This window comes from Aptenodytes patagonicus, chromosome Z (assembly GCF_965638725.1).
Source record: "Aptenodytes patagonicus chromosome Z, bAptPat1.pri.cur, whole genome shotgun sequence".
Classification (NCBI taxonomy): domain Eukaryota; kingdom Metazoa; phylum Chordata; class Aves; order Sphenisciformes; family Spheniscidae; genus Aptenodytes; species Aptenodytes patagonicus.
In genome coordinates, this window is record NC_134982.1 from 44,420,430 (window position 1) to 44,492,518 (window position 72,089).

Consider the following 72,089-nt stretch of genomic DNA (forward strand, 5'->3'; position numbering starts at 1 on the left):
AGTATCTGAAGATTTTATCCTGAAGCAGCAAAACTTAACATTTCAGCATCTGGAAGATGTTTTCCCCAGTTTGTAATAAATTCTTTTTTTACCCCACTGTAATTGTAACGATTGGCTTAAGGGCCAGAGCACTTCAAATCTTATTAAACTCCAAAGCAAGAAAATCTTGCTAGCTGCATTAGCTTTAACATTATAAGGTAAATAATTTAACATGAGTCACTTACTTAGAAAATGCAACCATAAATTACAATAACAGATATTTCTTACTATCCACTCTTTTATATTAAAGGTAAGTGAGGCAGGTGCACCCACCCTGACAAAGACTGGGGGCATTAAGACTGTTGCGTCCTTACTTTTCGCGCCCTTACTTTCGTGCCTTTACAGTGGTGAGTGCTGACCGTCATGTACACACTTTGGGCCAGTAATTATGGTCACATATACACTTCGGGCAAGGAGTAAGAAAGTCAAGGCCCTCAGCCAATTAGAGCTGACCACAGATCAGACTCAACTAGGGTATAAATGGAGCCCCACCAGAGGGCAAGTGGAGTCAGTCCTCCTCGGAGCAGTGGGTCTGCAGTCGGGGACTCTCCCCTTGGGTCGGGATGCCGCCCAAGGAAACTCCTCAAGGTTGAGAGCCCTCATCTTACAGCTGAGTGATTGTGCACATTTTGGAACCTCATTTCTAAAGCCGGCTATGCGGTATTAGTCCCTTTTACACCGTCCTGAACCTGTGGTTTACTGAAGTTGTCAGAGTGTTGAAGCCTCATTTCTAGTTAGTTTTCTGCTAAACAATTTTGGTTAAAACAAAGTTTATTTTTGAATCTGTCACCTGCCTAATTTGATTTTGTGAGCCTCTGCAACAGTAAAGAAGTAATTTTAAAATTTTATTTCAAGTAAATGAATGCTGAACTGAAGAGTTTGCGAAACACTTGTTTTATAGTGCAAATAATACAAAGAAAGAATAATTGACAAAATATTTTTTTCTATCAATCAGGGTTGTCTTTTCCAGAAAATTGTGAGAGTACTGAAAACAGATATGCCATTTCTAGAAACACTAGAATCTAATTTCAGAAAAATTGGTTACCATCCCTCAGCTTAACTATAACAACATCTTAGCCAAATCTAAACAGTTGCTACAGGAACCATCTCATTTCTGAGTTGCCTGACCACAGCATTGCGTTATCCTGTGTACATGCTCTTTATACCTACAGTTGTCTTTTAGACACCAGATACTAAAATGCCCCAGATGAACAGCAAATTCAGAAGTACAAAACCATGTATAATAGGAAATATTAAGCATAACAACAACTATAGTTTCCCTCTCTTAAATGCTTGGTGATCTGTGAGATGAGTCTAAGTCCAGGAATGGACATGAGAAGCCATCTAGAGACAAGAAGTCATTACTGTTCAGGAATGGAGCTCAGTCTTGTACATGACAGAAACACTGAGTATTTTCCAAGGTACTAATTGAGCAAAGCATACAAGTGAATGCCTCAGTGATTTAACAAAACTTGCATGAATTAGTGCAGGCTGGCAACAGTCAGCTCATTCTAAGACTTGTGCACATCACACATCTGGAAACAGCATCTTGATGGTTTCAAAATTTACAGTTAAACGAGTTAGCTAATGCTATTCCTGCTATAGAACATGGACTGTAGCATCCAGTTCGGACCAGCCCAGGTCACCATAGGCAAAACTTGCCAAGTCTTAAATGGAATAGCCTGAAATATTCTTGTAGAAATTCAAGACTAAATCACAGATATCTGGAAACACATACAAATTTCCACTCCACATTTGGAATAAAACAAATGTATATTATTAAAAAAAAAAAAAAAAAGAAAATAACTCACATAGCCCTTATCTAATTAAATAATTTGGTGATATTTTTAATATTGTTTTAAGGATTTTCTTAGTACAGTACAAAGATAAACCAAGCCTAATCTGTGTGGATTTACTATTATAAAAAAAAAAAAAAAAAATCTAAAAAAACAATCAACCAAAGAACCCAAATCAAAAAGAAGTGACAGTCACATTCACCATTAGATGTATTTCAAAGTTGGGAAAACATTTAAGACTCCCTCTAGTTCATGCAAAACCTGCCAAAGACAATGTCCCTCCACTGATTTAATGCTGCATACATATGACCAGGCTATAGGCTAATTTATGAAGAAAAAAACTGTTGAATTGTTCAACAATAGGTGATGAGAGGAAAGATTGTCATTAGTATTGACATTTTCTGACACTAGTGCAATGTTGTTAAAAGAATCAAAAAAGGCCTTAATTTCAAACACCAAAATCTTCTTCCTCCCCCCAATATATTTTAAACTAACAGTCTTCCTTCTCTTCTTCCTTCCCTCCTTCCAACTAATTTTGACTGTTTAGCTATTAGGTGAAAATCAGTCTGCTGGGTTTTGTTTGCTTAAGGTCCCCAGATTTCCTACTGGCAGAGCATCCTTCCCACTTACTGGTTGCGTTTCTCATGAACGTACAGTGTGGAGAGTATGTAAAATTGTCCATTCTCATAAGCACCTTGCATTTCCCCCCTCTGTCTCCCTCTTACCCTCTACACACAGAGTTTTCAAAACATACCAATTTATATCCTAAGTGACTCTAGCTGAAATGTGGCATTATAATTTGCAGGGTTTTTTACTTATTTCAGAATTTAGGTTTGGTGAAACTTCACCCAGGCTCAAATATGCTTTCAGTCATAGCAGTACAAAACTCAGGAAAGTCCATTAAAGTAAAAATTTTTTCATGGCAATCATGAAAAACATGACTTCACAGAAAATATTCAGTACTTTCCTGAATTTTTCCTTTTTCCTCTTATTTCTCCACCTCTTAGTTTCTTGCATGTATCCTTTTGCTCCTCACACTTGAAGCATTCTCCCATAGACTCCCTAAGTCCCTAATTATTTTCCAAAATCCCTTGCCTATCAAAAGTACATACAGACAAACTGTACTCTCAAAATGTAATGTAAGATACCATGTTCCTATGAATCTATAGCCAATATCTAATTTTTCTGATTAATAACTTCTTCTTAAGTGAAGAGTTAGGAAATAAGTTTTTGAGGAAATGGGATGGCATGCTTCGGAATTACACTTACTGTTCTAAAATAGGAGCAGGATACTGATGATTACCTGCCTCCTTTCACCTGTCCTTCTAACATTCTTCCTATTTTCCTTATTTACACGCTAAAATTAATTCAGGAAGTTGTGGCATATTGAAAATAAGTTAAATTGTACTGCTTCAGTTTGTTTTGTTTTTTTTTTCCTGAAACTGAGTTTCCTTTAGTCTTTTTTCTCCTTATTCAAACTAAGCAAACGTATTTAGTAGGAGAACATCACATGTTATAAAGTCTTATTTATTTATCATATTTATAAACCCTATTTATTTATTGGAACATGAGGTACTTTCTTAAGTGGGCTTGCTAGATATTGGCATTGGCAAAACTTTCAAAACTTTAGGAAATTTGTTTTGAATGACCACTGCTAAGTGTAACTGTGTGTTAAAAGGTCTTTCTGTAACATCTTTTGAAAACGGAATTTTGGTCATAACATACATATTTCAAGACAACCCTGATGAACTTTGCAACACCATAAATAATTCTTTTTGTCTTCTTAAAGTGGAAGAGCACATAAGATTTGACTGCAGTGTTGAACATGTTCCTTTGGGTTTTTTTCCTCCCCAGTAAGCCATTTCATTTAGAGATTTCAACATGTCTTATTCTTATATGTGAAGCATAAAATAGAGAGTGAGACATGTAAATTAATGAATATATTTGTGACAAGAACTTGCACATTGCTTATAAACCTTCTGTCAAAACCATTAATGCAGAAACGCTCTCACATTAGTGTGGTGGAATAGCTATTTTGCTTCGTGAAAACACAGGTCTAATCAGGTTGCTAAGTCTATAGGAGCAATTTTAGATCCAACAATAAAATCTAGGTACTGCTGTTTAAACTTGTTTGAAACTGAGCTTGCCAGACCACTTCTTTAATCTATTGGAATTCACACTTCATTGCAAGTGGGTTTGCATTTGGACAAGGTCTTCATTTTCACCTTCTCTGCCACTTCCTGAGGAAAATGAACAATTTTCCTGGGGTGTAAGTCAATTGTGGGTTTGTTCAGTGACAGCTTTCTACACTAAGTAAATATCCATGTGTATGTATTTCTTTGGAAGAGTTAATGGATAGATTTACTTTTCTTTGTTTTCTATTTTAAAGATACATAGAGCTCACTGAAAGTAGAATCAACAACAGTGTATACTGAAGCCTGCTATTTATACAAAGAAAACAAACAAAAGTCAAGGTACCTGCCACCATTAAAGACAGTTCTTCAAAGATGTCTAGGTGAAAAGGGCCAAACAAAGGAGATTTTGTGTAAAATTCTTTTGACTATATTGTTAATGACGCCTTATGGAGGGTGAAACAGTATTTCCTTACTCATTTAGTCTATGATGCAGAAAAACAACTAAGCATTAATTGAGCTCTATCAGAGCCTGACATGCCAATTTCCCTGGTGATTCGACTGAGAATGATCTATCTAAAAAGTATCAGTTTGATATATATATTACTAAAAATATTTTTTGTAATATCATATAGAAAATGGTATGTTAAGAACTGGACAAAAGAAATCAAGTACAAGGCTGTTAAGCATTTAGGATAATCAAGAAGATTTCATAGAGAGTTGGTGCTCAAGCATGCCTGAACCTCCAGCTCCCACGCTATCTTTGGTTTTCAATGGTCCATTTGGATTTACAACATGAAACATATTTCCTGCAGTTCTCGTCAGGCTTAACTGGGTCCAGTGCTTGTAAGATGTCCCTTAGGAAGTGTGGTCGGTGGTGAGCAGAATGACCTAATGTAACTTTTCCTAAATACATGTATAACCTTATCAAAGGCTATATGACCCTTATCAAAGTGTCATAACCAAATAAAGGTTCTGGTTAGTTTTTAGTCCTGGACACTCCTGTTTCCCTTTGAGCCCAGAAAAATCTGTTCACTCTGAAAGAGCATTTGGAAGTGTTTTGGTGGTTTGCACCATCTGAAGTGTTTACAAATTATTCTTCTGTCAGTTTTATCTGTTTCTGTTCATGCACCTTCATTTAATGATTTAATTAACCAAAAAGTTAATTATTCAATAAGTGAAACACCAACACCACTGCTCCTATCAGCTCCAATTTAACTCTGAGGCCAGAACTGATAGCAAAATCTCCACGTTGTTTTTATACCTTTAGCAAGAAAGCACCAACCCATGAAACAAAGGAATTTCTGTTGAGAAGTTCTTCTTTCAGTTGTCCTGGGCTTACTCAGATTCTCTTCTGCTGCCACAAATCAAAAAGTAAATTCCATGATGCACTGATAAAGCACCAGAATTGTATGATATATTTTTCATCAAGGTATAATTTTGCACTAGTATATTATACTTAATTAGGTATTTAATCATTTTTAATTAGGAAAAGGCTACTGGCAGGAAGAAACAAGAGAATAAAGTTAGTTTGGACTAAAACTTTCCTTATACATATACATTTCCTAGTTTTATTTCAAAGTCCACAGCATCAACACCTACACCGCTTATCTTTCCTTTTCTTATCGATACACCAATCACTTCTTTATTCATCATTTTGCTACATGCAACATTACTAAAATAAGAGAATTCATCACTTCTGATGACCAAATAAAATTCTGCATTAACCTCCAAACACTGCACGAGTGCATATTCTAGACTGAAAATTTAACAGCATTGCTGTAAGACTACTCCCACTAGATGTTCACCCATACAAACATAAACATGATACAGAGAGGTGTCCATGTGATGAATTAAGGAGCAATACGTTTAACATATCTTTGTCATAAGGCTTCAGTGGGTCACAAGATATTTGCCCTTAAACCTGTCATCAGCTACTAAGCAGACTAATTAGAGAACTTAGTAAACCATAAGTCAAAATTTATTAGTTTTAATGGTGAGTAAAACCATGTAAGCTTTCAGTGCTGAAAACAGAGTGAAATTTTCAATAGGACTCTCTGTTCCTTAATAGCCTGAATACTAAGTTTAAAATTATCTGAGCTGTTACATCCTACTATTTTTCTGTTAGAGTTCAGTTCCTGAACTATTTTTGAAAATGGGACATAGGTCACATTTTTTATGTAATTGCAGTGTAAATTAAGTTAAGCATAGAATGTAACAAAAGTGAAGGAGAAAAACAAAGGGATTTTGTATTTAACCCCTGAAAACAAAGAGAAACTTTTCAGAAATGCCACAGTACTAGTTCACTGTTCAACTTAGCTCATGCAGACGCTTGCCTGTATTACTAAAGTGCTATGCAAAACTACTGAAAAGGAGTCACGAATTCAATACAAGAGTTGTATGACAATGAAGGAATCAGGTTTGATCTACCTGGCACAAATGTTCTGGTTCTTCTACCTGGAACCTGCCCTGGAAATGCGATGTTTTTTTTAGTTTCTGTTCGTCTTTCCCTGAGCTAACAGCGGGAACCCATTGTCCTTGAGAAGAGTTCAGGACTGATTCCTAACTAAGCTTTAAAGCAAAGATATCATTATGCTAAAGCAAGAACATAACTAAGTATTACCTATACCCACTCAGACCTTTTGCTTGTATTTTCCTGGGCCATAAAAAGCCATATTATTTGAAGTGTACCATATGCCACAGATCTATAAAGTATCAAGCATCATCTGTTAAATCTAAAGAAAAATAAAACTTTGAGAAACATACATTACAAGAAAGGCTTTAGAATATCTTACGGGGCAAAAAAAATGTTGCAGAGAAAGGTAAAATAGTAAAATATCTCTTAGTTCCCCAGAAAATCAACAAGAATGATGAATTTACTCTGATTAAAGAAAAGTATTATCCCACAAGGTTTTTTCTTTCAAATTACCATTATAAAGGAGCTAGCTAGGTTTTCAAGCCTCTTCTGTTTGGTTTGCTTGGGGTTTTTTCACTTCAAAGAAAAGAACTGCTAGGTTTTTCTTTCCTTAATGAGGACAGTTTAAGGCAATGTTGCAAAACATTCATGCTGTTGCTAATAGTAGCATTTGAAAGAGGTAAGTATAATAATCATCATTACTAAAAATAAAAGATGAGGTGGTCTAGTGAAAAAAATTCAGAAAGAGTTTGAATAAAGGACTAAATGAGGAGAAAGAGAAAAGAGAAGGCAAAAAAAACCCCCACTAAAACATGTTTATATTTTTAATATAAATACCTATGACAATTTTTAGGGAAATACTAGTAACCAATAAAACTTGTTGTGGACTACTAGCCATTTGTACCATGAGCTTTTTAACACAAAAGCTGCTGCTGCGGCATACCATTAAAAGATTAAAGGACCAGCTAGGAAAAGGGCATGGTGCATTCATACTCTAGATGAAACATTAACCACATGTGGAAAATATGAATGGTGATTAGACAGAATATGATTATACTTTATTTTACAGTTTTATAGTTATATTTGCTTGTGCATGTTTGCAGGCAAGAACTTGAAAATACCTAAGCCTTTTCTTCTTCATCTTATTCATTCAACCATGTGGCGTGTGCTGCTCTGGTGAAATATTTGCACTAAACAAAGTGTAACTACAAAGCATGCAGTGATGGATAGCACTGTCTTCCTGTGGTAACATTTTTTTTTTTTTAAATCAGGAAATTCTAAACACACTTCCACCCATCCTACCGAATCACAGAATAACTGGATTAATTCGGAGTTGCAGTAATATCAGAGCAGTCACTAATTTTGCATGGAAAATAAATAAATAAATCCTACAAAGGCTTGACACTCTCCCAGCTCCTGAAATAATATATTATTAAAAAAAAATTACGGTATGTCAAACTACATCGCATTATGATGTGATCTGGATGTAAAGCAGACATAAATCCTAGACTTTTGGAAATAAATTTATGATGTGCTGTATAGCTTCATGTCATGAAATGAAGTCACAAAATTATTTTAGAGTGTATTACTGGAAGCAGCTTTATTTCCCTCCAGTATATTTTAAACTCTCAGCTGAGCAAAACTTGTTCAGGAAAGGACCCTGACTCAGATCCTACTGAATTCATCAGATACTGCATCAGGACCTTTAGTCTAAGAGGAAGATGAACAGGAAACATATTATTGACATAAAAGTTGTATCTACAGTACCCAGCTCAGATAGGTGCTGCAAAAATAAACAGCGAAAGATAGTCCTTGCACCTATGTGCTCAAAAATGCTTTTACAGTCCAAGACCAACGCAGAATAGGACTGCAATAGAGGAGCAAAATGACTTGCCTAAGGTTGTACAACAGATAAATGTTAGCAGGAGAAATAAAAACATTCAGTCTACAGCTTTTTCTGGATCATGATCCAACCTTACATGTATTCTTCCTAGTAACACTTCAAATATCACCTAGTTCAGTCAGAGAGTCTGACACTAGCAAATAGTACAGGTGAGCAGTACTTTAACATTGCAGAGTAAAATATACCCTGCACAGAGGTCCAATAACTGCAGAAAAGTTTTGTCTACATAAAGCTGTTCCAAGAAAAGCAATGGCACTTAACACTCACACCACATGCCCCATAACTCAATGTATAAGATGCACTGTTTGCCAAAATCATGTCATTTCAGATAACTTTGTGCTTTTTTAGTATCCCTACAGGCACTAGAATCACAAGAGAAGGAAGGAAAATCATGATTGCAGTATGAGAACAGAAAGAGAGAGTACACAGGCTTCTCCTTGTTAATGTTTCCAACTTAGCTATAATACAGATTTCTCATAGATCTGACCAGGAAGAATTTGTTACAATAGCAGGTTTCTGCTTGACAGAAAAAAGTCTTTCTATTGAAATTACTCTCCAGTCAGCATTTAATGTTTCCTTCACAACCTGGTAGTCATTTCAGTTTGTCTCTGACAACTGCACGAGGCATTTTACACCTGAGGTAAAATCAGAAATATTCTTGTTTTCCCTGTCCTTATCTTCCAACGCTTTTTTTCTTTACCTAGATTTAGCAGAATTTTGCGCTTTTCAGGTTTTGTCTAACTTGGCAACAAATCCATCACCAATTGACTACATCTCATCAACTTCAGCAGTGCTGAATTTGAATCAGTTCTGAATATGACAGAAAAAATATTTAAACTGTAAAGGGAAATCTTCTGGCACATTCTGCATTGCAGCTGCTTCCTGGCCTACTGACTGGTAACTGGCCTAGTATTTGCCCATACTAGGATAGTGTCAGAAAACCTTTGCAGCCCTGAACAAAGTTTCCCCACTTGAACTCCATTCTGATGGATAACTCCAGACAGATTAGTTAGCCAGCACTGACATTACAATATGAACATCACTTACATCCCTCTATTTTCTTTAACAATTATTTGGGTCTTTTATCATTTTCAAGGATGATAATTCAACAGAGCTTTGGCCAAGTATGTACCTTTCTTATGGCAGACATTTCATATGGCAGACATTAATGTTTAAAGGACTCCTTTAATGACACAGATTTCAGATTAATGCCTTTGTCTAATCTGCTATTATACTAAAACTGTTAGCTCTTTGGAGAAGGAATTGTCTTTTTAGTCATACAGGAATATTTTGGCTAGAATATCTTGCCCCTACCCAGACAAAAGGGCCATTCAAACTAGTATTGTGTCTCTGGTAGTGACCAATACAGGATTCTCAGGGGACAGCTGAGGGCAGGTCAGATGAAGCACACAGTCATACTTCCCCAAAATACTGTCCTGCATTTAAGCTTTTTATAACAGAGGCATTTCCCATTTTTCTACATGGAGGTTGTCAACAAAGAACATCTCTTGAAAATTCTCAGAATACATATAATTACTACTCAGAAAATATGATTCCAAATAATGGACATCAGAAAATTTCTGTGAGCTGACAAATCTATATCTCCAATTTAAGTACTTCCTTACTATCAATCTAGTGAGACAGAATCATGGGCTTACCCTATTGTATGTTAAGGTATAGCTTATATTGTACATGGTATATTTTAAATATCATTATTATCTAGGTGGCAAATTTACAAAAACTATTTTACAGCCCTCTTGAATCACAATATACACATGGCCGTGTACATGCCCTCTTATTTGCATTCATATTCAGTAGTCTGACATTTGAATTTAAATATGCATTCATATTTTGAAATAGCCTGATTTTATAATAGCATGAAATCCATGAAAATACAAAGGATGAGTGCACCCTCATGCTTTAATTAACATTAGGTTAACCTGAGAAGTAGTGAAATGTCAATTTCCACTGACAACATGAGGGATAAGCTAGACCCTTAGGCCAGAAATATGTGCTGTCCAGTAGACTAAAAAATAAATAAATAAAAATGTCAATTGTATCATTCTGAAGGGATCCAAGTACACATCAATCATGGCACATTTACTGGCTGTTAGTGTGTGAGCAATTGGGAAAGCATAAGCCCATAGGCAAGTAGGAAGGGACTGTAGAGTACATATTAGCAGAAATATTTAGCATGAGACAAGACTAGTAAAAAAGAGCTTTTTTCCTATCCACCATGTATATCAGAAATACAACGTGTTGCCACAAAATCTAAGGCTATCAGTAAATAAAATAATAAATTGTTTCTAAGATGCAGTATTAATTTAACATGCAAAGAGGTCCTAGCACATTTATAATATAATTTACGAGTACAATAATAATAGTACTGTAAAAAATCTAATTGCTACAAGTACTGAGAGTATGGCAGTGTACACTGTTGGTGACATGCAATAAGGACTGCTGATGAAGCCAATTCCCTTCAATGAACTGTAAAATAAAGCCCTCTGTCTGATTTACTGTCTCATGTGAATGAACTTGACAGCATAATTCTAGAATCTATTTTAGCCTCTGTTTGGTCAATTAAAAAAAAAAAAGTGAACATGAAATTTAAGTTACTTACATGGAGGGCTGTCGAGCAATCTATTACAATGTAAAACCAGTGTTTTGACTTATCTTTGGAAACAATGCAGCAACAGATCTTTTTTTTAAGTCTTCAATACATTGCATTTTTTGAGCTACAATAAAAACAACAGAAAAGCATCTTTTAGTCCTTTAGGAATTCTCAGCAAGCACTGTGAAAGGCTGGTAACAATATTAGTCATTTTTCCTGTGCCGTCTTCCACAAAAATAAAATGAACTTAAAGTAGTTGCTCACTGTGAGAGATAGAAACCATAATTTCTAATAAGCCTATTACAGAGGAAGAAAAGACTGCACACCCAAGGGGCACATGATATCTTCTAAAAATTATAGATGAAGATGTGACCATATAATCTGTTTTTAAAAGGGACAGATAATTGTTGCCTTCTTCAAAAGGGTTAAGAGTTTCTGATTAGCTTTTGGGTCATGTATCACACTTGGAGTGCCGAAGCTTAACGACACACTTCATTGAACTCTATCTAGCAAGCTTCATGCTTATGAAGGTGTTCCTCTTGATTGCTTTTCATCTGGGCTGCAGAGCGATTTGGTTGGAGGCTGACATTGATTAAGTGCAAGAGAACCGTGTTTTACTGTGACAGCTGCTAGGCCTCTGTCAACAAATCAATGGGGCTTTTTCCCTTTTTTTCCCTGCGGCTTTTTTTCTTCCTTTTTTTTTTTTTTTTTCCTGGTCTTCTTAGCTCTCCTGTTAGCATCCTGCTGTTACTGGAGATGAAAAACATGTTTATAGCTGTCTTGTGATTGAGCATTTTCTGATTTGCCAATCACATAAAATGTTTATCTGAATGGAACGAGGGTCTCTGTCCCCGGATTTTCCAGGATATAGAGAATATGCAGGAGGAAAGAGTGTACAATACCAGGATATATGTTCTAAAAAAAAAAAAGCTGCTCTTTTCTGCATGGACTGATGCATGAATATGAACATGTCTGTGTAAACAGTACAGCATTATATTATTGTATTAAATAGTGCTGGTTCTAAGCTGTGAAACTTGTCTTTGATGAAATTATGTGGAGGAAATCTTCTTACTGTTCTTTTTTAAAACCAAGTAGTCTATATTTCTGGTCACAAAGCTTTGTAAGTTTCTAAGTCAATTTAAAAAAAAAAAAAACAACTGACAAAGGGCCTAATCTTTTTCCTGTTTAAGTCATTTTACACATTTATATTTTATATATTTGTTTCACATCAAACATCTCATTACAAATTTTCTACATGACCTCACATTCCTACTATTTTTCTGAGTCTTTTTTCCAGATATGTTTTAGGAAAAGAGCAGAATTTTAATTTTAAATTGCTTTTTTCAAATTTATTTTCAAAAACTAATTAAGGAGTGTATTTATAGAAAAGCAATTAAAAGCTTTTTCCTATATACACTAGTTCCATAGCACGCAATGTTATCCATATGTGCTGAATTGTGTGTCATTAATTGGTTGTTCCATTGTCTAATACATATATTTTTATTAAAGTTAAAATTTAAAAAATTATGATGTTCAAATGAAACATAACAGAGATAAATCATTAGTCTGAGTTATTTTCCAAACACTTAGTAGCAAAATGTTATCTAGTAACCAGAAAAGGAACTTTTCGGATTAAATCAAAGAAACCTTCAAATTAAAAATGCAACCAGGAAAAAAAAAAAAAAAAAAAGAAAAGAAAAAAAGGAAAAAAAGAAGATTATAATATAAGGGGGAAAATTCATTGTCAAGTTGAAGTTACAGAGTAATTAACAACTATAAAAATAGAGACAAAAGAGCAGCATTGGATTACTTTTGGGGGGGTGCTACAAAATTCTTAAAACACCATTCTATTCATGTTTCCCTTTTAAAATATGAATGCATTGATATAAAAGCATGATGATTCCAATAGTTCGTATGAATCATCTAAAGGCATAAGTTGTTCTAGGCAGGCAAAATATTTCCACATGCAGATGGTATAAAAGCCTTCCTTGTTGACTTCCCTTATCTTCCAGTTAAGAAAGATAAATTGAAGTGAACACAAAAATGCACTGTTGCATATAATAACTGTTTCATTAGAGTTATACTCGTAAAAGTTTCAAATATATATACTTATATATACATAAAACCTCCCCTCTGAGGAAACACTGAGAATCCAAAATAGCAGGGTTTTGTTATGCAAAGAACTGCTCAGAGACTTCTTGTGGATAAAGAGGATTGCAACTCCTTCCTGTGCAAATGATGCCCCAAGAGGCAAAACATACTTTTTGGAAATAAAACAGAGAAGACAGCAAAACAAACAGGATGTTACCATCAACTTTTGTAAAATTTCCTCTGAAAATTCTGACAGTACCCAGACCTTTTAAGTTATATGGGTTGCAGAAAAGCAGCTTCAGAAAGCAACTTCTGTGTGACCTGTTAACTTTGACATATTAGCAACACCTGCAAGATTGACCATGCTTCAAACAGATATTATACTGAATAATCAAACGTAGGATTACTTTTTTTACAGAGTAAAATTCTTCTTGTACAAAGAGTACTAACATTTAGTAGCAAATGGGATTACATCAGGCTGGTGGCCAGTCAACAGTGGGGTTCCCCAGGGCTCAATTTTAGGGCCAGTGCTCTTTAATGTTTTTATAAATGATCTGGATGCAGGAATCAAAGGTACATTAAGTAAGGTTGCTGACAATACTAAACTGGGAGGAGCTGCGGATTCCCTCAAGGGTAGAGAGGCCTTACAGAGAGGTCTGGATAGACTAGAGAGCTGGGCAATCACCAGCCATATGGAATTTAACAAGAGCAAGTGCAGGATTCTCCACCTGGGACAGGGCAATCCTGGTTATACATACAAGTTGGGGCACGAGAGGCTGGAGAGCAGCCCCACAGAAAGAAATCTGGGGGTTTGGCTTGGTGGCAAGTGGAATATGGGTCAACAGTGTGCCCTAGCAGCCAGAAGGGCCAACCATGTCCTGAGGTGCATCAAGCACAGCATAGCCAGCTGGTGGAGGGAGGTGATTGTCCCACTCCACACTGCACTGGTGCAGCCCCACCGTGAGTACTGTGTGCAGTTTTGGGTGCCTCAATAGAAGAAGGACATCAAACCATTGGAGTGTGTCCAGAGGAGGGCGACCAAGATGGTGAAAGGCCTTGAGGGCAAGACTTATGAGGAGTGGCTGAGGTCACTTGGCTTGTTCAGCTTGGAGAAGAGAAGGCTGAGGGTTGACCTCATCACAATCTACAGCTTCCTCAAGGGGGGCAGCAGAGGGGGAGGTGCTGATCCCCTCTCTCTGGTGACCAACGACAGGACACGAGGAAATGGAATGAAGCTGCTTCAGGGGAAGTTCAGATTGGACATTAGGAAAAGGTTCTTCACTGGGAGGGTGGTCAGTTGCTGGAACAGGCTCCCCAGGGAAGTGATCACAGCACCAAGCCTGTCAGAGTTCAAGGAGCAACTGGACGACACTCTTAGTCATATGGTTTAGTTTTAGGTAGTCCTGCAAGGAGCAGGGAATTGGACTCGATGATTCTTATGGGTCTCTTCCAACTTGAGATATTCTGTGATTCTATGTTTCTACGCAAGAAGTCTTACTTGCAAAAATTTGTGTCTGATCCTTAGTCAATTAGAAAAGAATATAGTGAAAAATTTTGTTGACAACACAATCACATCTTCACATCTTCCTTGCAAAACTTCCAATCTTTACGTGAGTAGCTGCTGTCTCCTACCATATGTAAAAGAATATATACTGGAAAAGAAAAGAAATGTTCATTAAAAAAATTTAAGGACTTCAAAATTGTAGGCATTTCTGAATATTTATCAAAATACAACCACTTACATACCACAAAAATTGTTTATCCATTTAACTGTATTTTAAATTTAAAAATTAGGGTTCTGTTATTGCAGAGAAATTTTGAAGATATTAAGTACATCTAAGTCATGTAAAGATTTACAGAAACTTCCAAACTATTGAAATAGTATGAAAAAGTAAAGATGCAATGTTATCTCAGTGAAATTTTACTTCAGATGCTTACTGATGAAAATTTTGACATCAGCTTTCTTATTTATGATACATAAGGAAGGACAGGAAGGATCACAGAGCTGTCTGATAAATAGTGAAGTTTGTTTCAATACTGCCTGTAGGATGCACTCTGAGTGATTGTTTTTTCTCTAATTAAGAAAAGTTATATGTGTGAAGCCTATGTGAACCTACAGAGACTTCTCTAGCTATCAAGACCAAAACAAATTATCGTGATTTTTTTATCAGATTTCCACTCAAATATGGGTACTGATGATTACCAAAAACTTCTGGCCAATGACAAAACAAGCAAATTTAAAAAAAAAAATCCCGCCAAACCACCAAAAAAAGTCCTCCAAGTGAGACAAATGCTTTTTGTACATTTACACATCTTTGCCCAGCAAATGTTAGACTACTCATTGGTTCAAGTATGAATGATTTCCCATTGTGACCACTTTCTGGAATGTAGTTTGAGTCAAAAAGAAAAAGAAGGAAACTATTTTTATGATGCAAATTGTTGTATCCATTGATTACCTCATCATTAATATTTCAGCTGAGACACAGCTAAGGATGATTGGAAGCTTAAAAAGTTTCAAACTTTTAAAGAATTTGTGGCAAATTTAAAAGATGTTTGATTCTAACTTGATACATCTGTACTGCTTGTAAGCAAAATTTAGAGACAGATTAATTTTATGAAGGAATTTAGGCTTTGAAAAACTATTCAGAAAGCTAAGGAGGAAGGTATCATAGCTTCTCTCCTCCCTGCTTTGAGATCTACAACAAGGATTCTCCAGTTAGGCCCTATCCAGTCAACAAGGGACATGAAAGGAGTTTATAAGAAATAAACAAAAATTAGTTGTGCTTATAGCTGTGGGAGAGTAAGGATTTTTCAGCAAAATCACAGTGCAGTTCAGGAAAGGAGTAGGAAACAGAAATGATATTTTGATTGCCAAGCCTCTTCTGCCTATTTATGATATTCATTCTGCCATTTAAGCTTGCAGTGTCTTCAAGCAGCTGAACATTACTATTTGGCACTAATATTGTGAGAACCTATACAACTCAAATAGTCTGTATTACCATGGGCATGCTGTGTTGCCATTGCCAATTTACCTGAATTTCCCAGAGCTCAAAGTAGATGTAGCAAAGCAAAAGCATTGATGGCTGCTGCAGCACCAGGGTACTTCCCACTCCAGGAATTGAAGGTCCTCCACCCCCAACCCTAGTTGCACTGCAGCACCTTTAGAAGAGCTTCATTCCTTGTCTTATTTCTGCCAGATTATTCCTAACTTGTATTTTACCTAGTCTGACTTTTTATAGGAAGTAATTGAAGAGCTGTGGTTAATCCAATAGTTGGGCTTCTCATTCAGGGTACAAAACACCTCTTGTTTAGAGTAAAGATATAAATCTGGCTCAGTCACATCTCAGGTGACCACTGGACTAAATGCCATGAAGGAGCTATGCTATAATTTCCTCAGTTTGGGTTTTATAAGTGACTCCTGAATTCACTTAAGAACATAGCTTGAAAGTATTCACTTTAGAATTGTTCACATGTCCGGTGAACAAAAACTTACCTACTTAGGGCATTTTACCTTTTTTGTAATAGCTATTACTTCACTGAAAATTCCTTTCTGGTGAATAACTGGGAGAGAACATTAAGAAGAATAAATTATTTTAAACAAATGAACATCTTCTGGTCTAGTTTCACTCTGTGGATAAGCCTCTACATTTTTCTAGCCTGAGGATGGGCTGAGAAATGTTACAGAGCACTGCTGTGCTCTACTGTCAGTTTTTAATTTTACAGTTCTTTTGGCAAAGGCACATATTAGAGCCTGGAGCAGCCATATGTTTATATTTGCATATATGTATATACATACATACGTACATATATATATGTCTTAGGATATAAAAAGTAATAATGCATCAGGATTTTTGCCCTCAGTGGAGCAGAGCAAACATCAGGAAAACCAATAGGTTAGTTTCTTTTAATGAGAGGTGAATGGGGCTAATGTTTTTATTATCTAGTTATTTTGGATATAAGAAAAAGCTAAATATATTTTTTCTGTCACAGCTTCGCTACTGAAGTCCAGAGCCTGATCAGTGCAGATTTCTTAAACTCCACTTTGTACAGTTCTCTCTCCTTATTATAACACTAGTCTAAGTCTCTGCAGTAACAAATGTGTCCTTAGGACTTACTAGGGTTTTACTAAATTAAAGAGTAACATCAGAACTTGCATCCTAATTCAATGTTATTTCCACCTGCAAAATAGGTTAGACTGGATTCAGATTTTTCCACATGCCAGATCACTGTGTAAAATCTTCCCTTCCAGAAAGAAAAGACTCTTACTTGGAAAGAGTAATAAAGTGGAGAGTCATGCAAATTTTATTCTAGAGTTTTTGTTTTACCTGAGACCAATTCCGTAGAAAGGTAATGTACGGAAGAGAAATACTTCTCATCAAATCCCTGATACCTTCTTTCAGTTACAAAACACTTCTGAGGGCATCTTCTTAGTTGCCATAAAAATCCTAGTTTTTCATTAGTCATTTTAACCAAATCCTGCTTCAATTCTATTCGTTCCTCTTCAGGAAATGCTAAGAACATGACCCTTTAAGGTGAAAACTTTCTGGGTACCAAGTGCCTCATGTCCACACCAAGGTTGCCTGTAATCACATAAACTTGAAGACTACTCTGCCAGATTAAATAAAAAAATGTACTTTTTACAGTTTTAGTCATACATATGTAGCACAGACACTTTCAGAGTCAATACGTTTTATGGAGGATGATCCTCCAATATGACATCCAGAAAACAGACATTCATCCTCAGTACCAAAGGGAAAGTCATTTAAATCAACTCAGCCTTTCAGGACCTTCAAATAAATTGAATTGATTGATAAATTGGAAGTGTTTATATAAACTCTGTTTTACTGTGAGGTCATATAAGGCATCACTAAATATATAGATGGTAAAGAACAGGTAATGTCTAAACCAAAGAATTTTAGAAAAGTTTCCTTTCAAATCTGTAAATATGACAAATTAAAGTTTAGTTTCTTCCTAAGTGTTTATAGGATCCAGGCACCTGATTTACACTAGTGAATTATCACAGTCCCTGTCACACTCACAAATGTGCAAACACACGCAATATGATGGAATGTATTTTCATTACTAAATAGATCCAGTAACATCCTGATAAATTACTTTAGTTTTTAATGCGATATTAGTAGCAAATTAAATCAAAGACATATAGAGAGATATATTCGCACACACACACACTTTAAAAAACCCTAGATACAGGTATTTTTTTCAGGTTCTGTCTCAATATATTCTTTGCATTAACCTCTTACACCTACTCTGTTATGCATTCCAACAGTTAATTAATTAAGTTAATTAACCTGGGCCAAAATTTTGTTAAGGTTTTTTAAAGTTAATAGTTACTGGTTCTAGTATAATCAATGCTTAGACTAGAAACCTGCACAAGCTTTTTTTCTTCATATGACTAGTCGCAAAATTATCACTGTAATACAAATCTGTTTCAGTGAATGTTCAGTTCCTGTCCACATTATTTTGACACTGCTATTTTTCCTTATCACCTGTGTTTTCTCCAGAGCTGCCAGCACAAGCCCTACCAGTTGCATTCTGTGGCTAGGTAAGACCTACAACTTTTTTTAGTTCTAGCTAATGCCAGTCCAAAGAGGGACAGGGTTTGCTGGGCTTGATAGTATCTTGTAACAGACCAACAAGTATCAGAAAGTTATGAAGTAATTAGTCCAATAACTGATTTACTGGAAAGAGGCAATGTCTTCTCCCTAAAATCTTGTCTACATTATATCCTAGATCATTGCAGCTACAGCAACACCACTAATTCAAAGCAAGTATATTTACTACCAAAAAAAAGATTATGTTAAGACAGTACGGAAAAGAAGACAGCCTTGTTGTTTGCAGTCTTCATTGGAAGCAGTAGAAGAAATAGGAGAGGAGCATATTCCTAGCAGTCCAGCTCTTGACTACTTGGCAGACCCAGCAGAGGAGACAGCAGATGTACTGCCTGAATTCCCTGATGGGCGACTAAATCTCTGGCCTTGACGGCTTTTTTTCATAACACAGGTATTGAGCTGAGGGGTCCTGCATTAATGCACATTTACTACTGAGGCAGTTAAGGAAATTTGGTTGCACATTCCTCCAAAAGCATCATTAACATTATGTTTTTCTATGGAACCTTCCACAATGCTCTCAGTGGAATTTGTTGATTTTTCTCGTAAACAACTATTATGTATCAATCACAAGGAGGAACAGCATATATTAATAAAAGTAAACTAGGTGTCTAATACAAAATGCTAAACTTTCTAAGTGCAGTTTAAATGTTGTTTTCATCTCGGTGCTTCAAAAAAACACTTAGTTACGACTCTGGCAGTTTGTTTCTACCTCATTCATGGGGACTTTTTTACAAAGGAGTTAATACTTTTCAGCTGTATAAATATTTACTTTTTGTTTGGACCACTGTTACAATAAAAAAAAAATTCCTAGAGCAGAAAAAAAAAGATAAAAAAAGCTTAAAGATAATAAACTGCATGAATGCATTTCTGAATAATTTTGATATCTCTTTAGTAGAAATGAATAAAGAAAATAATTCTTCCTGGATTTAGAGTTATATTTTGACCTTTCTCTTTTTAAGGTCTAAATACTAAACTCCAACATTGAAGAGAAATTTAGATTTGGACTTGGATTTAATGACTTCTCTTTTCTTTCTCAAATTCAGGAGAGTTTGTTGATCAGTCCATTGAACACGTTGTCTGAAGCTTTGACTTAAACTCATCTCCATCTTAACGGAAGAAGAAATAGCCAAAGATAACTGTCCCAATAAACATTCAGTAACAACTTGTTCTTGAGTCAATCTATCTCTCCCCTTATCTTTGTCTCACTGAAGAGCTATTCTAAGTTTTTTATATTTTAAAATTCTGAATTTTCACCAAAAAAAAATATAGATTTTTTTTAAAATTTATTTTAAGAGCAATTCTGGCATGAAGACTTCAGTGATGAACATGTGGAGAGTTTCAAGGAAAGATTTGTCCTTGCTATTCCACCTGAAGGTTTACCTGAAGTAACATTTATCTTTAAGAAAAGATGTGTCAGGCCTTGAGCACATCCTGACCTTAACATCTGTGATCAAAGTAGGTTGTAAAATGATGACTGAAAATTATATGGATAGTTTTCAAAATCAGATAGCTATCCACTCAGGATCTGAGATAAAAGCACCAGCTTTTCTTACCTAGACTGTTCACTGGCTTTCTGATGGCTTTCTTATGTGTCTGCTTTCATGCATCCAGCTGGCATGGGTTTAAAAGGCATTAGAATTTCATCTTCAGGCTATTAGAGATGGAAATACAGACAACACACACACACACTCAAATCCTCACCAAATTGTTACCATATTTCTATGTTCTATTTCTCCATTTTAGCTAATGAAAATCTTTAAGGCATTATGAGAATGATTGCAGAATAAGTGTACACAGAAATATTTGTATTCTACATTTCTTGTTTCAATTGTCATTACACAACAAAAAGTGCCCAAGGATCCCTTAGTGAGGTTGTACAAAATTAAGGTAGTTGTGTTCTGCACTTACACAAGTTTTAGTGTCCACTTCTGGATCAAGTCCAGCAGAGGACCAGTGTGATGGTCAGGGGCTGGAGCACCTATTTCTGAGGAGAGGCAGAGGGACCTGGGCTTGTTCAGCCTGAAGAAGAGATTACTTTGGAGGCAGGTAGTAGCGGTCCTTGCCCAGGAAGGCTGTGCAGTCTCCACCCCTGAAAGCTTGCAAGACCCAATTTACAACCTGGTCTGAACCCAGGAGCAGGGTTGGAGGAGACTGGCCTAACAGAAACCCAGAGCTCCCTTCTAGCCTGAATTATTCTGCAATTTTGTGATTTCAGAATGCCATATCTTGCCACTTGTCGGTTTAGTGCTCTGAAAATGAATTAGTATTTTGATTTCTGTACATATGGTCAACATTTAGGATTTTTCTCCTAACTGAAGTTCAAGAGAAACAAAGAGAGGGAGAGGAAGTATCTAGAAACAAATCTTTTAATATCTTGACATCTCAGATAGCAAGAAGGACGGGAGAGATTGCACTGATATAAGTTGTGGGGGTGGGTTATAGAATTTGTAACTTAAATCTTTAGCTCTCTACTAACTCATGACAACATTATGTAGCTTCTTTGACTAAGTAGTCTAGAAAATGAGATGCATTGAAAAGATTGGCCAGTAATTAGAACTAGGCTCCTTTTAGCAGCTTCTTGTCAATGCTATTGTACTTTTATCTTAAAACTCAGTCCTACTGCAAAACATCTAGGATGAAATCCTAATACCAGTGAAGTCATTGTTCAAAATTTGAATTTATTTCTATAAAACCAGAACTTCATTTCTGGATTACATCTGGAATGTACCTTGAGATTCTAGAGTCTCTAAATCCTAACTTGACCAGAGTTGAATATGGTGAATAACCTTGCATTTTTCACATCTAATGTGTGGTACAGCAAGTTTTCCAGTTGAAAAACTTAAAATATGTCTGCTGTTATAGTGGTAAAGAACTGTATAACCTATGATATTAAAGGCATACATTTAATTACTGCAGCAGATATGCATACTGGGTACATGAGAATAACAATGAAACTTCTGAACGGATTTGAACTGTACTATGATTTTTTTTTTTATCTTACCTATAACATATTCCAATAGTGGTTTCTTTCTTCACAAAAGTTAATAGCTTTATTATAAAGGCACTGGGACTAGCATTAGTTTGCTTTTGACTTAATTTAAATGAATCTATCACATACTCATCGGTGTGGTAAAAAGTGACATATCCTATTTTACATATTTTAGTGTATACCTCTTACACTTTTCTCCCACAAATGCATTTACTGGCCATCAGAATAAAAAAGAATAGTGAGATAAAAACTGTAGACAAGTTAAAAAAAGGAGGCTGTGGCATAGTTACAAGCCAAAATTAGAGATAGCGCTCAAGGCTAAAGAAATAATTCAGTCTTTGAAATCCAGTTATCATGGGTTCTTTCAAATAGTAAATCTTGACTCAGTGTTATGAAAGCTTGTATTTTTACCTGTTATGCTTTGTCACCACTTATGTATGTGAAAAGATGTATTTCCAAGTTCACTTAAATATTTATATAATGATGGTTCTGGATTTATGTGTTGCTGAAAAATTTATGTGCTTAAATATATGTGAGTTGAAAAGTGATTCGGCTTTTGCTGGGTACTGCAAAGTGGTATATCTGCATCAGGTGAACAAATAGTCCCTGACAAGTCAGGTGATAACACTATTAGGACCACCCACCATGCGACAGCGTTACAGAAGTATCTCTGCATAGCAAAATTTAATTCTTTATCAGTCAACTTTACATTAGCAGAAAATTCATAAACTGATAACTTAATTACTTCAATTATCAAGATGCTGAGTTACAGTAAATCCACTGGAGATTTCATTGTGTATAAGTGTACCTTTGGGAGTTTCCTGTAACCCACAACACTGACGAAGCCAGAGGTTCACTACAAGAGACTTGCCCCAAACAAAAATATTTGTTCTGACACTGTATCCCCAAATGGGATAAATCTGCTCTGAGGCTCTACCAGCCTATGAATATACGCCATCAGTGATTCCCAGAATAAAACACAGTGGGCAATCTGGATTTTACACCAAACAATAGTGACAAACAAAAATGCTTCTCTTCCTTCAGTTATTTTTATATGCTTTTGGGTTTTCTTCAAACGCATTACCAAGGTCAACACTGTTAATGCCAAATTGAAGGGAGGCTTGCTAAAGGCTCAGGAGCATGCAGCAAGGCAGTAGGGAGAAAATACAAAATTCTGGAATCACTTGTCAGTTGTAAAACCTAAAAGAAATTCAAAGTCCATTTTCATTACAATATAGTTGTCCTCACGCTTCGCGCACTGAAGGTCCCAAAAAATTGTCAGAGTAGTATTTCCCTGCTATTTCTTCTCTGTTACACAATGAATATGAAGACCAACATGACCTGTCCAAAATGAACATGACAGCTATTATTTCCCAGAGCAAAATCAAGAGACACATTTGAGAAAGTCAGGTATACAGGCAGCTTTAGATCACACAACCTACAGTAACCGAACCCTCTGGGAACTGAAATGGAAATTGAGCTTAGCAGCATTATGGCATTATGTAGAATGAACTATTTTTAAAATATTTACAAAATATATTCAGAACCAATAGGCCTTTCTGAAGGAGCTGAAAAACATACCTCCTATTTCTACTGCATTACTTATTAACTTATTTGTTTGTTTATTTACTTAAGATTCTGGGTACAAAAATAAAAACAAGTCTATGGAAACAGAGCTATTGACATGGCCATTTTCTCAGCCATTTCAATGAAACTCTTTCTCCTAAGATATGTATGTAGACATGTATGATACATTCACATGTAAACTATGTAGATTTTTTTTTTTCTGAACTAAATAGGAGGACATTGAGCTACTGAGTCACCTCACTGGGTCCTGACTGTAGTTTTCTCTCACAATTTCTTTCACGGGGACCTTGTATTCAATTTTCTGGGTAATAATAGATCATGTTAACAGGACCAAATGCCAGTACAAAGATTATTCATAGTCTTTCAAATGTTTTGACTACCTGGATTTCCTGGGATATTAGTAACCTGTCTTTTATTACAGAACACAGAATTAGTATTAGAACCTTCCATTAACACATGCAGATAGATTAAAGGCAAATATATTAAAAAAACCTGAAAATTACCTCTTTGCAATGGAAATAAATCTCCCCAGGGATTTCATTGTTGTCATTCTAATCTTTATAGACATTTACTCTTTAAGACATAACACATCTAATTAAGTTGCTATTGGTTTTTATGTTGCTTCATGCAGTTGGCTAACACTTGTGAAGCATGCTATGTTATGTTGATATCTCCATGGGCTACTTTTTCTCTAGAATATGAGATATGTTGGCGTGCAAGTTTGGAAATCCTTGTACCACATTCTAAGGGATACTAACAGTAGTACACATTTGTAACTTGCCTAGAAAATGAATACAACGTTATTTATGTTCTGTATAATAAAATTAGAATAAATAATATTAGCAACGCTTATAAAATTTCTTTACCTAAGTAAAACTTCAAAATGTTTTTACTTACTTACTGAAATAGAGTTATGTTTGCAAATTATGTTTAACTAAATGTTTTTAGCAATTCAAAAGATTAAATTATTGTATCTTCTCTATCTTCAAAAAGCAAGGTGGAGAAAAGTTTGACAAGATCATTCAGAATTGCTGTATCATTGTTTTCAGTTTCCAGTGCACCCTGCAGCAGATGAACCATGCATTAGCATGGTTACATGCATACATACATACATACATACATGTCTACATACATATCTTAGGAGAAAGAGTTTCATTGAAATGGCTGAGAAAATGGCCATGTCAATAGCTCTGTTTCCATAGACTTGTTTTTATTTTTGTACCCAGAATCTTAAGTAAATAAACAAACAAATAAGTTAATAAGTAATGCAGTAGAAATAGGAGGTATGTTTTTCAGCTCCTTCAGAAAGGCCTATTGGTTCTGAATATATTTTGTAAATATTTTAAAAATAGTTCATTCTACATAATGCCATAATGCTGCTAAGCATGCATTAGTATGTAGACAGAGAGTAATAGACATTAGCTATTGCAGATCAGCATCAACATTTTCATTATTTTGAGTTCATGACAATTTATTACATATGCATTACTAAGACCACAACCCCCCCACTTTTAGAGGTTCAGATGAAAAGATGTTTTTCCTCCATTTTAGGATAGTTTTAAATATATAGATCATATCTCATAAAAAGACTGTAATATTTCCCAAAGTTGTATAGAACTCACCTTGAAGAGAAAAAACAGTAAACAGCCAAGTGCAGCAGGCCCAGCAGATGAGGCTGCATGGCCAGGCACCTGCCATGAACAAGTTCCCTTGCAGGCTTTGGAGCCTCAGAGTCAAAAGTCTTCTAGACAGAAAATTATTCCTTAGATAGCTGCTGCAAGTTATTCCGGTTACCTCTAGACAACCCAAAGTCTCGCAACATCCTCACACTCTGCAAAGCTCTTCATTTATCCCCAGTGCTGACTGCTGGGTTATGGCCTGAGTAGAGCTGAACACCCACTCATCATCCTTTGAAATCTTCTCTTCAACTGGCTATGGCCTTCACTTGCCCTCTTTGCACTTGCCAAAGTATCAGTCTGCTCTGTTCAACCACAACCTGCTTTGCTATTTGAATTCCCCCTGTGCTAAAAAAAAAATTGTATCATGGCATTAACATCAGTTTGATCACATTGCTTGTATGTCTCTCACCTTTTTGCCTGCCCTGACTATTTAAATTTTAAGTCTTTCCAGCCCCTGTTTATATATTCATATGGAACTTGGAACAACGAGGCCAGCACTGACTAACATCTCCAAGAACTGTGTAATACAATCAAATTAAGGATAAAAATTATAAACATAATCTAAAAAGTATATTTGCCCATAAGCTAAATTGCTACAAAGCAGTAATGGTGAAGGCTGTAGACTCCAGACAGTATCATCACATTGGTTAGTTCAATCCATATAAAAGTAGTTAAACTGTTCTTTTAATTCTAGCTCTTCTGCCAGTGCTACTTGGAGGTTCATAGCAGACTAATTTTTTCTGTTGCCTTGTCTGAAAGGTAAATGTGTCTTCCATCTTCAGACTTCACTGAACAGCATTTTTAAAAGTGTTAGTGTAATGCCTCAGTTAATTTGGGGCCTTAGTGAATATTAAGGATGCTGCTGAAAATCTGAAAAGCTTTTGGCAAAGGAGTTTCAAAAGGGTTTTAGTCACCTTCTCAAAATTGAAGAGTTTGTCTTTAATAAAATTTCAAGTTGAATGTTAGTGAATATTTATCCATCTCATCTGACTAGCAGGTATTGAACTTTTTTTCCTGAACATTTTTATTTTGAATCTAAGCTACAAACCAAATCCCAAAGTTGAAACAGCAATGCTCTGTTATTTACTGTATATTTACATATGCACATCTCCCTGCATGACTCAGACTTACATATGTATAGAAGAGCTATGTGCAGATTTGTACTTGCACTTTGAAAGTTTTGCCTTACCTGTATGAACTATGTTTTGACGGTATATTACAACATTATTATTACAAAATAGCAATGCATAGCATATCTTCACTAGAATTAAGTGAATTCATCATGTTCAGTAATAGTAAAGTGAATATATCAAGCCTTTTTTAGTAAGAAATCATTATTAACACCTTTGGCAATATTCACCATGACAGAGCCTTTAGATATTAATATAAAGTGGTGCATTACATATCACTTTACTGAATGATTTCATAATTACCTTATGCTTCATTAGACTTACATAAGGTAGGCATAAATATTTTAAATAAAATATACCTGTGTGTGAGCATATGTATGTGTATTGTGTATAAATACATTGGTATACATATATACTTACCCAGCTTCTCTCGAGGCCAACCAAGGCCGATCAAGGCCAGTTCAATCTCTAAGATTCTGGCAACCATTTATACATCTTCTGTATTTTTGTTTCTTTAAAAAGATAATTAAAAGATATTCCACTCCATATAAAATGTTCTCTTGCTGTTTTCACAGATCATCAGACGTCAAGCAACTCCTGATCTTCCTCATCTAAACGAATCATTAACACTTTAAATAATTCTTGCTCAAAGTACCATACACCATATACCCTTCATGGTATATGCTCCAAGGCTGTTTGTAGAATGCATTTTAGAAAGTTATACTGACATTAACCATTTTGCTTATGTACAGGAAATATTTTTGATTGGGAATTCTGCAAAACATCCACCCTAGACTTTTTAGCTAGTTAACTCATTAAATACTGCATACAAAAAAGATGTCTTCAAATGACGTGTTGTTGTTATTTATAAAATAATCTACTCTCATCAGTCAGTCCTTTTACAATAAATGGAAGCTCACACTACTACTTTTACCAGTAACAGCAATCAAAAACACTTCATGTGAAAATATTATTTAAAGTTAAAGTCATATTTCTCCATGAAGTTTTCCCAATAATTCCTTTAGAAAAGAAAAAAAAAAAAAGATTGCACTCTTTCAAGAACTCTTTGAAATTCTTTTTGTAAATAGCACTTATGGTTATACCTTGGGCTGGCACCATTTCCTCACTAATGATTAAGCAAATTCAGTAAGAGTCCTGAACCAATCTTCAGTGGTTGCCTGAAGAACAATAATTTCAGTTGTATCCAGCTATTCAGATACATGCTGGGCCCCTTTGGTATATAATGGGCAACAGATCAGGTTCCTCCTACTTTTCTAGCTATCCACTAATATTGTCTAGGCAGTAGAATGCTAGAATGCTTTTCTCTTCTCCTCACCCTTTGTTTTTTCTAACTTAGGTTGGTTAAATCCAACAGTAACAGCTGGAAAAAGTGCTAAAAAATTCCCCTGTAAAAGGAATTCAGCAAGCACTTCTCCCCTTTGGCTTGTGCATGCTGTATGTCCTGCTTTCTCCTTGCACACTCACAAATGCAATGACACTACAACAAGAACTATCAGCAGTATTTCCAGGAGAAGGATGGTGCAACTCTTCTTGGCCACCACAGCAGAGAAAACAGCAAGAAAACATTGGTCTTCTGGGCCCAATGGCAAGGGCCTCTCACTTCTCCCCAAGTGTAGCAGCATGGAGGGGCTGTTGCTTTCAGAGGGGCAGAGATACTACTGCTACAGAGTCATCTCTCTGTCACAGGCAGAAATAGATGTGGGCAGCTGTCTTCTCTTTATTTATCCCAGTAATTCACAGGTATTTTTTTGGAGGAGTAGGACCTACTGCAGTTTTTGCCCCTTTCAATATTAAAATATTCTGCTGAAGTATTGTTTGTGATTCCCAGAAATAACATGTTGAGAAGTACAATTTTTATTGAAACTGCTCCACTGACCGCTGGGTATCCTTAGCTATGTTGTTTAACATTCCCTGTGGGTTTAGAAAATTTCACTACATCAGTTGCACTCCTAATGCATTTTCAAGCTTGTCTTTGTGACTGCACGGCCTGGATCCTGACATAATTGCATGATTCCCAAAGGAAAGGCTGCAGAAATAAGTCTATAGTGTGCACACACAGTCTAGTCCTAACTACGACAGAAACTCACCATAGGGGGTTATGACAAAATTACTGGGTTTTAATCTTTCTTCCATAAATATACTATCATTTCTGTCTTTCAAAATATGCCACATAGACTGCTGAGAAAAAGGGAACCAGTGTTTGATAAGGATCTCTCTGTTTTCTAGTATCCACATCATTCCTCTATGGACAAAGAGCCACAATCACCACTTTGCTGGAGAGGGTTCTGGCTGGAGTGGGAAAGAATTTTCCAAGTAAAGAACAAATGCCAAAATAATACTATATGAAACTGAGCATAACAGAAAACCATCAAAAGCGCAGGGAAGACACAAGCTGCAAGATAGGCAGATCCCATACAGCAATGACACCAGTTGTGGAAAAGTCAGTGTTATTATTCCATAGGTGTGTGTCTCTTATTTAAATAGTTCTAGCCTCTTCTAGAGGATAATTTGACATGTTTACTTCCCCTGAACAACTGGTAAAAGAGTACGGAAGATAATTGCAATTATCACTCCCATAATCTTCACAAAGATGAAGTTATGGCCTCAAGGCTTGCTTTTAGCCACAAGCAAGCTGCAGGCAGAAGCGCAGTGAAGTAGCTCGATAGGGCAATGCTTTTAGGAGCCAGAAACTACAGCTGCATTTTCAGAAAGACATTGCCATTTAAGAGGCATATGAAGCTTTTTGATTGCAAGTGACAAGCTGCAGTGTTAGTTAGGGCAGTTCTGTAATACCCTTACTGTGTGGGATTGCAACTGTCCTCTTCATAAGGTTCAGTTTATTTAACTTAAGGTAATGCTGGGACCAAAGGCTTAAATTATAGAAACAGCCGCTTCAGCTGCAGAGATGTTTGCTTAGTTCCCACTGGCTCAGGATAAGCTTCCTTTGCCTCACCAAGCAGAGCTGTTGCCTTTGGATCACAAAAATCCCAGTTCAGCTCCCAGCTATGACAGCATACAAAACACATTCACACAAAGTCCAAACACCATATGGGGGAACTCTGCTAATTGGAGAAATCTGCTTGGCTTCCAAAGGATAGACACAATAAAAGTCAGAAGAAGGAGTCTGAACTCTGTACCAGAGAAGAGATTACTTTATTTTTAAAGGAAGTGGATGAACTTAGGATAGAACTACATTTTTATCTTGAAAATCTTAGAACATTTTTGAAGATCATCCTCGGACTGAGGAAGTATAAAGCTGTCTCAATTTTTAAACTGTTTCAGTAAATATATCATAAATCAAAGGCCTAGTGTCTGCATCTTGGGGACCACCAAGGTGAAGAATTGTTTTTTGCACAGCCTGCAAAGACACTTTCAGTAACCATTTTAAAAGGTTTTCTTTGCCCTCCTCCCCCAATTAAAATCATTAGGATCTAGATAAAAAATAGTAATTAATCTAAGATTTGCAGATTGAAATAGTTAGCTTTCTTTCAATTGAAGAATTCTAACTAACTTTTTCTGTTATTTTCCTGGCTCTTGCTCTCTCATTTTTGTGAAAGGCAAGCACCAGGAACTTACAACGAAGATTCACTGGCTGGAAAGGCAACATGGCACACAAAGGAGGTTTTGCAGGGAGGAGAGCCTTTCAGTGCACTCCTCTTAAACAGGAATCTTGAGAAGGTGGTGGTGTTGTTGTTGTTACGTAAGTTGGGGCTGAGAGAAGTATTACTGAGTCAAAAAATAAAGCAGGATGAACAGCACTGTTCTATTTCTTGCCCTTTATCTCTTGGGTCTTACAGCATTTGTTAAATATGTCCCTCACTAGCTTTTGCGATAAGGGGGCACACTATGTACAAACACAGCTTCCAGTAACTTTATAATATCTACCATTGATTTCAATGAAGTACAGCACCAGCATCACTCACAAATGTGCCTCATCCATGCTGCTTGTTGTGGGGGAAGACTCAAGACAGGAAAATGGAAGTGAAGGAGGAGATGGAGAGGGGGGATTACGAAAATCAGAAGAAAAAATTGTGTAGCCATGTGTCTAGGGGAACTCCAGGGTGTGTTTTCAAACTAGCAAATCAACAATTAATATTTAAAGAAGAAATAAAAGCCAGGTCAGCAGAAAATGTGCTCTGGAAGTAACTATAAAGACAATTTTATTGATGCTTTCATTCTGTCGACCCATTTTTATGGACTTTTATTGCAGGATACCTTTAGTTACCCACACAGGAGCATCATTTCAAAAACCTTAAAAAAATAAAATAAAATAAAATTTCAAAAGCCAATGAATATTTTATCAGTATTCATTAAGATCTAAACAATAATGATGAGACCCATCCAAATCCATGAAACTTGGAACTGCTCCTGTGAGCCAGAAAAATGCCACAGGGGCTTTGTCAGAGTAACAGAGCCATTTATTATTATTGCAAGTGTGTTCAGGCTGAGCAAAAGTTACCGCTGTCATAAACAGAAGTGTGTTGTATCCATCTCATTCCCTTCTATTTAGAAGGGTTAGAGAGGAAAAAATGCACAGACTTTCGCCTACTTCCCCCACCCCCAAACTGTTGTATTATGAGAAGCTGCACCTGATCCATCATGTCACACTCTGCAGTGTGGCAGCATGGTCAATGCAATCCAGTGTGAGCCAGCCAGGGGAAAGATATAAACCACCTGGGACCACTAGAAATTAATGAAGTTTAGGGAAAATCATCCACTAAAGAAACCATCACTGTCAGAAAAAAGGAAATCCAATGTGCTTTTAAAAACATGTAAGTGTTGCCAATGTTCAAGATAAATGGAAATGGCGATAAACTAATTTCTCCATCATGTGGTGAAAACCCAGTGCAAAGGCATTGTGTCATTCATGTAACTAAGACCAGAATCTGTGAATAGGGTTGTAGGGTACTCCTACATTTACTCATGAAAAATCAATGTTATGTAAAAAAAAAAGCCTTAGAGCACAGTTTATTAATTATTAAATTACAAAAAACTAGCTTTAACACCAACATGAAGTAGCAACTCTGTTAAATAGTGGCAACCACTAATAGAAAAGGTGGTGGTTGCCCCCCACAACTCTGTTATCTTCAGATTCCCCCACAAGTCCCAGGAGTATCCTGGGACTTTGTATAACCTCTGCAGGACTTGGTCACACAAGTGTACACTGGATATCACATACTAAAGCGACCCTTCCTCTTGAATCTGGCATTTCTACAAGGTGACACCCACTCTTTTCAACCCAACCAATCTCTTGTTGACCATCCTGACCTACATAAAGCGCCTAACTTGTATTCACTCCCTTTATTGTGGTTTAACCTGGCAGGCAGCTAAACACCACACAGCCATTCGCTCACTCCCCCACCCTCTCCAGTGGGATGGGGGAGAGAATTGGAAAAAAAAAGTAAAATTCGTGGGTTGAGATAAAGACAGTTTAATAGGACAGGAAAGGAAGGGAAAGTAATCATTATAATAATAATGATAAAAGAATATACAAAATAAGTGATGCACAATGCAATTGCTCACCACCTGCCAACTGATGCCCAGCCAGTTCCCGAGCGGCTGTCACCACCCCCCCGCCTAACTCCCCCAGTTTATACAGTGAGCATGATGTCATATGGTATGGAATATCTCTTTGGCCAGTTGGGGTCAGCTGTCCTGGCTGTGCCCCCTCCCAGCTTCTCACTGGCAGGGCATGAGAAGCTGAAAAGTCCTTGACTAGTGTAAGCACTGCTTAGCAACAACTAAAACATGGGTGTGTTATCAACATTATTCTCATGGTAAATCCAAAACACAGCACTGTACCAGCTACTAAGAAGAAAATTAACTCTATCCCAGCTGAAACCAGGACATCCTTGAATATCCATGCTATGACACTGGTCCTGACAGTTTATTGATACCTGCTCTTCAGTATGGATTTCTTGCACCTGTCCTGGAGATGGACTGGCTCCCATTCATACCTGCAGTAGGTTGGCCCTGTTAGCAGCCAAACCCCCACCCAGCCACTTGCTTGCACTTCAACCTCAGCAGGCCAGCATGGAGCCGAGGAATAACAGGAGTGAGAAAGCTCATATATTGAGGTAAAGACAGAGAGATTGCTTACCAATTACCACCTCAGACAAAACAGGCTTGGCTTGGGGAAGTTAATTTACTGACAATAAATACATATATATTTAATTACTGATTGTTGGGTATTGTGAAGAAAAAAAAAAAAAAGAAACCAAGATTAAAACACCTTGGGAAAATATCTCTCCTCCCCACTTCACCAGGTTCAACTTTACTCCTTCACTCCAGATGCCTCTCCTCTCCCCTGATGCTCCTTGTTGTGATGCAGGTTATATTCAGTCCTTTCAGCGACGCAGTGAGCAGTGGGAGCAGGGGTCTGTCATGATCAGTACACAGCAGTTTCTCTCTGCCACTTCTTCTTCCTCATGCCTTTCCTCTGCTCCAGTGTGGCTCCTCAGTGAGCAGCAGGTTTTTTTTTTCTCTTCCATGGCATCTTCTCTTCTTCCTCTGACCTAAGTGTTCCCTCTGCTCTTTCTCACTCTTTTGACTCTCTACTTCTCTATCTGTCTGATAGCTTTTGCCCTTTTTTAAAGCTTTTAAGTTTCTACTGAGGTGCCACCAGCTTCACTGATGGGCTCAGCTGTGTCCTGCAGTGGGTCCATTGTGAAGCCAGCCATGTCTGGCACAAGGCAGCTCCTGGCCTCTTCCCATGGAGGCTGCCCCTGCAGCCCCCCACCATGCCCAAAACCTGGACACCTACACCAAATAAAATACTGTTCAAAATCTAGCATCCTCCGATGATATTCATACTGTGGAAAGTGGGCCCTGGCTCAACCTCTCCTGTTAATGCATGGGTACAAGAAAGTCCAGGACTTCCAGATGCAGCAGAATGCCAAGTGGACAACCAGCAAATCTGGTTCTCGCAAAAATAGAGGAGATAACCAAAGTGGCAGCCACTTTGCCAATGAAAACCTGAGGACCAAGATACTGCAATGCTGATAATTATTATTTTATTATTTTTGTTAATAATGAAAATATTTTTATTATTATTTAATTATTAATTAAACCACGCTAGTAGATTTCTTGCTACCTAGAGGGCTTAAAAACCCTCACTGAGGTAATTGTCCAATAAGTCACCAGTGGAGTTCCCCAGGGCTCAATTTTAGGGTCAGTACTCTTTAATGTTTTTATAAATTATCTGGATGCAGGAATCAAAGGTACATTAAGTAAAGCTGCTGACGACACTAAACTGGGAGGAGCTGTGGACTCTAGAGAGCTGGGCAATCACCAGCCATATGGAATTTAACAAGAGCAAGTGCAGGATTCTCCACCTGGGACAGGGCAATCCTGGTTATACGTACAAGTTGGGGCACGAGAGGCTGGAGAGCATCCCCACAGAAAGAAATCTGGGGGTTTGGCTTGGTGGCAAGTGGAATATGAGTCAACAGTGTGCCCTAGCAGCCAAAAGGGCCAACTGTGTCCTGAGGTGCATCAAGCACAACATAGCCAACTGGTCAAGAGAGGCAATTGTCCCACTCCACACTGCACTGGTGCAGCCCCACCGTGAGTACTGTGTGCAGTTTTGGGTGCCTCAATAGAAGAAGGACATCAAACCATTGGAGTGTGTCCAGAGGAGGGCGACCAAGATGGTGAAAGGCCTTGAGGGCAAGACTTATGAGGAGTGGCTGAGGTCACTTGGCTTGTTCAGCTTGGAGAAGAGAAGGCTGAGAAGCCTGTCAGAGTTGAAGGAGTGTCTGGGCTATGCTCTTAGTCATATGGTTTAGTTTTAGGCAGTCCTGCAAGGAGCAGGGAGTTGAACTTGATAATCCTTACGGGTCTCTTCCAACTTGAGATATTCTGTGATTCTATGATTCATACACATGCTCTGCTGCCCCAAGGTTTTTCCCTGGGGTAGTTAGGCAGATTATTATTGCTTTCATTTCTGTCCTGTGTCTACATTACAGCATCTTCTTATGAATTCCTTCCAGTTGCAACTACAACTTATTATTATATACTTGTTTTATAAAAAACTAAGATCTTGATAGCTTTCAACATGCTGAACCACTATTTTAATCCATATCCTGCTCTCCTCACCTGCCAGTTCAACTGTGGTTCAGATTCAATAGACAGATAAAATTATCACTCAGAACCTGCATCAACTGAAGAACAAAGTGCTAGTTTGGACCAGCTCTGCACTCTCAACTTTGTGCTAAAGTTTTTGGATAATTCAGCAGGCAAACTGAAAAACAGAGGATATATCCAGGTGCTTGTCTATAAATAGTTGCTAAGTGGCTAGCCCTCTTTCTTCCTCTGTTCTTATGTCTCTGTAGCACAGAGGCTTTGATGCAATTTTTGGAATAACAGATTATTAATATATCTTAGTATTGTATTAAAACAAATTATTAATGTAACTTGGTGTTGTAGTACTTTCTTCTGAAAGTTGTAAGGAAACAACAGTCCACTTTTTATTGATTAAAAATGGTTCAGTAATACAGAACAGTGGCCACTGTAAGTTTATATATTTATACAAATGTTTTTCTCTGTTTCAATATATATTACCCACCTGTCCTAGGGATGAGCATTATTCTGGAATTATTTTCTTCTTTCCTTTTACTTTTGCTCAATATTCTACACTTCTTGTTATTGGGCATACTAAATTTATTTCTTCTATTTCTATTAACTTATACACACACATGCACAAATCCACACATTCTTGTAGGCCAAGAATGAGAGTAAATAGTTTGCAGTCTAATTCCTGTATATGAATTATCCAGCAAGACTAGATAACAGACACAGATAACATTTCCCAACTGCTACCAACCAACACACTACAAACCCCAAACTGCTGCGACTTACTTGAGGCCAAAATGGTGAGGTTTTGAGCACAGTATCTTCCACAGGGACTCATCAGCTTGATAGTAGAATATCCTGGTAGCATGGAGAAGGTGCAACTCTAGAACATGAGTGTCTCATTAGCACACAAAATATTTAATGTAAAAAATATATTTACACCTGTTGAGCTGAGTTTCTATTCTGGTCAAAAGGTCATTTGGCCAGGATGTCTGCCTCAGTTGCAGCTTCATAGTTGCCTTAGGCTATTATAAGCAAGGAGCACTTCTGAAGGGAGCAGGCCTTGCCTCCTCCATGCCCTCAGCTTGACTTTCTCACTTTTCCATACACTGGGATTCACACTCATGAACGGCGTAATACATGAACTGCACATTCACAACTGCTTAATAAGGTAGATCAAGGATCTGCTGTGCTTTGGTTGCACGTGTGTGTGTGCAGGTTAGTCTTCAGGTAGAGTCCTATGAATGTGAAAGGGAAGATGCAGAAATGTACACATAGAGATTAAATGACACAATCTTTTTAAAGGCAGCTCCTTTTCTCACAATCATGAAATTGCAGTCCCAAGTTCTCACACATCTTTAAGCCACTTTAATTCTAAATCATATCTTTCTTTTCCCTTTTCCCTTTTCTCTTTTTTTCTTTTTTCTCTTTTCTCTTTTTTCTTGTTTTTCTTGTAATTCAAACCATTTCACCAATGCAGTGTAAAGCATGATCTCACAAACTCATCCACAGGCACAACTGGTGGAGTAAAACACTGAAGGAAGTATAGGGATCTCCAACTAGCTTTATCATTAAAAGAAACTAACATGGATCAGCACTCTAAATCACCTAATTTCTATATTTACTTTGAAAAATATGTATTAGGAGTGAAAATCTTCGTTAAATATTTTAGACAATGAGTCTATGCTAAATGACAGGAACTGAGAGTGTGATCCACAGAGCAACCGCATTGTTTGTTTTATGTGCATACACATAAATCTTGTTACCAGGCAAAGAATCGATTCTCTGCCAGTTGACTCCACATTAAATGATTAGTAACTCTTGCGCGGTCTCTCCAAATGATGTAAGGATGTTCCCTATTTTTGTTTGCTTGTTATGCCACTTACACGTGCAAATTGTCAAAGGCAACTTCACCAATCCAGCTCTATAAGTGGCAGGTGGAAATGGGTAATATCACTGCTTCTCTGAACTAATAAGGCAACCCTTGGCTGCTGACAGATTTGCTCACCAGCTGTGGTCTAAAACCCTCTCCCAACCTAAGGCATCATGGTTTTAAGTCTGACCTGGCAAACCGTCTTTGATTCCTTTTCAGAAATATTTCAGAGTTCAATTTACAGGTTTTTGTTGTGAAGCTCCTAGGCTTCTTCTGTATCATGTTGCTTAAAAATAAGGGGCATTTATTGCAGCACAATTTTTTTTTTTGCAGCTGCACTTTTGATTTTGTGCACTACTAATCCTGGCCTTAAGTTAGAATGTAAATTGGCAGATTTCTCAAAATAAGGCTTGTTTGGAAATGTGACCGTTTATCCCTTCTTTTGATAACAATAAGCATAAATTGAAAAAGAAAATTGCTATCACTTGTTAGTTGGTAAATCAGATGGATAGAATTCCAAGGTAAATATTTATTTTCAGTCCTTTACATATTCTGTTGTTTATTAATTTAGTAACATTTCTCTGCCTTAAATTTGATTTGGCTGTTCATGTTAACTTACTCCACTGTTCATGTCAACTTATTTCACTGAGTAAGCTGAGACCGAGTTACTGAATGCTCAGCAGACATACAGAAAGAGTAGCATATGCTTTAACACCATATAGTTAACCTAAAAATAATTGGTAAGATGGTAACCTCCTTTTCTGGTTAAGACTAGCTGAGCTCTTGCATAGAGATGAATAAGGAGTCCAAGTCTAATTCATCATTTCATGCTTAGTCTTCTCTTAAGGGCTGTATATTTTCTAACTTCTGAACTTCTAAGAAAGTATTACTCAGAGTACTCTACATGTACTTGAAACCCAAAATATTCTTTTCCCACTCTTCAAAAATGATATGACCACCAAACACACAAGAAAGGACAAGACTAGCTAGATTGCCAAATTATCTAACTCCGGCTAGTTCAGTCTGCTCATTCAGCAACTCAGTCACTGGGGACACATTACCCTGATGCATTACTCTTGTAACAGTTCCTCATTTAAAACAGAGACTGCTACAAAGCTATTGTCTCAATTTTGAAACTTTGACTGGAATGTGTTTTGAGACTTTCTCCTATCACCACAATCCCTATTGTGACAATCAACTGCATCAAGTGATTTACCCTGTTGCCAGGACCCCAAACGATCCAGCTCCAAGCTGGATCCAAGCATTGAAATGAAATATGTATTTTATGTTACATGAGTGGTAATACCTGCCTGTCCTGATGGTTTAGCTACAACAGCATCTCCATCCAAAAAAACCACCTTCCTCAGTTTGCCTTTTCTTTGTTTTACTAATAGATGTAGATACAAAGAAAACATTCATTATCCCCCTGTAGAGGTTTTTTATGGTGATAGCATTTGGGTGCAGGGGTCAGTTTTGTGATGAAAAACAGGCATTTTGCTTTGTCTCTAGTAGGGGGCATCAAAGAGAACAGTTTGACTGGCATGTTATCTGCCTTCCATGTTTCAGGATTACTGGTATTTTGCTTCAGGACATTTATGTTTAAAAAGCTCAGCAGAGCAAAATCAGATAAGAACGTACACAAAGATTAACTGAAGTTCTCATTAAAACCAAATACTGTAATAGTGGAAATGAGAAAAATCTTTCTCTTCCTTGCACATTTAGCTGTGCTTATCTACAAAATTACTGTAAATACATGTTATATCAGGGAAAAAAAATAGTTTTAAAACAATTCTTCTGACAGATCTGTGTTGCAATACAAATAATGTGGGCATCACATCTGTCACAAGTCAACACTCCTCACTGGAACTGATCAGTACATGGATTTTCAGCATTAATTTGAAACAAATTACTGAGTGGAATCATGGGGAAAAGAAGCACACTGTTTACTATAGTAGATCCCTCATTGTCAGGAATAAGGTAAAACTCTCTCTTTAGTTGTGCTGTAGTCCTCCTCACCCTGAACTGCTGTTTCTACTATTTAGTATAGTGTTTATTCAGAAGTTAATACCTTCTAATTGTACATTCTAATACAAACTTACATAATTATTTCTAGTGACACTGTCACAACATCAAAATTATCTCTCTATAAGAACATATTCTTTTTCCTAAAGTTCTAGAAAAATCAGGGACATTAAGTGACTTGCCCAAGATAGCAGAGGATTTTAGTAGCCGGAAAAAAGCTGAACCCAAAATATTCTTCATTTTTATAGTCACTATCCAATCCTCCCTTGCTTAAATTTAGTGCATTCTCCAGCTGTATTGATGTTACATCGTATGCAATAAATAATTTAATGTTTTAGTTTGTTTTGACCTATCAGTCATTTGAAAGCATTACTCAAAACTTCAGAGTCCCTTTGAAGGTTTACAAAGTATGAGAGGACTTAATGGTTTTCACTTGTCTGCCTGAAGTTACATGGGTGATGCTTTGCAATCATCCTTTTTTTTTTTTTAAGGTAACCACCAATGGGAGCCTTCCTTTAAAAAAACTGCAGCATGTCATTTTAAATTGCTATATGAACTGCACATATGTCTCATTAAAAGACCTCTATAAAATTAGAAGAACATTTTTGCAAATTTAGAAGAACATTAACTCCAAGGTAACTTAATCGAAACACAGAAATATCTCAGAACTGTCCGACTTAGCTAGCTTTTCTTCGGTCTCCTTCAGCTTCTCCAGAAATGGCTTATAACCCAGCTTATTACATAGAACTTTTACTCTCTGAGTCCTTTTGGACCTTGTTTACATTCTCCATTTTTTTTTCTTCTCATTGAGTGCAACTAAGAGGCAAGCAGTTCTTGGGGAAACAAGAGCAAGTGGAGTGGGTGGCCTGCTTCCTCATTTTCATAAAACTTTTATGAAAGAGCAGAAATGCCTGAAAATCCAGGGAGGCATGACCACACAGAGGATGTTGGAGCAGAAAGTCAAGCACTGGACCAAGACTATATATGATCCTACTGTCCCACCAATCCTTACTGTGTCCTGGAGATGATTTTCCCCAAACTGTTGTTTTTCTTTCAATTTAAACTTTATCTTGCTGTCCTTTTCTCCCAGCCAACATTTCTGATCTTTCATTATTCCCCACACAGACAGTTCCTTGTGCCCAAAATAAGCCCCATTAGCTCAATAAGCAGTGCTGTATAGAGCCTATTTTTTTTTTTCAGTTTATTTCATCTCTGAGTTCACAACATGTTCACAACATGTTGGCTCACAATTCCCAGTCCAGCTGAAGTTACATACAGATGCCACTAATATCTTGTTTACTCCTCTCTACTATTAAAATCAGAGTGCCGTGCATATTGCCGTCCAATTAGAAGCCTGATTTTATTGAGTCCCCAACTAATAAATAATATGCAGGTATTTGTTATGTTTGTTTTCATTATAAGTGTTGAAACCCAAGCCAAAAGGAAAGGAAATGTGCTTTGTGAAAATTCCACTGGAGGCTTAATATCCATGAACCAAATTTGTAATCTAATTATAATGAAAAATTATGATTATTAAAGCTTAGGTTTGATTCCTATCAAACATTAAGTGACTACTACTCCATTATGTAAAGGCTGAATATGGGCATGCACACTTTCTATACTTTCACTTAACTATGACATTTTAATTCTGCAATTTACAGATTAAAAGCAATTGTATTTTTTTTTTAAACTGTACCCTTCATTACAGCCAAGGAACCCAGTACTCAGATTTTGCTCATGACTTATGTGTATTTTGCTTCTTAGTCCTTTCTTTTGTAATTTTTGTAAGATTTGAATTATTTCTTATACTTATCAGGATCACTCATAATTCCTATATCTTGACACTTCTTTATGTTTCAGTCCTTTGATACTTCTATTCTTTAAATAAATAAATGACCGATATTAACAATAAAAGCTCTCCAACTTGCTTAGTTCCCCAAAACCAAATAATTCAATAACACTGAAATGCAGCAATATATGTGGTAGTTTTATTTGCATAATTTCACACCTATATTCTATAAATAGTTACATTTGCAATATGCTTACTGTTAGACAAATATTCCAAAAATTTTCCTTTTCAATAGAATGTTTTGTTTTGAATTACCATTTTAACTATTTTCCATTTTTGAATGTTGCATTTTAATTGGATGCTGAAGTAATACGACAAAAGATATCTTTGAATCCTCTATTAAAAGCTTGCAAATGCAATTAGGTAGTCAGTTTAACCTTATTTACACGGGGTGGGGGGGAGGTCTCTGCAGCTTTATTTGCCTAGTTTTATTATAAACAATGAATTTGAACTCTGGCGAGCTGCCTTTATTCAGGATGACCTTGGGGAAAACAGTCAAGGTTTACCTTTCAACTTTTCCCTGAGGCTTACTGGTAGGTTGTTGTAAGTGAGAATTAAGGTAAGAAATATCTGATGTGGCAGGAAATCAATAACATTGAGTGTCCCTGTGTAGCCTTGTTGCTGGATGCACATGTTGGATGCACGTTGCTGACTCACGTGCAGAACATCACCCCTTCAAAGGGGCACATTTGCGTTGTAAATTTATAAGCAGGACTTTTGGATCTAGCTACAGCCAACCTGCAGGGCTCCCTTAATTCCAGTCAGGAGCTGGAAAAGATGATCTTGCACAGCACCCAGTCTTTCACAGCTCCAATGAGAAAGCAGAAAATGCTTTGAGTAAAAATTAACTTAAAAGGTAATTTTTCAAACAACAAAAAAGTTTAGTATACAGGAAATGATGCAAAATTTGGTTGAGATTTGCTGAAGAAATACTTTATAAGGAAAACAAAAACCAGGATTTCTGTAATGAAGTGCAAGAGGGAAGATGAACAAATAGCATGAGGCACAGTTTGAACACAACCACAGCTGTTGAAAGGAGCCATAAAACAGCAGCAAAGAGGAGTGAGAACATATGGAATCAGGAAGGAGTTTAGGGCAAGTAGTAGCTACCTAACTTTCAAAGCTCAAGCCTACTGTCTTCAAAATACATATTTTTCTGGTAAAAATAAAAATCTTAATTCATTAGCAAAATGGTTTTAGCTCAGCAAAATTAGTATCTGCACACACAACTGTCTGCTAATACGTATAACTGTTCACCCTGTGAACTGAGAGATGAACACTTCTTTAGGTGCAGGATTTGTTCCCACAACAGAGAATTGGGTCCAAGAACTGAGATTGAAGAGGAAAGTTACATTGGCACTTTGATTTCTAAAATATTTTAAAAAATTAAGGAAAACATCAATATTATGGTTTGCTGGGTTTTCTTAACAAAGCAATAGCCGTCCAGGATTTTATTCACTTTTAACAGTGGTATGATATCTCACTTGTTTGATATCTGACTGGGCTGATGATCACTTTTTGCAGTACTTCACCTAGCTTCAGTGCCAGAAGATTAAGGTCTAGAGCTAAAAAAGTGAGTAATACATGAGGTTTTTTAGGCTTTCTTTTATTCTCGGTATAAGAGGACAAGAGATCATTGGGGAGACACAGGACAAATTTATGAAACATGATAAAATTCAGAGTGTGAAGTCCTAATATACATGAAATACCAGAATTATTACTTAAGGCCTTCCAATCTTTACTTCAGTTTCTCTAAAACTGAGGTATCATGCACACTATCCACACAAATGTGGATATTTAAGAAATAAATCTTGCCAACTTTCAGACTTTGGCATATTATGTCAAAAATTAATCCCATTGAGTCCAAAAATAAGGCCCATGTGGACTCATATGGTAGCAGACTGGCTCTTTTTTACTGCTAATTTCCCTGACTCCATTTTATTATAATATTATAACGCTATTTGGCACCGCTTTTTTGGCAGACGGTGAAGGTGATGAGCATTTGTCACACTTAAAGTAGAGCTTGCCTTACATGTATACATATGTATATGTAAAACCAAAGGTAACTTAAAAACATAGCTGTAAGACCCTATTCAGAGCATAAATTCTGTGTATTTTCTGTAGACTGACAGCTTGTGGTAATACACAGACAAGGGGAAGCAAAAAAAAAAATACACATTTGTAAATAAATGACAGATTGTTTCTCTCTCATTTTCTTGGAAACTTGACTTCTAGGAAAATCTGAGTAAATCTTGAGGTTATAAATGAAACATATTAAAAAAGGAAGAGTTGTCTTGATACAGTAAAAGACTTCATCTGTCATTAAAGAAGATAGTATGCTTATTAAGACTGAGAGACATCTTACAGATGGTAGTAGAGCAGACTAAGTAACATAATGTTCCTAAAATGAATATCCTCAGTAATGTGCATGCTACTGTGTCATAATGAAAATTCATAGAGATAAATACTGCACTGATTCTTCTAAAACATAAGAGATGATAATCTATTAATAGAGGGAAAAAAGACCAAGGTTCAGTTCACACCAACTGGTATCACTCCAATAAAAATATTTTTGAGAAAAGCACTTTGACAAGAAAAAGGGCCTGACATTTTAATATCAGTATGGTTATGGTTAGGTGTAGATTATCTTGATTTTATATACGATCGTTTAAAATCTGCAGAACTGGAAACATGAATGATATTGTAAATTTCTACACAAAATTTACACTTTTAATCAGCCCAGAAAGAACTGTAACATATATAAAATTCCCACCGGAAGTTTTTGCATACCAGCAACAGGTCTCCTTTTTGATTTAAACTCCACCACTACTGGCACTGAAATTGTCAACATCAGATTCCTATTGCAAGAAGCAGTAGCATTTCTGCTTCAGAAAAAAAGTCTTTAATTATAAGATCAATTTAGATATCAGTGTTTGGAAATATAACATGTACTAATCAAGAAAAAGTTCATGTTAGAAAGAAATTCTCAGATTATTATTTTACTTTTGGATGATGCTTTTACAAAGAGGCTTTGAGGAGAGTCCTAATCTCCATACAAACCATTATGGGGTTCTTCAGGGCCTCAGTACCTGCAATTTCCAGGATTTTTTTTATTGCCAGAAGAATATATAGCAGCCATTATAGACCAGATAATCCATCCCAAAAGCTTCCCCCCCTCATCTGTCATGAAAGTTATTGGGATGTTGAAATTTCAGAACTGAAAATTGTCTGGAAGAAAACAGAAAACTGTGAAGCACTGAGAGAAGTACCCTTTCATCAAACAAATCTACATCAAATTATGGCGGAAGAGGGAAGCTAGAAAAACGTATTGAAACTGTAATTAACAAATGGCTTTATATTCCTTCAAGAAAGTCGCAGTTTGAAATAGCCTTTCTTAATGAAAATTTCACTTGAAAAATAGTGTTGTGTCAATCCTCCTTGACATTTATAACAATGACAAAATATCCTCATGTGTTTTCCTATGTAATATTGTTTAAATGGCATAATAAATACTGTCATATGGCCCTTCTGTGTACTAACAGAAAAGTGCAATCTTTTGTTCTGTGCATGACTGAATTTGCACATTATAGAACTATGAAATATTTACAGAGGGAAGGTTAAATCAATACAGCTTTAAAATTTGCACTCCTGTCCCCTGGGACTTATATCATCTTGATTTAATGAAGTAAAAGGAGAGAGAATGTTGACACACAGAAAAAAATATTTCGATTCCCCTTTATTGTACATACAGAGGGTATTAAAGTAGAATTTGCTGGTGATTCATGCTGTAATTAATTATTACACCTTTTGTGTTCAGGCTATTATTTGAGTTGTCTCATTTGCAAAACATAGAAACTAACTATTAAGCAAAAGAGAAAGAAGAAATGAGATGCATTCAACAGAAAAGAAAAAAATTGCTTAACCAGTGTTGATTATTAGTGGATTTAACACACAAAACATTCTTTGGGCTAAAAGAAGAAATACATTTAATTTACCAGAGTTTCCTACAGACCATGAAAGAAAAGAAAAAAAAAAAACAAAAAAAAAACAAAAAACCCAGAACATGTCAAGCCAACATGAAGTCTGTAATTAAGGGAGCATATATATATGAATATATGGTCTTACCTAGTTGCTTGGGTTCTTAGACTCCTAAGTCAAATTAGCATAAATTGTTGTTACACACACACGTTTTTCAGATCAATTCCGCAGCAGGATAGGAATATACCCATTGCTATTCATCAAGGTCCCACTTTATCCATGCAAGAACGGCTAGCTTTCTTTTTTAATTTTGAATGCACTGGATGAGATATTCACAGCATATCATCTATTCAATAAATCTAGGGAGTATAGCTTTGTTTAGGGTTTTTTCCCTAAGCAAAGAGAATTATATTTGTCTAAATAAAATTTGTCCATTATCAAGAATTGTTTAAGATTATGGAGAAACATCTTTCGGAGTCTGTTGTTCACCAGCTATTAGCTTCCACCGTACTTTTTTACCATTCACTCATTCCCACTCATTATTTATGGAGTATAAGAACTTATGCCACAGTTCTGCTCTTTGGTTATATTAAATGACATTTTGATAAACTAGAAGAAGGAAGTCATAGTGATTTTTTATACCCTTTTAAACACTTACTAATTATTATCATTTGCAAACAATAATTTGGAATCTGCTATTGTAGAGACAAGAAAACCTCTCACATTTTTTCTAGTTCTTACTGGCAATTGAAACTGATAGCAGGTAAAATTCAGAAGAAGGTGTGAATAACATGCTTAATTTAATTCACTCTGTGGACATTGATGACTTCCAACTGTAGTACCTGTGGTATAAGCCTATCCTATTCTGAAGTTACTAGTTAGATTCAAATAGAGTTTTTGAAAACAATGGATAAGCCTTCTCATGGGCTAGAAATTTAGCTGGTGGGACATTTATTTTGGGAGCTGCTGTGAGTGAAGGAAATATGCAGCAGGAAAGAATTTAACAAGGGCAACTGAGGGGTATAATTTAAAAGCTCTGCTTGGGAAACAAGGTGTTAGGTGTTCAGGTGACTGCTGAGAATCACACTATTGCACAACAATGATTTACCAATGTAAGTGTTTTCCTCTCCTAGGCTGTCTCTTAGACATGACAGCAAAGCTGCTGGCAGCTATGAGTAACCAACTTTTCTGGCCTTCTCCCACCTGCATCCATCCTCTAGCACCTCCTCCAGTTGCATCCCAGCCTTTGTGTTCAGCAGTTATCAACAGCTCTCCTCTCTTCCAACCAGGATAAATTCCACAGAAGGTCACCCACCCCTCCATTTTCTTTCCTTGCCTCAGATTTTCTAAACAGCTCTAAATATGCCATGGAATTTATCCAGGTAAGTGTGTATTTACTATAAAAAGTGAGGAATGCCAGACAATGTTGCACACGCTGCTTTAATTTAGCATCCTGGAAGTACACTCTGAGTGTATTTAATTGTATGATATATTACCGTTTTATTACATACATAATAACAAGTAGTCACCTGCCATGAAATTCAAAGCTCGCAAACAACCACACAGGCAATCTATTGCAAAGGCAAAGACATAATCCAATGTATAAAGCAGTTAAGTTCCATCCTTTACCACTCTTTTCTTCTCGTAGTTCTTTGCCCCTTGCACTAAACATCTTCCAAATTTTGCAGTGAGTAAGGTTAGCGTATTATACATATTCTTCATGAAAAAACTTTGATTTATTCTGATGGGTGATAAGTTTTAGGAAAAGGTCTTGTCAGAGAACAAAATATTTAAGAAGTTATGAAATTAAGAATGTATCACAATGCAAAAAACCAGGTTCAGTTGGCACAATCAACCTTAAATTGAGCATTTTCTAATTTTTAAACACTTACTTCTGCAACTTGCCCTTATTTCTCTTTTTTTTTTTTTTTTTTTTGTACAATAATATAAAACATGCAAAATATATGCCATGAAAAGTTATTAAAAAATTAAGAGCATTTGCAGCATGGGAGGCCATGGAGTTTCTAAACTTTAACACTCTTTCAGGATGGGATGAAGAAGTCACAGTGGTCTCACTCAAACCAAAATTATTCTTGTCCTGTTTCCCATATCTTTCTTATTTTATACTGTCTTTCAAGAAAAACAACCAATATCTAAGTGTGTGTGTGAGTTATTTCTCAACGCACAAAACCAGTTGCATTTCATTTTACCACACCTGCAATAAGGTTGTATTGCAAAGTACCTGGGACATGCTGCAAGCTAAAAGTGGGACTTGAAGTTGTGCTGGAAGACATGGATTTAGTTAATTCACTTCTGGCAGCCCTGTTTGATAGATTAAGTCAAGGAATATGAATGTGAATTTGATGAGCTGCCTGTTTGGGTGCATTGACCTGGTCAAGAAGAATTTTATGCCATCAGCTATCTAGAAAAGGAATAGCAGGGACCTGGAGTAAGATATTTGATTATAACAGCAAGGGAAACCTTGCATAATACAACACAGCAGAATTACAGACTAGTTTTAGTCCTTAAAAACTATACACACGTGGTGATCTCTGCATAGACACTTGCTTCTGGTTGCACAAAGGAAGGTGAAGGTAAAGGCAGGAGGATATTGATAACCTCAGGAGGTGGGCCTGTGCGAACCTCATCAAGTTCAACAAGGCCAAGTACAAGGTCCTGCACCTGGGTCTGGGCAATCCCAAACACAGATACAGGCTGGGTGGAGAATGGATGGATTGAGAGCAGCCCTGCTGAGAAGGACTTGGGGATACTGGTGGATAAAAAGCTGGACATGAGCCGACAATGTGCGCTCGCAGCCCAGAAGGCCAACCGTATCCTGGGCTGCATCAAAAGAAGCGTGGCCAGCAGGTCGAGGGAGGTGATTCTCTCCCTCTACTCCACTCTGGTGAGTCCCCACCTGGAGTACTGCATCCACCTTTGGGGCCCCCAACATAAGAAGGACATGGACCTGTTGGAGCGAGTCCAGAGGAGAGACGCGAAGATGATCAGAGGGATGGAGCACCTCTCCTGTGAAGGCAGGCTGAGAGAGTTGGGGTTGATCAATCTGGAGAAGAGAAGGTTCCAGAGAGACCTTATAGCAGCCTTCCAGTACCTGAAGGGGGCTTATAAGAAAACTGGAGAGGGACTTTTTACAAGGGTAAAAAGTCTAGTGTCCTAATGACAGGACAAGGGGTAATGGCTTTAAACTGAAAGAAGGTAGATTTAGATTAGATGTAAGGAAGAAATTCTTCATTATGAAGGTGGTGAGGCACTGGAACAGGTTGCCCAGAGAAGTTGTGGATGCCCCATCCCTGGAAGTGTTCAAGGCCAGGTTAGATGGGGCTTTGAGCAATCTGGTCTAGTGGAAGGTGTCCCTGCTCATGGCAGGGGGGTTGGAACTAGATGATCTTTAAGGTCCCTCCCAACTCAAACCATTTTATGGTTCTATGTTTCTATGATTACCAGCAAAACTTTGAAATTACATTTTTCACAGATGTTCAGTCCCTCTAACGAGTTGTGTGGTTTAAGAACATGAATTGAAAGAATAAAAAACATATTGATATTTTAAAATATACTACATAGAAAGTTTGAGGAGTCTCTCAACAAAAGTGTATTACTACTGAGATGCCTGTAGTTACATTCTAAGAAGCAATCTAGCATATTCTGTCTGAGTGATTTTACCTCTTCCATTTCATGAAACTTTGCCTTAAGTATAGCTGGTTCAGATTAAGAAGGTGTGTGTTCCCTCCGTCTTTGAAAATACTCCAGAGATAAAATGGAAGACAGTGAATGATATTTAAAAAAAAAAAAAAAAAAGTATATAGTCTTAGCTCTTTCCCTTCTGCTTTTCTACACCATCCTTTGCAGTTCAGCTAGAAATTTACATTGTTCTGCGTTCTTACCTGTGTTCCCTATATAGTGATTCTGTGGAAATATTTTTGAAAAATATTAGTTCTTACTTACAATAACATAGATGGTACCTGTTATCTGCCCTTTTCCCAACATGCACAGCACAAGTAAGCTCACCCAAGTGCACGATATCACTTCTGTTCTATGTAAGTACCAGGTGATATTAGGTGTGATGTTGATTTTACAGGTCAGGCATACAACTTATAAGACATGATTGGGGAAAACCAAACCATTTCACAAAAGGCCATTGGGCAAATCATAACTGGTTTATAACACTAAATGCAGTTGTTAAGATTTGGATGAGGGACAAAAAGCCCTGTTCTGCATGTCAAAATATTTTCAATGAGCCCACTAACTGATGAAAACATTTACTCAATGTTTTTGTGACCTTTCTGGGCAACAAGCTACAGCATGAAGCACTGACAACACAGTTTCAGATAAGGAATTTCAAGTGAAGTCAGAAAATCTAAGTAAATCTAGAAAGCGTTACTGAATTGCTAGTCATAATCATGATACCTGTGTTGTTGCATTTTATGCCAGCATAAATGCAACCATATATGCAGAACACTTGACAGAAAAGATACTTTCCATACTCTACATATTCATTCTCATTGCTATCATTATTTTTTTCTATTATTTTAGATTTCTCATACTGTTACAAACACCAGGATGTCCAAGTGTTGTACGGAAAAGATAGATTTAATTTTTAATTTAACTTATTAAAACTTAATCCTAGGCAAGCAAAAGGGGAGTTTGTTATTTATGGATGATGAACAAAAAGTGTCATAGGATGCCTTATGAAACAAACTTTAAAAAGCATAATATTCAGTAAAATAATACAAATAAACGCCTGTGGTGCAATACGTTGATTTGAAAAAAAGAGGATTGTTGCTATGGACAATAGTATCCTCTTGCTACGTAAACAGCGGTACTGAATTGAGCTATTTGTTTTCGGAGAAACCAAGATTATACCTGTGAAAATGTTCCACTACAATGATTTTGTCTTTCATACTGAAGACTAATGTTAATGTAAAATTTTCATATGAGTAGTATTGTGCAATTTTGTTACTCAACATTGTGCAATACTAACAGTTTTTCCCCTTACTGCTATTATACTTTTGTATTATAACTTTCTTATAAGAACAGCATATGAGTTGAAGACAACGGGAGGACTGGGATTCAGGTTTTGGGGAGTAGATCTGTAATGCTTAAGACTTTTGTAAAACAAAATTCCAGGTATATTGTTGACAAAAAAAAAGGAAAAAAAAGTTACTTATTATTTTATTTGCTGAGTTTTACCAGTAAGTGGTGATCACCAAGCTATAACTTACAATATAATCACAACAACAACAATAACTGTAATGTAGTTTTAATTGAGTTAAGAAACCTGTGCCTGATAGAGTGCTTCCTGAGCATGAATTTACAAGGCCATTTGATGGATCTTTGAAAAAGTATAAGAAGAAAAAGGAATAAGACACTAACTTACCTTGAAAAAATAGGCCAAGCCTTCATCTCTCAAAACAACGGAACTGTTCAACATAATCAAAACCACCATAAGTTTATTCTTTCTGTGCTATTTATCTCTAGGATAATAGTCACTTAAAGTCACTTAAAACAACCAGTTGGAGTGCCACACTGGAATTTACACTAAAACTAACCAGAGGACAGATTTGGGTGCACAGCCTGCACCCCTCTGTCACGGTGCCTGAAACAGCACCAGGGCACTGCCACTCTGTAATGCTGTGGCAGTGACAAAAAACACAACTATCAGCCACAGGCAAGAACTTCCAAAATATAACACCCTGAGGAATTTATTCAGGGAAGTAAGTCTGATAAAGAAGCACAGGAAGATGTATGTTGGCTGATGACCACACAGATAAAACAAGGGCTGCTAGGCTGCTCAGTAATCTTTATCAGAAGAGTAGTAATGCAATATTGACACTTCATTGAAATTTAAGGACAACATTCCTATTATCTCCAATGTAGCCAGGACTGTGTCTGAAGTTTGCAGTAGCTACACGCTGCATTATTTGATAGCATAGTAGTATCAAAAATTCCCTTAATCTTTTATCTGCTTAGTTTTACCTACTTAGTTTAGATCCTGTACTTCACAAAGCCTGCTCTCCCCTCACTTTTTTCTCCTTTCCTTGAGATATGAATTAGAGTTAAAAGCACTCTGAACTTCCTGGGGTCAGGCTCTGAAATTGCTTTTAATTAAATGAATAAATCAATAAATAACATTGTGCCATGATTATGACTCACAAAACAACTGAAGTTATATTTCTCACTCTTTCATAATATCAGCTCATCATTCAAGGAAGATAAAAGTAAAAATGATAGAATCTGATGCTGTGTACCTCTTGCAGAACAATTGGAAGAAAATAATTCTGTGCTTCTCAAAAGTCTTTGTGACTTACATGATTAGTTATGAAAGTTTGGAATTTTTTTTTTCTTTTTTTAGTTTATGTGAATTTTGTTTAGTATTCCTTTTTTTTTTTTTTTAATCCATTCAGTCCAGAAAGGGTAAAAAGCAAAAACTCACAACAATAACAAAGGAATGCAAAAACACATTTAGAAAATAAAGTGCATATTTAGAAAACAAATGTTAATCCATGAAGTTTAGCTCAGAAAACAAATCCTTTATCTAAAAAGCAGAATACTTTTCCCACGACCGCAGGCTGCACACACATTCTACAAGTTACCTGACATCTGGTCAGTTGCCATGAATAAGAAAATAAGTAAGTGGCTATAGAAAATGTCTTCTGTGTCTTCTTAAAAAGAGGGAAGGAAGGTTCATTCAAACTAGTAACCTTGTGCCTACACTAAATGTAGCACCATCTAGGAATCCAACGGTTTTCATTACCTCAAAGACTGTTGAAATAAAAACAATGCTTTCCTTCTAAAGAGAAGTTGATTAAATGTTCTTGGTGAATTCATTGCCCTGTGCAAGTACAGACAAAATAGCTTTGTATCAGAAAGATGTGTGATATACAATATAGAAACATAAACCAGATAACCACCGAGATATCTACCTGTGTGATTGTACTTAGAAAAAGAAACAACAGAGCACGCTGCAGAAAACCATGCAGAGGCATATACAAAAATGATTATTTTGGAGGTGTTCCACTATTTCCTGAATCTCTCTCCTGGTGACTGAGGGTCTGCTCCCAAGACTACTGGTGACATCTATGTACACTCACTCTGTTTCTTTGTGCATGACACCCGTGAGCAGCTAAAACCAAAGATCTGGTTTAAATTACATAATAATATCTGGAACTACAGATTAAATAGTCATGAAGTTACCCTGATCAGAAATAACACTTTAAGGAGATGTTGACAGAGGAAGGCCACAAATTTCTGAAAGCCTTTCTTCCTTCTCCAGCAATAACCTATTCTTCTTTCAATCTGCTTGCTACCTCTGGTTGTCTGGATGGATCTGTTTGAAATTAATTTGGGAGATGAACCAATGAACCATCATAACTATGTATGGAGGGCAGCCACGTAAAAGCAATTACATTGACTGCTGAATCAGGTATAAAGGTCTATAAGCATAAGCACTTCTTTTCCATCAGATTAAAAACAATCACCACTATTCTTTCTAAAACAGTCATCCATTGACTACTTCAAACTTGTCTATATTGAATCCAGATTCTCTCAACTTTATAACCTACATGCCATGGGCTCAGGTAAGGCTTAACTTTCGCAAATTCTCGGTGTTCAATAGAGTATGATTTTCTAAGCACTGGCTCAGCCAAGATACGTCACTAGGAAGTCGAAAGCTATTTGCAAACTTACCTACAAACCCCGACTTTTTATCCCTTTCCGGAATTCCTTTTCATCTGTGAAGACCATTCTTACTACTCCAGACTGTTCCGTAGGCATTCATGACAAGCTAATTGGACAGCAGCTGTTTCCATCTCATTTTTAATCTCCATTGATCAATTCTGTATCACTAAATGTGAAAGACTTTATAACCTCCTCCTACATCTCCAATGAAAGCTCTGATGAAAGCTTTCATAAGAAAAAGGCTCTCTATCATTTGGTATTACTACTCTCCTACTACTGAAGTAAGTATTACACCCTTAACTTCTACAAATGATTAAAAGTCTTGAGTAACTTTTTTTAAAACCTCATGGCAACTGATATATCCTTTAAAAAAACAACAATGGTTTGATGTTGCCTAATCCTATCACACTTTTTTTAAAATCCTACAAATCCAACTGAGTGCTAAAAATGATCATTTCACAGGAGTGAAAAGACAAACAAGTACAGTTGTTTCAGTGAAAGAAACTGTATCATAGCAGACAAAACATTTTTAAAAAAACTTAAATACCAAAAAAAAGTTCACATGTTTAGGTGTAAAGCAGTATAGCCTGTAAATCCTTTGGGTTATAAATTCATTTTGACTGTCTTAAGTGGGAGGTGCAAATGAAACCAGAGACTTCCATCCAGCCATGTTTGTCCATGCTACAAATCAACGCACCATCTGTTATCCTGTGACCACTAACCTCAAAGGTGAGCTAGGCTACAAACAACAAAGCACATTAGGACTGATATGGAAACACAAAGTTTCCTATGATAAGCCTGAAGAGGAACTGTGCACTGATGGCATAGCAGCACGTTCCAGAGGTTCATTCCTCTCTATGGCTTTCATGTAATACGTTACAACCTTTTATAACTGATGTTTGTCGTTCGTGGCTTTGGTATCAAGTTGACCTTGGTGTACAGTGTACCAGAACTGAGCAGCGCTCAGCAAAACAACTGAATTCCCCTGAATGTGTTACAGTAAATGGGGTTGTATCAATGCCAAATCTTCACTCACTGAAGGGCAACTTGCTTATTAAGTGATTCTGTTGATTTTACAGTAACAATTTGCGTGACTATTGATTAGTAAATCACCAGGCCTGTGTGAGGAAGGGAAGCACAGTGAAGACCATTATCCAGATCCAAACACTACTATTCTTATCTATATTGGAGTGTTATGCTGATAAGAATCTGATTGACTTCCGTAGAACTTGTCAAGGCATAAAAAATATTGCTTCAGGTGAGTAAGAGACCTGGTCTATAATAACTCTAATTCGCCACTGTATCAAAACAGAATATAACTTACCTATTTATTATCTAGCTTGCAGCAATTAGCTTGCGTTGTAGGCAGCATGTTCCAGCTGACATCACAACGTCACTCCTACTAGCTCACTTAAAACTTGGAGCACATCAGTGAGTATTTTTGATTGCTATAGAAACATGTTTATTTTTTCTAGATAAATTCATCTCATATATTGCTCTTGATGGAACTGGCTGTCATTCTGACTGTTGAGAAGGAGCCTATTTTATGACACATCGACTGTCACGGAAAACAGAAAAGACAATGTAAACTATGAACCAAAAAAAGGAAGAAAACACCATCCTTTGATGGTGTTTAGGGCTTTTGTGAAAAGGCACAATCTTTTTGTACATCCTCCATGTGAGTATTACAAGAAGAACTGTTATACCTTTAAGAGAAAATAACTATTCTCTTTCAAGCAAAGCACTCGCATGTGCGAGTCTCTTGTCTATAGCTTGTTTTTCAAGGTGATTTAAATCCCTACAGAGCTCACCAAGGAGATACATCCCTGATACTTCCCATGGGCATTTTGCTGAGCCAGCCAATGTATGTACTCATGCTATACATCACTTTGGCACCATTAAAGAATTATGGGACCTCACATGGTCTTGCAGAAATTAATCACTGCTTAACAGCCTGTGCTCCTATGTTTATGAAGTCATTTGGAGTATCTGCATGTAGCCATTAGTACTCTGAAGAGAGTGTATGCGCAGGTAATGAACCACAGCATTATGTTACAGCTGAGATAGATAGTTTTCAAATTGATAATTAATATTTTGGAAGATTGTGCTATGTATTCTGTGATGCATTGCAATAATACTTCCAATCATGCCTAAATACTGAGTGGTAACAGTTGTGGTATGGGATATTACAAGGACTCACTGTAAAAAAGTGATTAAAGCAGATATTTATATTTAAGTATTAAAAAAAGGCCAAATCCTCTTCCCTTTAACTTCATCAAAAATATACTTATCTTGAAATAATGATACTTTAGAAATCAGAGAATAACTACAGTTTTTTATTAATCAGGCTAGATTAAGTTTTACATCTTTCTAGTCTATGTTTTTTAAATTAATGTTTTGAACACACCTCAAGAATAAGGTGACATGTACAGAAATTTTTTTGTCTCAAAAGCATTTAACTAAGCCTCCTTTAATGTTAACGGTAAATGCAGATCTACAGTGAGGTATATTTGTGCATAATTCAGACAGCATGTTTAATGGAAGTGAGCTCCACTAATGGAGTTGGATTTAGGGGGGGAGAAGGGAGGTTGCTTGGTTTTAAGAACAAATTCAGCAGGTTCTTTATTAGAGTTCCCAAAAGATAGCCCACTTCTAAATATTTACCTTGTTTATATGATTCAACTAGTATACTTGAACATCAATTAGCCTCCTCAGTAAAATAAAAGACATAGGAAAGTGGAGATTCTATAGTTTTGAAATGCTGTTTGCTCTAATGTATTCTTCTGTCAAGTTTTTATCATTATTATACTTTATTTTTAAAGTGGTAAAGAGGATGTTTTTTTTTTAATTGAAGCAATTGAATTTTTAATATAAGAAGTGCCTCAGAATGAGTGTTTTCAAGTTTCTCTAGATTTCAGGGTCATGAGATAATTGGTGTTCTAAGATGCAGGAAGGTTATTAGATTATTAGAGATAGCTAGCACTGTACTTCTGCCACTCATGTAAATCAGTTGTACAAGCTCAAGAGTTTAACAGATACTGAACACATTTATTCCAGCATTTAGACTAAAAGGAAAAGCAAGTGTTTCTAAAAGATGTGACCTGATCTAGATGACCTGTTGCACGTATGTTTATTTGAAAGAAAAAAAGAAATCCATCTTGAATACATAAGCCTATTCCTATGAGGAAAGTGTGTTATTGTTTGTTTACTGTCAAAGTTTATATCAGCCAGTTTTAAATGTTAGTAATGAAATGTATTTTTAACTCTTTTTTAAGCTGAGCTAAAGTTTCTGATAAATAGTTGCCATTAGAAAATAAAATTGGCAGAGTAATAATGTAAATAATTATATTTTCCTAAAACAGAAGAAATAAGAGAAATGTCTGCTTACAGTTTCAGGAATATTGAAACACCCTCCCCTCCTAAGTCCCAGCTTTCCACCTCTGCCTTTCGTCAGTGCTATGTTGCCGTCCTGTGGCTCCTTATTCCAGTTGCTTTTCATGTTCCTGTTTTTGTTTCCAAAATGCACTGTAACACCAACCTTGCTCTTGCATTTGTTATTATGTTTGTTAACAAAATTGTATAACACACACAAATTAGATTCTACTAAGGCTTTGTTGTTTTTCTGTTTTGGTTGGTAATATCCTATGAAGTGCCAGAATATGTTTATATACATATGTGTGTATGTGTGTGTTTATATATATAGCTCTTTTTCATATTCATCCTTGAATTAGTGAAAAAGCAAATTTTCCATTTTATTTTCCCTTTTGAATAAATTTTAGTTCTTTTAATTTGTTTTCAATGTGAATTTCACTGAAATAAAGTTATATGCTATGCAAGCAGAAATACTAGGGTAATTTAATCTAATCCTAGTTTTTTGAAATTATATATAATGTCAAAATCCCGCTGGGGAATACCAGAAGTTTTGGTGTGGTCTCCACCACTAATAAGGAGCAGACAGGTCACTCAGCAGATGTGAACACCCACCCTTCTCCTCCCCAGTGGGACCTGCACAGACAGGATTTTGGGGGAGGTTTAGTGAGAAGCAGCTGGAGGTGCCAATACTGCAAATCTCCCCAGCAGCTCACTCAGGAGTGCCGGTGTCCTGGTCAGTGGCCTGCTAGGTCTGCCCTTGTTCCTCATTCCCCAAAGGAGCAGGTCCTACTGGAAAGCCAGAGGATCAGTTTCAGGGTCACAGTCTTCCCCACAGTCCCAGCCCTGGCAATCTGACAGAAAACCAGGTGGTTCTCCAGTAAACAAATGCTTTCAACAAGGCATGTCAGGCTTAATGAATCATTTTTTTACTGATAAAACTCTTTGGCTTTAAGCTGTCTAATGAACTGAGTATAAAGCAGCTTTACATCCACCAGTTTCAGGTTTTATCCAAACATAACATACAAAATAGAGCTAGAAGCAACCCTGGTATATTATTTTCATCTACCTAATCCTAGACAGATATCAGGCCTAGCATTCATACTTAGCTCCACTGCCAGACCTTCATTACATATAAAAGAAAATCTGCTGAACTTTCTTCATGGCACAATGGAATTTAATTGCAACCATCTTAGACAATATGTGAAGCAGTTTTGAAAACAGGCTTTTGTTGGTTAGGAATCTCATATTAAAACTAAACTGTAAAAGTTATTAGATCAAAGATTTAATTGCAGCTACTTACTGTCTTGTATCTGACTTCCAGGGATGGACATGGACTTCAAGCCTGCCTCTGGCTTTTATCTATTGCGTTAAGGTTTTTAAATATTTTGATACAGTGTACAAAATGTATCTCAGTTACTAAAACCAGGTATGTCTACATTAGTAAGTAATTTGGACCAGTAGGAGCAATTATTACATCAAGACAGTTGACGTTGAGGGCACTATGTCTGCTGCAAGTCATTCAGGGTTTTATTCTGAACAAAATTAATTTGTTCCTCTGGACTGAATGTCCCCACAAAGCACACAGATCAAAGCTGTCTAAGGAAGATGTGGTAGCTTGGGCTTTGCACCCCCATTAGGGGCTGGAGAACATTTGGAGCACATGGAGCTGAGCTATTGGTTTAGCTTCGCCCCGAAAGAAATCTAGATTGTGTGGTAGTAACTGGGGCATTAGCTTCAAAATCACATTTTTGGTCTGAACCAAAATAATAAAATTCATTTTGAAATCTGGTATTTGTTTGAAAGTATAATTTCAAGTGACATTTCAGTGCAGTTGTGTGTATTAAATTAACATTATGTGCACATGAAACCATTTGTTTTCATGCAGTTCTAGTTCCCCAGACGTTCCAGGACATAAATATCAGGCACAAATAAATTTGGACTAAAAACAAGCACACTGTGGGAGGTGGTTTCTATAATAATGATGGACAAATGAGGTTCAAATTGGCTCCAAAAAGAAAAATCTGAAGTTATCCAAACTTCTTGGTTAGGAAATTAGGCAGAAAGAGCCAGGATAACATGTTTTTTGTGGGATTTTCAAGGCGCTCTGGTTTTAGCTGGATCTTAATTACAAAGGAAAAAAAAAAAAAACAACCTTTTCTCATGGAATTTATTATTTCTGCTTTGAGCCCTGGCATCAGTCAGAAACCACAAAGCTCTATGAGGATTTCAAAAGTCTGTGTGTGATTTTAAAAGCTCACTATATTAAAAAAAAAAAAAAATCTGGTTTCTGAGTAAAGATTAGAGCCACATAAACACTCACTTGGTTTTGATATAAAAAGCTAACAATATTTTCATAAACTCTATTACCTTCAGAAGAACTGTGTCTTATTTCCAGGACCAATTATGCCAAACTGGGAGAAGGGAGGTTATTGTTAAAATCATATGTTTTCCAAGAAAAGTCTTCAGAAAATATGTCAGAACAAATGCAGTGGGTTTAGCTGAATTTTTACTGTAGTATCTTAGTTTGGTTTAACTTCTAAAGATATTATGAACCAGGGTAGTTTCAACAAACAGGCCACATTTTTGCAAACAGATCCCCAACTCAGGAACTACTCAGCAACAGCGCATGCAACCTCTTGCATACATGAACTCGCCTGGAAGAAACTGACAGGCTCACTGCCACACTGTGAAGATATGTCTCATACTTCTCCTAAAATTTTCTCTTTGCCTGTGTTTTTTCCTGGCAAACCATACACGGTGTAAATTCACGCACTCCGCACAAACTAAAAACAACTGAAGCAAGTCTTTTTAGATGATGCACCACTTTTTCCCAAATTTTCTTTGAATCTTGTCCTGTCTTTTTTCTAACCCCCAAATTTCTGAAAAAAACTGTTGGGACTGTGCAGATACAAGTTTTTAAAAAAACCAACCTAAAAGTATATAATTTACTTTGCTAACACAAACACTAGGGTACGCCACAGTGAAGAGCTGTGAAAAATTGGTAACATCAGACAAATGGGATGCAAATAGTACCTTTGGATGTGAAATAGAAGCCAGTCTGTGTTTCTTTTGTTGGACCTTCTAGGGGGTTTTATAGTTATACAAAATATTATAGTGCAGTAAAATAAAGATTTTTTTTTTCAGTGCTATATCTTCAAATTCCTCTTTTAAGCCATTTTTAAAGGAAATCCTTAAGAAAAAAAACCTCATCCAGGGATGCTTATCCTGGACTGTTACCTCCCAGACATCAGTTATGCCGGACATGACAGATAACTGCCATTTTAAGAACCATCGTGAGGCTTCACATCAAAGAGTTTGCATTTGAGAGTGAGGATGAAGACAGTAGGAGATGGCCCATATGGGAGAACTCGTGCATGTCCCCTTTTCTTCACAAACAAATGAAATATGAAAGAATCGCAGAGCACAGCAAGGCCACATGCGTATTTGAGCAACCGTATACAACAAGCTAAAACTAACTACATATGAAAACTGGCAGTTTGAGACTAGCTTCTGAAAAACAGAGCACAATGGGGGCCAAAGCAAAGCTCCCAGACTACTTAAACTGATACTGTTTGATTCTCAACTAGTGGTATGTAGAGACATTTTAGTCCTGCCCTCAAGATCTTCAAAGAGATATAGACAAGGCAAAGGATGAAATAAAAGAAATATTTTCTTCATTTAATAGATGGGGAACTGCAGCAAGAATACATAAGGTTTTTTTCAGCATATTACAATATAAGGCAAGCTACTGCAGGATACGAGATATGTTTCTCCTTTAGAATGTGTCATAATGATTTTTTTCTCTGTTTTTCTATGTTTGTGTGACAACTTTCTCGCAGTTGCCAGACAACAATGCATTTCTATCTGAAGTAGCAAAATAAGGTGGGAAATAATTTCCTCATGCTATTTCTGCATTGCTTGTAAAGCTAAGGCTTCCTAGATACAAACTCAACTGCATAGGCTGGGAAGTGAATACAACCTCATATACAATCATTTCACGCCTCAGTTCTGCTTGATTTTTCATGCTGTTTGAACCCTAATTTAAGTGTGAAGTTCACTTAATTTGAATTTGGACTTTGGGAGTGCTTTTAAAGAATGTGTTTGTGGTTTGATTTGTTATTTAATCCTTTCTTCCAAGGGTAATGAAGAAAATCAGGACTGAACTGAGTGACCAGGTATAGCAAAAGGAGTTTCTTCCACATTGCCTTCATCCTTACTTCATTAAACTGTAATCTTTCCTTGTTTGAGCCGTTAGCACGACTCTTCTGTTACCAGTTTTATTCCGTGCAGAGTACCTGTGGCTGAAATGCCTGATCCCAAGAAGTGATTTCAATGAAATGCAGACTTCAGAAACTGCCATCTCTAAATCTAACTGCAGTACTCTATCAAAAAGAACTTAATAAAATAATGAATTCCTTAAATCCACAAGTTGTCAATCAAATAATATCATCTTAGATATTTCTGCAGAGCAAGGGTAAATAAAAGTTACATGCCCATCAGAAAAAAGAAATCAAGAGTTTTGGAATAAATGTAAGTTCTCTCATCATCTCTAATTGTCACTTGCTGTAGATGTCAAACTAACAGAGTAGCAGAATCTAATTTCCTTGTTTGATTCACCATGAAATTAAACTGAACCGACAATTTTTATTTTCACCTGGCAAATTCGTCCAACACTATTTAAATCTAGCTAATCAAGTACAGTTATCTGCTGCACACACTCATCTCTCCTACCACACCTCTGATTTGCAGTATCCCACATCCACAGCTTCCTCTGACAGCCTGGCATTGGATTACATTTACAGTCTTGCAAGGTGTAAAGGAATGCATGGACATAGTTAGCAAAGCAGACAGCAAATGTGTAAAGTCATAGAGCTACTACTGAAAGGTGATAGGCAGGAGGGAAAAATGAAAGTGTTAGAAGTATGAAAAACAAAACAAGCGTGCAGACAAAATCTCTGGGATTATGTTTGATTGCATAACAACGAAACAATGTTTTTTCTTTATAAATAAGTAGTTTATTATCATTAATACTTTGCTAGTCAAAATATAGGAAAGCAATAGTTGATATCCAAAATGTCCCATATTCCATAGTGTGTCAAACATTATGCTATACTGGGTGCAAGTATAACTATAAACACAATGAATTTGAGATTAGACTACATACAAGGATATGTCTTAATTGGGTGAGCCATAGGCGAAACTGTGATAGCTCTGGTTGTAACAACTCGAGTCATCTACAAAGAGATGGGTCTGGTCATCCATAAATTATATTTTCCCTCAATAAATAATCCAGAATTTGAAGTCAATTAAATAGTCCAGTGGTCACATCTCCCTCCAAAACAGAAGGGGACTACATATAATATGAAAAGTATTTGACCTCTTGTGCTCCCCTGTAAATTAAAGCTTCTCTCCTTTTGACGTTGAAAGCAGAGGGTGTGATGTATGCTGTAAATAGTGAGAAGGAGTCTGCGTGTACTTCTCTGTAAACTCATAAAATGTGATTATGCTGGGGAGCAACCTGAGGCCTCTGTTTCCTCCTTCATAGGAAGAAAAGGACAGAAGACACACACAGAGCAGCAGAGAGCAAAATATTGATTCCTCAGCTCCTCTTCACACAACCCTGTCACCAGTGAGAGGAAGGAGTGGCGGGTCACTGGGCTGCAATTTTGTCTTTGCAGTTCCCCTGGGGTGAGGCAGAGCATTGCAGACTATGTCCTTAGGGCAGGACCTAGCTTAGCCACTTTGTTTTAGCAACTGCCTTCTTGGCAACTTTTTTCCAAGGACAAACATTTTTCTTGTGGAAAAATTCTGCGAAGAAGTTAGAGAGAGTGAAATGCATGAAAGGGATTATTTAACTATTCTCTTTCCCCATTAAAGTAACACAGCTATACTATTTTGGCTCACTTGAAGTGCAATTTTGCTTTACTCTCTTCCTCTCTACCCAGCAGGTTCCTTCTGTTAGAAACAGCCTGACACCCTCAAGCTTCCATTCTAATGTGGTAAATCAGCTAAATGTTAAAGAGTCAATGGGATAATAATATTTGACAGAGAATTTACATTACACCACAGAGAAAAGTGACAGCTCTCTTTCAAGGCTGAAGAATTCATTCCCTTGAATCAATCCAGAAGTTACAAATATGATTTCATAATTGCACTGCCTGTAATCGCAGTGCCATTCCAGATAGATAACTGGGTCCAAAACGTATCATGGAGATATGCTTGACTATTTTGAGGGGAGACTCAGGTTTTTAAGAGGTGCATATTCTCCCTTCCAGCCTGCATTCAAGCTCTTATTAGCTTCACACACTTCCCATTCATTCTTACCTGTCTTCTTTACAACTTTTTTTCCTGTGGCAAAGAAAACAAGTCACCTCAGCTCAACAAGCTAAGAGTATTTTTTTCCTCCAAGGCTGCCAAATTGTTTCATGGATCATCCAGCTCAGACCACAAGATTCTGTTGTTTCCAACATCTCCTAACTGAAGTGATTTCCTTTCCAGTAACTTTTCCATTGCTTTCTGTCCTTCTCCTTCAACTTTCTGTGCATCTGTTCTGTATCTTTGGGGAATCCAAATCCTCACATGGCAATGCAACAGAAGGGGCCTTCTTACAGATTATTTTATTTTAAGCAACTTTAGTGTATTTAACCAATCTCACCAGAATTGCAATTTTATATTCCAGTTATTAAACTAACTACTACCAAGTACTGAGGTTAACACAAGATGCTGTATAACTTCCATTGTTTTCCAGTAGTGTCACCCTTCAGTCATTCTGTTATTTCCTCAAAATAATGCACCTTATTTCATTCTAACTAGACCTTCTGTCATAAAAACATTGTATAAATGCTAAGGTGATACAGAATGAAAAGTGTACTTTTATTCTATACTTGAAAATCAATATATTCTCTTTTGTTGGAAGTGACGTAATATGTCTATATTAACACAGGAAATATACAGTTTATTCCTTTATGAACATTTTTCCTGTTGAGTAAATGAATGCAGTGCCTTGGAAAGAGAAGGCATTATGCATCAAATTCATGCCTGATGCAACTCCTTTGAAGACTATGAAGTTAAACCAGAGATGAATTTGGCCATACACACACAAAAAACAGTCAGATTGCCAGACAGTTAGACCAGCAAGAATATTTTATGGTGGAAGCCAAGAGCAGCTAATGAGAAAAAGACAATGGTTTATTTTGGAAAAAACGTCTTATGCTTTATAGTCTCCTGAGAGTTAACAACATTATTTGTTTCTTCAACAGAATTAAAATTTTGGAAGTTATTAAGAATAGAAAAAGGTTAAACGAATTGAATTCTGTGTTTGAAAAAAAAAATGCAACCAAAGTATAACATGAGAGTTTTGTTCACTGTACTACAAATGTTAGGGAAGCAGTCTTTTATTAAGAACTGGACAGTGCAAGAAGACAGATAAACCTGGTACTAGCCAATGATAATGGACAGTGAGCTGGCAAAATGAAAAGTTGCATGTAGGTACAAACCACTCTAGATCCTGAAATACCACATGCTTCAAGGAGCACAAGCAGGCTCCACCATATCTTAACTCAACACGCTAGGAAAAGACACTAAAAATTCAAATCTTGAAAGCCAAAACACACTGTCCTTGCTTACCCAAATGCTTCCAACTAATTCCATATGACAGTTTTCCAAGTGGGGTTGGCAGACTTGTGTGCATGAGTTTCCTCTTACAGGATTTGAATAATCAACAACACACAATCACACTTTCCAACAATAAAAAATTACTTTAGAATTTAACCCTGCATGGAGCTCACACATAAGATTGCAGGTTTGTGTCCTGACGAACAAAGAGGTGAGGAGTTTCTCTTCATTAATTTCACTAAATTGCATGTTGAATGATTATCTGTAGATATTATTTGTTAACTTTCAACAGTTACAAGAATAGGGGTGTCACTGTAACTGTCTGAGTCTCAATACTGCAAAATCAATTAAGCAGAACAGATGACCAGAAGCTTGTAATAGGCATGCTAGAATAAATCCTTGATTTACTAAAATGTAGAGTGCAAAATTTATTCATGGTCCGATTTCATTCGTGGTCCCGACAACATTCTTGTTTCTGAACTGCAGAGAAATGGGTTTGATGGATTGACTGTTAAACAGATAAGGATCTGACTGGATGGCCATGTCCAAAGAGTTGTAATCAATGGCTCAATGCCCAAGTGGAAACCAAAAATGAGTAGTGTCCCTCAAGAGTCCATAATGGGACCAACACTATTTAATATCTTCATAAATGAGATAGCTAGTGAGATTGAGTGCACCCTCAGCAAGTTTGCAGACGACACCAAGCTGAGTGGTGCAGTTGATTCGCTAGAGGGAAGGGATGACATCCAGAGGGACCTTGACAGGCTTGAAGAGTGGGCCTGTGAGAACCTCATGAAGTTCAACAAGGCCAAGTGCAAGGCCCTGCACCGGGGTTGGGGCCACCCCCAGTATCTATACAGAATGGGTGATGATTAAGAGCAGTCCTGTGGAGAAGGACTTCGGGACACCGGTGGATAAAAAATTGGACATGAGCCAGCAACATGCACTTGCAGTCCAGAAAGCCAATCACATCCTGAGCTGCATCAAAAAAAGTGTGGCCTGCAGGTTGAGGGAGGTGATTTTGCCCCTCTACTCCACTCTTGTGAGACCCCACCTGGAGTACTGCGTCCAGTTCTGGGGCTCTCAATACAAGGAAGACATGGACCTGTTGGAGCAAGTCCAGAGGAGGGCCACAAAAATGATCAGAGGGCTGGAACTCCTCTCCTGTGAAGAAAGGCTGAGAGAGTTGGGGTTGTTCAGTCTGGAGAAGGGAAGGCTCCGGGGAGACCATATTGCAGCTTTTCAATACATAAAGGGGGCTTATGAGAAAGACGAAGACAGACTTTTAACCAGGTCCTGTAGTGACAGGACAAAGGGCAGTGGTAGATTTAGAAGGGATACAAGGGAAAGGGTCATGAGACACTGGAACAGTTTGCCCAGAGAATTTGTGGAAGCCCCATCATTGGAAGTGTTCATAGTCAGGTTGGACGGGGCTTTGAGCAACCTGATCTGGTGAAAGATGTCACTGCCCACAGCAGTGGGGTTAGACTAGATGATCTTTAAAGGTCCTTTCTAGCCCAAACCATTCTATGACTCTATGATTCATGTAACTCAGTACTGTCACATCAGTGATGGCCTATATGGTCCATAGTGTTTGAATTTCTGAAGAAGAAAGAAATAAATGAAAAACCTGTCTTCCACTTAGTGGGAAATAAGATTACCTGAATGGATATTAGGTTAAAAAAATGGGGGGGGGGAGGGGGGAGGGGGGAAAGGTGGCAGGAAACAATAAGTGGGAGAACAGGAGCAAAGAATTCCTGAAACCAGATGTATTCCCTAATGTCACTGAGAATGTTAACAATTAATTTTTCACAGTGTTTTCAAAAAAAAAAAAAAAAAAAGAAACTATATCTTTCAAGCACTGTTTTCTTTTTCCTACTTAGAGAGTATACTCTTTTGGGATAATTTTGGCACTGGAGCTAATTCCCAGTTTTTATGTTGTTACAGTACATAAAAGGCTTTAAAAGAATGTAAAGGGGACAAATCCTAATAAAAAGGGCAGTAATCTTTTCAATTCCTGTTGACGGCTGTTATTGAAATAAAAATATGTATTTGGCACTTTAAGTAAAAGTTAATAACATGGTTTATGTAATCCTTCCTTACAGATCCAGTAACGTCATGTTGATTCAAAGCACTTTTTGATGGATAAAAATCCTCAATAAGCCTTGTGTTATGAGTCATGTGATTAAAGGCAACAGAAAAAAAAAAAAAGTTGATTGAATTTTTTTCTGTCAGGAGCACCATAATGACAAACACAGATCTTAAATGCAAGGTGCAGACTGCATCAAACACAACTGGGGTGCAGACTTCTTGCAGTTAACCCAATAAATTCGTCACTCTGCCTTAATGTCTTAATTACAATGCCATTAACTAGCAGGCCTTGAACTGTGGTTCCAAGATAACAGAAAGATATTCCTGTCCTCCCACAAATTAATCCTGTTCCTTCTTTGTTGGTTTGTTGGGTTGTTTTTTGTTCATTTTGGGGGTTTTGGGGGGATAGGGGGTTGGTTTGCTGTTTGGTTGGTTTTTTTAATGTGGATCCATTCCATTAGCCATTGTACAATGCGGTCCCAATGACTGTTAGTCTAATACACAGGACAACATAGTTGGAGAGAAACTTTTTAAACTGTCTTTGCCTCTCAAGACCATTTTACATTCATTAAAATGTAGTCTCTATTTTAATTTTTATTGCAGAAACTCACATTTAGAGAATAAGGACAGAAGTATTTGAAGTATTTTAAAACATTATTTCAAAGTGAAAGACATAGTGCCTTCTTGGACTCAGAATCACATATAGCTATTTAAACTTTTGATCAGAGACAAGCTTTTCAGCATGCAAATGGTATATGTGAACAAAGCAAAAAGGATATTTAAGTCACCATTCACTGCAGTACTGAAAAGAAGGGTATGTATATGTTGATATAATGCCTTGCCTCGAAATGACTTTCTTTTTCAATCATACGTAAGAAGTGTGGTGCCTGATTCAGGGTTTCAAACACACTTTCGCAGTGTAAAAGGATTGTCCAAACAATATTCAACTGACAATATTTATTTAACAATCAAAAAATAAGTTGACTATGCTGACAAAACAGAATGCCTGCCATGATGTACAACATGAAGGAGCATGTCTTTCAAGATTTCCACCCTTCAACATTGGAATTGTGTACAGTGTTTGTACACAATTTGATAGCTGTAACTAAACAAAAATGTGAATTTTAACTTAGAAGTGAATTAGGAAAAACTGAGTTGAAAATTAAACCCAGCATTTCATAAACAGGTATTAAAAAGTACACAAGGGTATGTTAAAATGTCTGTTCCTCTTTGTATATTCAACCCTCCCGAATATTTTAAACTACCTCTTCCCCCTTGTAGTTTTCGTAGGTCCTTATTTTCAACAAAGAGAGCATAAGAAACTGAAGGAGCTTATAAACCTTTGCACTCATACAGGAGAGAGCAAGGGAGGAGGAATAGATCAGCTGTCCATCACATCCATAGGAGGCTGATGTTTCTTTTTCATGGGAATGATAACTGTCACACAATAGGACGGGCACTGAAATGAAGCTTAGTATCCTAAAATACAGAGACATATCATACCATGTTCTACTTAATGAGTGTTATAGCAGATAAAGACATTACAGCAATCTTTGTGAAAATGAGCTCAAGAATATACACCCATATGAAATGACAATTGAATTACCAGAATGATAAGAAAGATTATTTCACTAAATAGAATCATGTTAAGTGCTTATCTAAGAACTCAAACCCCACCCATTACAGGCTTCTCAAAACCTGGAAAGGTACATTTAGAGTTATTCTGGTGCTGTCCCCAGAGCCCATTGCATGGACTGAGACCATTTCTCAAACTCCTTTAGGATAACAGCCTTCAAAAAAGGTAGTGTTAACCAATTTTAACCAGAAAAGGTGTGTTTTGCTAACAGAGTGCACAAAATTAACTGAATGAGTTAACAGTCATGTTATTTGATCCCTGACTTTTTTTCTCAGCTTTTTTCTCAGCATACCTTCTCCGATTAGAGCAAATAGAGCAAAAATAACAGTAAAACTTTGGCTGAAAGCAAGTGCCATAGGATGCCTGTTTCCAGTTATTCCTCAGCCAGGAACACTACAATAGTCACTGAAATTATTTCACTGTTCACAGCATCAATGGTCAGCTCTCCTTGAGGTCTGTTCATGTTTTCTGAATATACTCAATGACTATGAGCTAATAATTGTATGACAGTAAGAAGAGTCCTGGGATAATTAATTCTCTGTGTTTAGCATGGCCTTGTTACCTTGGTGTCATAAAAACTCTGAACTGTTGGTGTCAGCCCCTCATTTGCAGTTCTAATATTGCTTAAGGATAATGAAAAGCCATACACAAACTTGTAAAATATTAACAAGACAAAGGCCTTTTAAATGGGTGTTTTATTGGAGCTAAGTGGGGGGTGAAGCCTTCAGTAATTGTTCATATTTCATGGGGACTTGGCTTTTCATGAATTCATCTCAGTGTCATCTTTCATACATATTACAGTATCGGTTCATTAAAATTCTCGATGCAGCACTGAACCTGGTCAGACTGAAATGGGGCTGACAAACCTCATGTCTGCTGCACAGATAACCAGACCTTATGAAGGTGAAATTAGTTTTCAGGATCTGTACTGTTCACTTGATTGATTCCGCCTTAGAAGTCATATGACTTAATGTTTCCTGCATGGGCTGCCACTGTCATGCAAACATGACCTGATAACACATTGTCAGGAGCGCTCCGGAGAGCTAACAGCAATCTAACATCTTTCTACTGAGTGTGAAGTTCCATCTGAAATGTGCATATTTGATAAGCAGTTCCTCTTCTTCTATCTGTCCTTTTCATTTTCAGAAAGTTAATCTTCTCTGCTCCACCGAATCCTGTGTCGAAATGAGCTGGCTTGGAAATGCAGCAGGTGGCCCCATATGACAGTATGTGGGCCGGCTGAGCCCCCGGAGACAGACAGGTTTCACCACCATCCCTGGACAGTGGCACAGATGGGAGCAGCAGCACGTTGTGCTGCTCAGTCCCTTTCAAGGAGATGGACTTTCGGGTGTCAGGATAAAAATCCCCCTGAACTCAGTTTTATTACTCTTTGGTTCTCAGGTTCAGGCTCAGGTACAGGATATAAACCATTTTTCCTCTTGAAGAGATATTGTTAGCAGGTGTGCCATGCTATGTATGAAATCTATTTTTCCCACGTAACCCCCGTACATAATCTCAGTACATTCCAGAACAATTTCAGGCAATGACAAGTTTCAGGGCTTATCACAGCAGTGCTTTGTTACACCTCTAGCCCTCAGCAGTTTGCTGTCTGAGCGTCTGTCCCCACGCTGTCAGGGACGACCTTAGCTTTCATACCACACCAATCAAATCTGTACAATAACATTAGCTGCCTCTGCTATTTATATTGAAATAAAACAACAAGCTATGATATCAGTTTCTACATTTACATACCTAAATGTCAAACCACAGCACTTTATGAGGGCTACAATTTACTGCTCATTCACTGACCTCTCCAGCATAAATTACTCTTGAATTTAATGCAGTGATAGTTTACCTTTTATGTGGGAAAGAAAACTATCCACAAAGCATTTCAGGAGGTATACCTGGTATCTCACAATCCCCTGTGCAGCAGTGTAAAAAGTCAGACGTTACCCTTACTTCCACTCCTGGAAATAGTCTGGTAGAAGAAATTCCAGGGAGCCACCCTGAATTAGAGAAACCCATTCCTGGGTCAGCTTTAACACAGCTCAGCAGCTCGCGCCCTATTAGCCTCCCTGAAGGGGTGAGGAAACTTCCCTTGATTGCTGCAGCTATTTGACAGCAACTGTATATTGATTGTCCGGATTTGCATCTATTCAAAAGAATTTTAAAACATATTTTTTGCATTTTCTAAACATTTGATAGGGCTGGGGGGGGAAAGAAAAAAAAGAAAAAAAGGAAGGATGAAATATCATATCATAATATTATTTCCAATCTAAAGGGCTGATATTGCAGCTTAAGCGAATCTGCTGACCTTGGTGGAAACACTAGATAACACTACATAATACGGCACACCATGGAAGTGATTGCAATTGTACTGTTTAAATTTTATTAACAATGTTTCAAAAATTAGCCCTGAGCACTGTTTAACTTTTTATTCTTTTAAGTGTAGCAGAAGGAAAGTTCTCTCAAAACATGTTTTGGTGGACAGTAACACACAGGAAAAATCAAAGTTTCCTTGCTTTAACTGTTATCCTCACATCTGTTTTCTCGTGACAACGCAAATTTACTGGAGCGAGTGACGAAGCTTTCTGCCTTGTGAGCTATGTGCTTCCAAACAGGAAAACAGGAAGAGGTTGCCCAGCACTCACATTTTTCCTCCCAAACACCTGGTGACAGTGTTTTATCTCCTTCAAGAGTTTGATGCAAGCCATGAAATTAAACAAGTGGAACACTTCTTCACCTCGACTCTCAAAGAAGACAGCAATCTACACAGAGGCTGAAGAGTATAACTGTATGCCATATGCACTGTACAAAAGCCTCTCTTACACATTCACAGATCTGCTAAACATTATTAAATGCACACTAGCTGCACTGCGCTGTGATGAGTCCAGTTGAGTTGTCACAGGAAGCAAGAGCTGCCTTTCTAAGCATTTGAAAGGGGGGGGAAATGGAAGAATGAAACAATGATACTTTATTTCCAGGCTAGCCTATAGCAGTGACTTGACAGTGAGACCAGTGAACTCTCATAAAATTATTTTGAAGCTACCCTGAGGCAAAAAAAAATACCAAGATGAAAGAGCAGAGCTAAAAAGTAAAACAAGCTTTTCAGCAGCAGAGCCACCCTCCCCATTAATCACACCGGCTGAAAGAGCCATACTTCTGTCCCCCCAAACTCCCTTTGAAATTGTCATTTATAGTACAATGGTCTACACCCAGCTAGATTAACTAGGCCTTTTTTTACTGTCTAATCTTACAGATTATTTTTGACACTCTGCTGGATTTTCCACATCCATTTGCAGAAATACCACATAAAAGAGTGCACTTGACCACAACTTGTCTGACATGTTTAAATTTAAGTTCCCTGTAAGAGAACAAGTCCAACAGCTACTGAAATTCAGCTCTTCCAAATTAAAAAAAAAAAAAAAAATATTCAGGAGAAGGTGATACTCCTAAAACCAAATCTCTAGCTATATTTCAAAGCAGTAACTCCTAGAATGTCATGTAACATATTGGCAATCAACAGGTAAAAAACAGGCTACACAATTAAAATATTCAGTGAGCCCAATGCTCAGAGATGTTCAGACTCCTCTGAATCAGTTCATCTATTCTAAACAGAACAGCAGCAATGCAACGCTCAGGAGACAAAGGAATCAGAGTACTGGCTGAAAGCAGAAGCAGCAGACGCTGCTGATTCAGCCATTTCATCTGATTAATCTCCTGCCACACTAGCCAGGTCTTGATGGTCCTGATAACACCAGTCTTACGACTGCAAATTATTATTTCCCTTGGGATATGATTTCAAATCCCTAGTTAGTTTTAGAGATCTTTAACACATTTGCACTGCATGTTGGGTTATATCAGAAGTTTGGGGTTTAGCCAGATGCACACTGTTAAAACTGTACCTGTATGGTACGGGAACTCAGGAGGTCCTCTAAGTTAAGCATGATAAAGCAAAGCCTCTTTTATATCTAAAGGTACTTCAACTTGCTTTAAGCTAGCTTATACATTATAAATTCCTTCTATATTGTGTTGTTAGGGGCTATTTCTGCTTTAGATTTTGGAGATTTCCTACCAAAGGCATTTACAAGACACTGCTAGTTTTCAGCCTCAGCAGCACTCACTTGCCATTTCACAACTTTCCAATACCTACTAAAGTTCTTTATAAAGTCTCTACAAAGTCTTAATTTGTTAGTGAATAGCTGTAAATCAGAAATTAATATCACTAGCATAACTACTTATGGACTGGACCTAGTTGGTCTTCCACCAGTGTTTACATAATTGATAAATCTTGAGCTCAGTTTAACAAAAGCATTATTAGACTTTCGGACATCAATGCTGGAACTACACTAGCTGTATTTATCATAGTCTCATGAATATCTAGTTATTTGGATCATTTTTTCTGTACATATGTATTTCTCTCTTGTTTGAATGCCTGGATTTTACTCTTCCTGAAGATACAAGTGCTGCTTTAATTGCACAAGTGTCACCTAAAGGTCACAGGTACCCAGGAGTGCTGTCCTACATCTCCATTCTTTCAAGTACTCAACATTTTGGCTCTGCTTGGACATGGCACTTAGGCACAGGCATAACATTAAACACATTAGTAGTTCCATTGTACGTAAGCAATGGGCTAAATCAGAAGAGAATGTTTAGTACCCAGAAGTTTTCCATCCCAATTGGGCAAAGCCATGCCTCATTTGTTTTGTTTTTTTTTCCCCAATAACACCATCTTATTATAGCACTTACATATTTTCAAGGTTGATTGTAAGGCATTTCCCAAGCATCGTCTCATAAGAAGAATGCCGCTGAGTTTGAAATGAACCCTTGCAGCCTGACCAGAAATGTACCGTCTTTATTATTTTCTACACACAATGTATTTCTCTAGTCCCACCTATCCCTTCCTTCACATAGAATTGTACATACTTTTTCTCCCCATATGCTATTCAGGTTGTATTTTTCTGATAAGCCACTAGATGAACAGATGCTAAAATTCTATTATCGCATTTTCCTGAGAGCAATGTTACAGTCTTCCTAGTTTAGGAATTACTTTTCCCAAGGGCTCAGGGGAACCCATGTAGGAAAAGACCGAGCAAGAAAGCAAGAGGTTTGTTTTGTTGAGTTACCTTTCTCACAGTGTTCACAATGATTATGTTCTGGCTTCAACTTTACCAGAAAAGTTTCTCAAGCTACTTTGGCAACATGTGCAACAAGGACTACAAGAAGTAGGGAGAAAATGTCAAATATTTCATTTAGGATGCAAAGCCACTAAAAAAAATGTTCCTTATCCTGTGAACTTTGTAATGATCTACATATAGATCTGGAAGAGATTTCACTAACAGCTTCACTTTGTAACTGGTTGCAACAGTGATACCATGTGATCAATACATTAAGCACGTTTTAGTACCAGTTTGAGCATCCCACCTAAAGAAAGATATAAGCATTGACATATGAAAATAAGGTATTGATTAGAAAAGTTCTGTAATGCCACAGCTTCATATGCTTCTACCTCTTTCTTTTCTCTTTCTCCCCCCTATATATTTAAATATATATACAGTACAGAAATATACTAATGTGTGTAGATGCACACAAATATACATGTGCACACAAAAACATATCTGCAAAAAGAAAGGCCCAGTGAAAAAACCTGTGTCCATCAGTGTTTTTATTTGCTTTGTTTTTATGACTGTCTTACTTGGGAGAGAGATTCAAGTAAATGCAAACACTCAGAAACAATGCACTGACAGCATTACCTTGAGTCAAACATTGTGAAGTTAGAGCTGTGCAAGCTTCTCTAGATGTTTCTACCAACCTACTTCTGTATTGACCTATGGACCTACCGATTTGTCTTCAGCATTTTTC